General features: G+C 37.3%; 2 protein-coding genes across 2 annotated transcripts; both read right to left on the reverse strand.

The window, feature by feature from the left end:
* Positions 1 to 17,116: 17,116 nt before the first annotated feature.
* LOC143555998 (uncharacterized) lies at positions 17,117 to 17,578 on the reverse strand. Its single transcript, XM_077045441.1, has one exon. It carries the CDS (start codon positions 17,576 to 17,578, stop codon positions 17,117 to 17,119), a length of 462 nt encoding a protein of 153 aa, XP_076901556.1.
* A 27,955-nt stretch (positions 17,579 to 45,533) lies between these two features.
* On the reverse strand, positions 45,534 to 46,750 carry LOC143553280 (LOB domain-containing protein 12-like). Its single transcript, XM_077043306.1, has 2 exons — positions 46,450 to 46,750; positions 45,534 to 45,896 (listed from the first exon to the last, which is right to left on the reverse strand). Exons 1-2 carry the CDS (start codon positions 46,606 to 46,608, stop codon positions 45,534 to 45,536), a joined length of 522 nt encoding a protein of 173 aa, XP_076899421.1. The 5' UTR covers positions 46,609 to 46,750.
* Between the last annotated feature and the right edge of the window lie 18,859 nt (positions 46,751 to 65,609).

The raw sequence follows: 65,609 nt of genomic DNA on the forward strand, positions 1-65,609 counted from the left end.
CCTTTTCTTTGCCTTTTTAAGCCACGCTATGATTTCGTTTAAAATTAACGGTCCATCCAAAATACTTCTCTTTGCCAAAAAAAGCCGTTTGCTCCACCGACACCAATTTACCAATCACATTCCTTAACCGACACATAAGCACTTTCGAAATAATTTTATTTATACACCAAATTAAGCTAATTGGTCGGAAGTCACCTAAACTTGATGGATCTTTAACTTTCGGTATTAAAGCAATAAAAGAAGCTAGCACCCCAAAACTAAATTGCCTGCCTGAAGAGGTAGGTCCAGCAGAGCCCAGTTGGACCCGCAAGACTCACCTCAAAGAGGGACGTCTGCGCAGTTGAACCCGCAAGACTAACCTTCAACAGGGACGTCTGCGCAAAGGCTAAACTCGTAAGACTCACCTTGAAGAGACGTCTGCGCAGAAACCAACTGGATCCGCAGGACCCACCATGCTCAGAGACGTGACATCCTTACGCGCAGTACGCAAGCTGTTCCCGCAGGAAAAGCCTCCCAATGGTCGACGTACTCCGCCTGTTCCCGCAGCAACGGATACTAGCCATCAGGGAAGGCTACCCGCGCAGCAAGGCTACACGCACAAGGCACTTAACTCTTAAATAATTCAGTAGTCACCTGAAGAAGGAGTGAGCAAGCCGGGAACACTCCCGCACAAATGAGCCAGTCCGTACGATACTGGAGGATCTTTTGTACTGTACCTGACGAGGTATGGATAAAAGATCTGACCAAAGATACGACAGCTCACTGACAACAGTATGATGAGCAACACGCTCTTGTACTGTATCACTATCAGCCGCTGCCTACTCACCAACCTGTCGGAGGACGTGCGTAGCCTGCAGTTGGTGGAACAGAAATAGTACACAGCCGGCCTGGTCACTATCAGCCGCTGCCTACCCACCAACCACCAGCATGGCACGTGCGTAGCCCACAGTTGGCAGAACAGGAATACTATTCAGCCGGCTGTACTTTCTTGGAAACCTACATTCGGCTATAAATACCCCAACACCTTGGAACGGTATTATCATCTCATCTCATACCATCATATCTGCTCTAGTCATTTCTCTTAATATACACTTATATTCAAGAGCAATCTAGTCTGATTCTCACGCCGGAGGGTGGTCACAAGGAGGTACCCCCCCTTCTCAGTGACGAGCTCACGGTCTGTTTTGCAGGTCATCAGAAGAACAACCATCTTTGCCGGAACCAATCCTCGTGGGAAACATCTATTCAACCCCCAGATTATCCGTAATCTGCCCGGGGTCAATTAGTGTTTCTTCATTGGCGCCATCCGTGGGAAAAAGCTAGAACTAATTTATTCAGTTTTTTCAAACTTCTGGAAAGATGGTTAAGGTTACTCCGTTGCCAAAGCCAGCGAGTGACCAAGAAACCCCGGTAACCACAACCCCAGCTACTGGGGGGAACACCGGCGAATACACACATTTTACGAACACTACCCCGGTTACCCGAGCCGGGGCAAGTTCAGTAAATTTTACGAACACTACCCCGGTTACCCGAGCCGGGGCAAGTGCGGTAAATTTTACGAACACTACCCCGGTTACCTGAGCCGGGGCAAGTGCAGTAAACAATCCTCCCCTGGGATTCATTGATACCCAGGTGGAAAGACAACAGACGAGCCCCCCCCGCCAAACACTTGAACAAGTTAAAGCGTGGGCGGAAAAACGTCAAAGGGAATTCCAAGCTGAGTTGGATGAACGCTTGCGTTCACTCCAACAGGCTGACGAATTCGGAAGCACTCAACAGCTCAACATGAGCAATGAGTGCGAGTACTTGGACGATGATTCGGAGGAATCCGACACCGACGCAAACCCTCGCCATAGGGCGAAAGGGAAGCGTAAGGAAACGGACTTCCAACCGAGAAGGAATTTTGGAGAAACCTTCAAACCAAAAAACGCGGGTGGAAACCCACGTGACTTCTCTAAAACCTTCAGGCCAACCGCTGCAAATGCGGGAACCTCCAAGTTTGCAAGGGACATTGCGGAAGCAATCGCCCCAAGAAGTGCCAAACAGATGTCAAACATCGGCACCTATGATGGTATATCTGACCCAAACGATCATTTGAACAGATTCATAGCGGGGGCAACCGTCAGCAACTGGACGGAACCCACGTGGTGTTATATGTTCCAGATGACGCTGGTTGGAGCAGCCAGAGCGTGGTTCGACCATCTACCGGTCCACCACATCTACGATTGGGCAGACTTTCTAGAAGTTTAGCCAACACTTTAGCCAACAAAGAAAGTATACCGAAGAGCAATGGACAATCCTCAATTGCATTCGAGAGGAAGATGAATCTTTGCTAGACTTCTTCACTCGCTTCAACTCAAAGAAGCTAAGTCTGGGTAATATTAGCGAAGATCTTGTTCGCGCTGCTTTCATCCAGGGCACAAAAGACCCAGAGCTCATCCGCACCTTAACGGGTAAAGATGGCATGCCATCCACATGGAATGCCATCATGACAGCAGCTAAACGCTTCGCGGAAACGGAAAAGCAACTGGGTAGAGATCTTCCCCAAAGCACAAACCTCTACACCCAGAAAACAAGAGAAAACAATGTCCTTACCGCCCGACTAAACAAAAAGAGGAAGCTAGGCATTTGGCAGTCAAGGGTAAACTTTGACACCTCATCCAGCTCGCACCCTCGGTTAGGCGGAAAGGATAACATGCCGTCGTCAAACCGGAACTCCAGATGGACGCCACTCACCAAAAGCGTCACCGAGATATTCGACACCGAGAGACTCCCATGGCCAAAGGCTCCAATAATCCGAGAGCGTCACAACGCTGATCAGAGCAAATTCTGTGACTTCCATATGACAAGAGGCCACAACACCGAGGAATGCGTAGACTTGAAGGACATCGTCGAAGCATTTGTCAGAGATGGGACCCTCACGCACCTCGTGGCGTAATGAACGCTGAGCAGGCTAATACGTGTAGAACCCCAGTTGGGGAAAACACGAATAAAACTGCAGCTTCAATGTCGGAGACTACATACTGCGTAAACAACGAGATTCCGAACCAAGTGCATATCGGCTCGAAAGGCTCGATGACACTCCCAAGAACATGGAAGGGAGCTCAATTACACAGTCTGCATGTAGATCAATTCCAAACTTGTAAAAGAAAAGGCCCAGAGCCACTTCTAATAGAAATGATTCTCCTTATCACATTGACGCTGATGGTCTTACATTTATACTTAATGAACTTTCCACACTGATATGCCGGTCTTCACCGCATACATAAGTGGGAAAACAAGTCGTTGCATGTGGAAGGCGGCAAAACCCGCATAAACACAAAACGACAAATTTTTAAAGAAAATATAAGGAAAGCCTTCACGCAGGTCAGTCATAGGTAAAGTTTGATCATCCTACTAAATGAAAGTGCCGGTCCTAACCGCACAAATCATGATAGAGGACACCGAACTTACCTATTGACAATCGCGCGTCGAACGGTTAATTTATTCAAAACACTGATGCCGGTTTTCACCGCATAAATAAGTGTGAAGAAATCGTTGCGTGTGGAAGGCGGCAAAACCCGCATAAACACAAAAAACGGCAAACCTTCACGCAGGTCAGTCATAGGTGAAGTTCGGTCATCCCACTAAATGAAAGTGCCGGGCCTAACCGCACAAATCATGATAGAGGAAACTTAACTTTAACCTATTGACAACCGCGCGTCGAACGGTTAACTTATTCAGAACACTTAGAAAATATCTTCAAGTAAAAAATGAGGAAAACCTCCACGCAGGTCAGATATAGGTAAAGTTTAGCCATCCTACTAAGTGCAAGTGACGGTCTTACCCGCACAATCACGAATGAGGAAGCAAAACTTTAACCTATTATCTGCCACGTTGATGGGTTAACTTATTTAAAGTACTTAAGAAATTGCTAAGTTAAACTAAAGTATGCACAAGCGAATCATATATTGTTTATGCGGCAAAACAAGTGCCAAATTAAACTATAATATGCATGAGCAAGTCGTATAACGTTTATAAAACAAGAGTGACGGTCCTACCCGCACAAAGGATTTACATTCCATAAAAATTGAAGTATTACAAAAATGGCCGGGTATCTACCCGCCTACAAGAGTGTAAATCTATACAAAAACATAAACCTATCCTAACAGTGGAAAGGAATCTAAAGGTTCAAGCTTCAGGACCACTTCCTCCAAACCCACTTGTACCCGCACTTGGCTGTGGCGGTTCAAGGAAGGTCTTGAGAATGGTTAACCCATCATCAGCAGCAGCAACTTCGTTCACCTTCTCCACCACTGGATGCGGGAAGGCAGCATACTGGTTCACTGCTTGGTCATAAGCAGCTTCAGAATCCACATCATATAAAGGGAAGTTGGAAGGCGGGATGCCCTTCTCAACGAACCCTAGACCAAGCAGGAAGCCAGCTTTTTCCCCATCCTCATGAGAAGCGTTGAGGGCTGCGCTCATGGCATCGTCATATGATGTGTCCGTGAAGACCCGATGCACAACCTACAAGAAAAAATACAAGTATCAAAACATTTTCTTAGTACAAAGAAAAACGTAAAGACGTTATGAAGCTAAGCTTACCTGCGACAACGCTTCTCGTAGAAGCCGGTAACCAGAGCCTCTTGGAGGGCAGCTTGAGCTTGGTTACGGGCGCGTTCAGCTTCACTTTTGTTAAGGTTGGCAAGCAACACTTCTTTAGCCGCAGCCTCTTCGACGCCCTTTAGCTTACGCTCAGTATGGTCAAGCACGCCCCTCTGGTCCAAGATCTCTTGGAGCTTCTTGGCGTCTTCCATGGCCAAGGCATCATGAGCCTGTTGGAGCCTCTCTAATTTGGCTTTAAGCTCCTCATTCTCGGTGCGTAGAGGCTCAGCAACAGCTTCAGCCCTGGTGGCCCTCTCAGTTGCGTTCCGAGCGGTTTCCTTAGCTAACCGAAGCTGTTCGTTAACAGCTTGGGCAGCCTTGGAACGGGCCTCGAGACGGGCCTGAACTTCAACCTCAAGGGCCTTGAAGGCCTTCTCCTTTTCTGCAGCAACGGCGGCAAGCTTCGCATTCTCCTCCCGGATCGCTTGCGCCTGAGCCACTTCAAGGCTACGCGCCGTCTTTAACTTGTCGTTTTCACGACAAAGTAGCTCGACGCGCGGCTGCATCCGGGCGAGGAGGATTCGGAGCTCGTTGGACAGCCTACCTTCCTGGTAGCTGGCCATGGCCTCCCCCAGCGCACCGCTTGGGGCGGCGTGACGCGCCCATTCGACGCACTCTCCTCAGCAGTCCGGAGGGTCGTTCCCCGGCGGATCTTCCACCGAGGAGCGTACACCTCGTTGGAATCACGAACTGCAATAAAACAAAAAACAGTTAAGAGAGAGAAATGATGAAAGGGATATAGGCCAAAATAACCCTACGCACCTGTAGGGTCGACAACAGGCCGATAGCCACCAAACCCATCACCTGAACCTAAGGGATATCCATCCAAAAGGTCAAGGAGACGGGAAGGAGGCAAGGATTGGCTAGACGCCCCAACCCCAAACGTACCTGAAGGACTGGCCGTAGTCGCAGGCGCCGGAGGAGGCATGGTGGAGGCTGCCGCGGTGGAAACCAACGGAGGTGAACTCACCGGAGGTGAACTCACAACCGTGGCCGCGGCTGCGGAAGAACCCGCAAGAGAAATCACCGCCGGCTCAGTGATGGATTCTGTGAAAATGGCACTGACGGCCGGCGGGGATAATGTTACAGCTGGAACAGTTGGCTCAACGGGATGAGCAACTGAACCAGTACTGCAAGCAGGCGTAGCCGCCTGGGTCATCGCCTCGGGTAGGTTGACCAAACCTACCTTCATGGGTCCAGAGCTGCTCCCTCCCGCTCCACTCTGGAATGCCGTAGCATCCACGCCTGCACGAAGACAAGATATATTAGTATAATGGCGGAAAGATATGAAGTTAAAAGTAAAGGAAGTTTGTACTTACGAGTCCTCTTGAGCTTGAAGGTACGAACAGGCGGGGACGAACCCGATGGAACCGGCCTCTTTACGCCGGTCACCGTCGCTGTACTGGTCTGCCCAGAGGTGACAACCGTCTCAACCTCCGGAGCAATGGTCTCATCACCACCAGGGTTCCCCGCCACCTCTTCACTCTCGGTCTCCGACTCAGACCGGTTCACCTGGTCGGCGGTGGAGGCTACCTTCGCCTTGCCCTTCCCGCCGGCAGCCTTCTTCTTCCTCGCCAAGAAAGGACCATCTGCGGATTCCTCATCAGAAGATGAAAAAATTAGAGGAATTCCGCAGAGGTTTGAGCATTGAGAGGGCGAGGGTCAAAAAGTTCTTTACCTGGCCACCTGGCGCTCAGGATCTCGTGGCCTGGCGGGTAGACCTCCACGAACCGATCCGCCGTTTGCTCAAGGATGGGCAACTCATTCTCATCTAGAGCACGAGTACCCATCCGAGCGGGACCATCACTCTCCCGCGGCTGCAGGAGAGACTGCAAGTCGTTTCCCTCTGTAAACAAAAAGAAAAAACAGTTAGAACAAAAATCCTAAATTAACGGATAATATGAAGCATACCGTAAGGGACAGAGTTCAAACCGTATTCAAGGACGATGGGAATCTGTGACGCCTCCTTCCACACCCGGCTCATCCCGAGCATCACCATCCCGGACTCCGCAAAGCGGTAAACCGGAGACTGGATCCGGGAAACCTTGGAGAACCATTCCGCCTCTTGGTAGTTGGAGGCGTGAAGGTTCGGGAGAGCTCTCCCGTTCTTGAACGTCATCGCTATGGGGACGACGCGAGCGGAGATATAGAAGAACTCCCGCTTCCAAGATCGAAGACTGCGCTCGGTAGCGCAGATCTTCAAACCCTTGATACGATTGACCAAGGTATACCACCCCTGGATGCACCTCCAAGAATAGAAGGTCATCAGGCGGTCAACATGGGCCTCCACACCCAGAATGAGACACACCCACTCGAAATGGCGGATCTTGGCGATCGCCATTGGGTGTACCTCAGTCAGATGCACACCGTGTCTCTCCAGAACACGGTATACAAACTTCGTCAATGGGAACCTGAGATTCCCATAGACGAAGAATGCAGCGTACACCCCTATCTTGCCCTTGGGGGCATCGTACACCGTCTGATGAGGTGCAGGAAACTCAGGCTCGAAAGGCTCGAGCATGAACTTCCTGACGACGTACTGATAGAGGTCGGCCGGAAGAGCACACTGGCACTCGCCAGCAGTACTCTTGTCATCCTTGTCCGACGTGGACGACGGATTCTCGGCGTACAAGTCAGACTCCTCGACGATAGCTTCTGGATCATGAGTAGACGACATGTATTGGAGGTAAAGAACGATTTCAGTAGAATGCTCGACAGAAAGAGTATTCGCCGGAAATAGCTTAGAAGGAGAAGAGAGAAGTGAAAGTATGGATTACCAAGGACCCTCTCCCCCCTTATATACTCATCGCAATGAATGCGATGAATTTAATGCGGAGGAGAGAGAAAAGAGCTGGTGCAATGAAACTATGACACGTGGAAAAAGCAAGCTGGCAACAGCTGTTGACGGGACGCGCGCCGTAAAATCTACACCCACGCGCCCAAAAAATTGCGCCCACGCGCCTGAAAAAGCGTCTGGAATGACCATGTACTATCACGTCGACATAACTTCCTGCACGTCCTGAAACTGTCAGAAGAAACCGTCGGACGACGTTTCAACAGTTTGGACTATTCTTATCCTTTCACCAACTCTTCGAATTTCAAAAAGATTCAAAAAGATTCAAAAGTAAGCAGGACTATACCCCTTACCTTGGCAACCAAGTAACTATAAGACAGGTACGAGTACAGTGTCAAGGCAAAACCCTTCACATACTTAGCACCCGCAGGGAATTGAAGCCAGGAATACCTTGGAAGTAAAGTAACTATAAGACGAGTGCGGGTACAGTGTCAAGGCGAAACCCTTCACATACCTAGCACTCCGCAGGGAATTGAAACCAAGAAGGATCTTCTGGGCCATGCTTGCGGAAACGGGAATAACATCCCCGCATAGCGGGAACGTCGAGAACTAGATTGTTTGAAGCTCCAAGATGGAATTGGTTGTTTTAACATAATTGATCACTATGTTCAAAACTACCAAAACCTCATGGAGAATCTACACAATTGGAACTCAACGCTCCTGACTTGCGAGGAGGTTAAACACCTACCCGCATCATACCCAAAGATCAAGCAGAAAAGTCAGGAATTTCTGCGTGACATTCGGACTTCCGCGGGAAGAATCCCCATTGAAAACCTTAAAACTAAAACCTTTTTCAAAACCCTTTGCTTAAGTCCAAAAGTTCACCTCACTTATTAACAATTCATGAGAAGAACATTGGACTGGGGGGACTTGAAGAGGTAGGTCCCAGCAGAGCCCAGTTGGACCCGCAAGACTCACCTCAAAGAGGGACGTCTGCGCAGTTGAACCCGCAAGACTAACCTTCAACAGGGACGTCTGCGCAAAAGCTAAACTCGTAAGACTCACCTTGAAGAGACGTCTGCGCAGAAACCAACTGGATCCGCAGGACCCACCATGCTCAGAGACGTGACGTCCTTACGCGCAGTACGCAAGCTGTTCCCGCATGAAAAGCCTCCCAATGGTCGACGTACTCCGCCTGTTCCCGCAGCAACGGATACTAGCCATCAGGGAAGGCTACCCGCGCAGCAAGGCTACACGCACAAGGCACTTAACTCTTAAATAATTCAGTAGTCACCTGAAGAAGGAGTGAGCAAGCCGAGAACACTCCCGCACAAAGCCGGGAACACTCCCGCACAAATGAGCCAGTCCGTACGATACTGGAGGAACTTTTGTACTGTACCTGACGAGGTATGGATAAAAGATCTGACCAAAGATACGACAGCTCACTGACAACAGTATGACGAGCAGCACGCTCTTGTACTGTATCACTATCAGCCGCTGCCTACTCACCAACCCGTCGGAGGACGTGCGTAGCCTGCAGTTGGTGGAACAGAAATAGTACACAGCCGGCCTGGTCACTATCAGCCGCTGCCTACCCACCAACCACCAGCATGGCACGTGCGTAGCCCACAGTTGGCAGAACAGGAATACTATTCAGCCGGCTGTACCTTCTTGGAAACCTACATTCGGCTATAAATACCCCAACACCTTGGAACGGTATTATCATCTCATCTCATACCATAATATCTGCTCTAGTCATTTCTCTTAATATACACTTATATTCAAGAGCAATCTAGTCTGATTCTCACGCCGGAGGGTGGTCACAAGGAGGTACCCCCCCTTCTCAGTGACGAGCTCACGGTCTGTTTTGCAGGTCATCAGAAGAACAACCATCTTTGCCGGAACCAACCCTCGTGGGAAACATCTATTCAACCCCCAGATTATCCGTAATCTGCCCGGGGTCAATTAGTGTTTCTTCACTGCCCGACCAGAATTCTTAAAAAATTTTCACGAAATCTGCTTGAAAGCACATTTAACATCGTTTGATAAACTTAAAATTAAACCCATCGGGACCTGGAGAGCGATCGCCAACGCAATCCCAAACCGCGTTTTTTATTTCTAACAAAGTGAATGGAGCTATTAAACCGGATGCCTCCTCGACATTCAACGACATCATTTCATGGCCCACAAAACTCGGTCTAATAGCAACTGGCTCCGTAAACCGATCAACAAAGTAACTGAAAACTTCCCCTTTCATTACCGCCGGGTTCGAGTTCCAAGTACCTTGAATATTTAAACCGTGCATTCTGTTAGATGCTAGATTAGCATTCAAAATACTATGAAAAAATTTCGAATTATCATCCCCTCCATTGCCCATCTCACCCTAGACTTCTGTCGAACGTCTTTCTGTTTCACATAATCGGCCTCCTTTATAGATATCAGGCAGTCTGACCTTTCCTCCATTTCATGCGGTAGTAGCGGTCGCTGTTCAGCAATGATTTCCAATTCAATCACCTTCCTTTTGTTGTTATCATACTCCCTGTTCAACTCCTTTTTTTTAGCTCCAACCATTTTTTTATTCTTTTCTTTAACCAACGCAACTTAGTAGCAAGAGCCAAGTTAGCCGGGCCATTAAACTGAAATCTCCCAGATTGATCCTCCACAAATTCAATAAACCCGACATTTCCAACCAAGTATTAAAAAATCGGAAGGGAATATGCCCAAAATTTGTTGGGATCATACTAAGAAAGAGTGGCTTGTGATCCGAGCAACCTTTCACCAAAACGCATAGAGAGGCAAGAGGCCATGTACTCATAAACTCCTTACATACCAAGAACCTATCAATTTTACTGAACTAATCAGCCCGGTCCGACACGTAAGTAAAATTACCACCCCCCATTTGATATTCACACAACTACGCCTCCGATATAAATGCATTAAACGCTTCTGCACTTGAGGCCACAAATTCCGAGTTTAACCTTTCGGAGGCATCCCGCGTCACTAAAGTCCCCGGTAAGCACACACATACCTAAAACCGACCTTTTTTTTTTGTAATAAATCCCTCCATAAAATCTTTCTTTCACCCGGGTCGTTCGGAGCATATACATTAAAAATATTTAAACTTACACCCGTAGCCTTGATAATCCCAGATACCACCAAAAATCTTCTATGTTTAAAGACACCAATCTTGTAAAAAAAGGTCGGGTCCCAAACACATAGTAACCCTCCAGATCTGCCCACAGACTCAACAAACTCAACATCAAAAATTGTCCTGCCCCATGCCTGACTTACCCGGAATAAAGAGGATGCACCCAGTTTTGTAGCTTGAATCGCAACGAAGTGCGCCCCATGACACGTCTTCAAGCCTCGAATCCACTCCGTTTTCTTGGACTCGTTTAACCCCCTGGTGTTTATGGACATAATATTCATTGGCAACCATTATGTCCACCATCCTCCAAGATTACCTCTCGCACCAATTCGGAATATTGTCCTAATTCTATGCCAACTAAATTGCCCACTTGAATAGTTTTCCTTGTCTCTGTCTCAACCTCTTCTACCACATGCACATTAATCTCACCATCACCATCATTCAAGACACCAACGACCTCCATCGGAACCCCACCTACCTCGGAAAGTTGAAGGTTTTGTTCTTCAACAAATAAACCCCCAATATTTGATGAAGTTACAGGCTCAACACGATTGTCTGTCTCTGTTATCTCAGGAAAGAGGCAAACCGCAGACGGGCTCACCTTTTCAAAATCAGAACCCAGGTCCATCGTAGGGCTTGTGGACCCTGGAGTTCTAATTCTCCTGGGCCTTTTCCTAGAAAGAGTTACCTTGTTCAGGCCTAAAGATACTGGCCCACTCATTTCATTATCCCCCTGATTAATTTGAAATCTAATGGGAGTAAGGGGTCCACCAAAATCAATTTCTAGCTGAGACTCCATGCATGTTTCAATTCCATTCCCATGCAATAGCTCTTCTCGAGAAAATATTGCAGCAGTCACTTCCTCTGTCTCGAAGTCGTTCCCAGCCTTCTTGAGCGCCGGATTATTTGATCGTACACCTTCTCCGGTAGCCGTAAAATTCGGGTCTATCTCCATCTGATTTACACACGGGCCATCATTCCGGTTTTCCGGGCACTTCACAACTTTGTCTTCATCGACCCGAAATTCGCCATCTTCTAAATCATCGCCGTGTGTGGCATCATTAACCTCCTCCTCCTCCTCCATCCTTAATGGATGAATTACCCCTTCGATCACCGGTAGCCAAGGATTAATATCTTCAGTAACCGAAACCCGATGGGCCTTCTCTTTCCATACCACTCGAACGACCTCTTCTATACGGGAGCCAACTTTAGTTACCACATAAACCACTCCTTCTAAGTTGTCCAGCTTTTCCCATGAGAAATCAGATCGCCACACCACTCTCCCAAACTCCCCACAAATCTTGTCATAAAGCGAGTTGAAACGTAAAACCCGTCATACGTAAACAAGCAATACGACCACAAGGAATGTCCTCCCCGTTCCATTCTACCATAATTCCTTCTTCTCCAAAAATTCCTTCACATTACCCTTTTCTTCAAACACCAAAAGGAACGAAAGACCACCCACATATGCTAACGTTGTCCTCGGAAAACCCACATCTTCAAGCTTCGTTCTTAGTTTGACAACCGTCTTCATACATAATGCCACCCCCAACACGACCCTACCAATCCATTTCAGTGGAGAGTGATGGCCTACTTCCGTCACATTAACAACTTTTTGTGCTTTGTGTTTATCACTATTATTTGCCATAGCTGCCTCCTTATACGATTTACCAGCTACAAACGAAGAACTCTTAGCCGGCACCTGCTGAGTCCTCTGGTTCATCATGCCATTCGCATCTCTTTTAGATATTTTCACAGGCGCACCCTCTTCCCCACTTATTCCCTCCATTTGCTTATGATTCTTTTTAAATCGGGCCACCGTTACCCCGATTATTCAGCTCTTTCACCAACTCTGACACTACCGCCACCCCTTTGAATCTGATAAAGCCGAAAAGGTTTCCAAGGAGATCTCTCTTTTTTGTTACATAAGCATCTGACATTGCTCCGAAGCCTTTAAATTCGGTCCATAGATTGTTTACTGTTACCCCTTCCGGTAGATTAGTGACAAAGAATGATGTTTCACTCTTAGACGCCTCCTCCGTGCCTCCATTCTTCTTCTGCCGTGCCTCCATGTCTAGGCTCGTTTCACGTTCCCTTTTACTTTATCGTCCTTACTTCTTCAATGGTCAATACCTCCCACTTGGATTTTAACTCTAGTGATATATAATTATATATGTTAGTTTTTAATAAATTTTCAAAAGGTTATATTCTAAAAGGTTCCAACAAAGTCAATGGGAATAGTACGTAATTGGCAGCACATCTCATTTTCATGTATCATATATGTATGGTAGACATGCCTGACAATGACATCTAACCACACACATACGAAAAAGCAGCGTTGCTCAAAAAAGGATTATATGTGTACCGATCAAGATCGATTTTAACCCTAAAAAGGATTAAATACGAATCTACCAATCAAGATTATGTTTAACCCGTTTCAAGCTGGCTCAGGGCTGGCCTTAAGGGGGTTGGGTGGTAGACCCCTGTCGACTTGACACATCACTAGGCTCGGTTATTTTATTTTAAATATATGTATTTTCATGAAAAATGATATATATATTTAATGGTTGTACTCAATTATATAACAAATAGCTTGGTCTAGTGGTATGACTCACAACTAAAAGGTTGTGGTATCTAGTCTTATTTAAGACATGTTTAAGCATACTTTTATCATTAATGCATCAACCATCGTCATCATTCAATGCATTGGCAACGCCTTGATGGACTAACAACGCTCTCATCTTCAATCAACATAGACGTACCGAAGTCATTCTTCCCGTCAACCTTGCTGATGTTGAACGTCGCACTAATCACCATTCTTGTTTCTTCAATCAAATTGTGATAACTTCTTCCGAGATCGGGTCAACAATGGCTCTGATATCAGTTATTAATGAATTCCTATAATTAAAAATAAACGAATGAAAGAAACCATGATAAAAAGAAATCAAATAAATTATTGTCAACTAGCTAAATATTTAAACGAAATACAATCGAGAAAGAAAGGAAACTACGAAGGAATTGAACTAATCGATCTAACTCACACGAATTGGTTCTATCCCCAGGTTAGAAGCCCTATTTTAGTTCAATGACTATTAACAAACTGAGTTTCAAGAATGACACAATCAGTCCCCTCATGTTTCACAAACGCCCCTTGAAGTTATAAACTGTTACGAAACAACTTTACATAACTTGTCATTAGTTAGTTAACCAGTAAGCATGGCATAACTTTAACAAACAATCAATTGAGTCGATCAGTTGACCACTATTGACTTTAACTGAGTTGACTTATGTTGACTATTTCGATATCTAATCTTAAATATCCTGAGTCTTAAAAGAAGAAGAAATAAGTTTAAAAAAAAGGAGAAACCCCCATTAAAGAAAGTTATATAACCGACCATCGTTTAACTTTATATGAATAATTCCATGTGATTCTATGTAATTCCAAAGCAAGCAAATGTATGTACCAAACTAATTTATTGGGATGATTCCATTTCAAATCTCATAACAAACAAAGAGACCCTTAGAATTTTTGTGAATTCAATAAACATCGTCGTCGTCGTCGTCGTCGTCATCATCGTACTCAGTATATCCCACCAACAGCAAAGCTTTGGTAGGGTCTGAGAAGGGTAAGATGTAGACAACCTTACCTCTACCCCATGGGGATAGAGAGGCTGCTTCCGGTGAGACCCTCGGTTCGATAGTAGTTTTGCATCAAGCCTTGGACATAAGGCACATAGCACTCAATCATCGGGACACCGGCTGATTGATGCATGTGCCCTTGTCTTTCGGCTATCAACGCCACCACATGATGCATGATTAACCTTCCGCCACTTTTAACGTTATTTTCACGAGATTAGTAAAATAACGTCAAAATTAGTGCAATTTTACTGTTGCCCACCGAGAGTTCACACATATATACATTATATGCGTGCACCGCAAGCAGGGCGTAGTGAACTCAATAAACAAAAGTAGTAAATACATATGCACGCATATATCTACGAGAAGTATTGAAAGTATTTTGAATCATTTATTCATTTATCACACTAGTAGTGATTAATATTGAGACGGTCACAATATGCTAACTAGCTGGGACATTAAACATGGTTAATTAGTGGAGGCAATGACAAGTTCGTAGTTAATAAGCTCTATTTTTATTTCTGAAAGGCCAATTATATTTAAAAAAAAAGGTGGGACAACTAGCAAGAAGCCCGAAACATACGAACTCCCTAAAGAGAGAAAATTACGGAATTAAATTTGCACATTTTTTGTCGATCAAGGCTCGTTCTCTTACTCCAATGTTTCACCCATATGAAGGATGTCGTTTTGATGTCGTTTACCACTTTAGAATTTTGAAAAGGCATATTATTAAAAATGAAGTCATTTCGAGATTTCAAAATCATCCAACAAGTGATCACGGATATAGACTGGACCGCAAGGCATTCCTCCTTATTTTTCCCAATTTTAACCGGATAGTCTAGAATCTCTTCCACCGTATAAAGTCGGTTGGTTCAGCTTGATAATTTGACTCATTGGTGTATAATTGTCCGCGCCCACTTCAGGCACCACAATTTACCAAAGGTAATCATTTTTTTATAAATCTAGCTACACCATTTTTTAACATCTAAATATTTACACCCTGATAACTTTTATATATGTAATTGTTTTCTAATAAATTTTAAATCAAGTACTTTATTACCTTGAATTTGATTAAAGAATTGTTAAATTTTAAAAGTAGTTTTTCTTTTCTGAATGTCGTTGTTGTACCGTCTTTCATCCTCCAATTGTATACACATAGTGTAATTATATACATACTAGTTTGATCCTCTCGAGTTACGGGAGTTTATTTAAAGTTTTGTTTTTAATCGTTTTGCTATTTTATGATTATTTTATTTTTTAACGTAGTTTTGTTTTAATTTAATACATATATATTAGTTTGTTATTATATTTTTTAACGTTTGGGTTTTATTAGTTGAGTGTTTAGGTTTTTTTAGATTTTTAACGAACAAACATAAACAAACACGGGCATGTTGATTTTTTTAAATGTACAAACATGAACACAAATATTTGTCTAATGAAAAAAGAGGCGTTGATTTAGTTGACGATGGTGGGTAGTATTGGAAGTTAACCGACGATGGAGATGATAGACCAGCAACGAAGAACATGTAAAGCAAAAAAATTAAATTAGGATTTGATAATAAAAGTGTTTATCAATAAATGAGATCTTATAACCCATTTGAGGGCTATTAGAGTTTGGTAAAACACATAACCCGTGAAAATTATTCTTTGATAATTAAGGGGCTATTTCACAAATAAATGAGATGTTATAACCCGTTTAAGGGTTATCCGGGTTTGGTGAGACCCATGACCCGTGAAAATTATTGTTTGTTTATGAAATAGTTTTACAATAAACTGAGATGTTATAACCCATTTAAAGACTATCCGGGCTTGGTAAGACTCGGGTTAAATGCATGAGAAACCTCTATTTATAAATCAAGCAATCTGGTGGCTATAGAGAATGTGGGGAACAACCTAAGAGCGACACCTAGGATTTTATGGTAGGCAATTATATAGATAGTTAGATAATATGTAATTATATGCATCTGATGTATACTTATAACTTCTAATTATACGGGAGCATATACCACTTATCTGAAATACACAAGCCACATCCAGATGGCTTCCTATGCACGGAAATTCCGTAATTAGTTACTAAAGATTTGCGATTGGAAGGGTTAAAGACGAAACAACCACCTTTGTTGGCTTTTTGTATAGCTCTATCGTTCGAATAATTTTATATGTATTGAGACCCCCTCGATACAATCCCGAATAAAGGGGAATTGGGGAGCGGGAAAACGAAGAGAACAAGTAGTGGGGGTTGATTTAGTGGAGGAGTTATTTTGGTAACTGTTTAATTAGTATTATTATTAATAGTAGGTTTTCATTTCTTGTTCAGTTCGTTGTTTTTATTATCAGAATTAGGGTTCCAATCCTTGTAATTGGAGATCAAGCATATCTCGAATGTGATTATTTATGTTAGTTCCAGTAATTTAAAGTTTCAGTTTTTGTCACCCCCCCCCTTTTCCGAAATAAGGTCCAAGCTTCACTATTGCGTGAACCATTGTGTGCAAGTCTTTTGTGAATGCTTTCAAAAATTATGTTTTTATCAGACTCATTTATCACTTCCGCTTTGATAACTACATCTAACACTTTTAGTATAATCGTCCGTGTGTACACACATAGAGATAAAGAGACACTAAACTGAAAACATCTATGATTAAAAACAAAAATATTTATAAAAATATAGTTACAACTTAGGACATGATATTACATGAACTTGGGCATACATCTTCTATTTTCTCTCTTCTTCATGTGATTTTCTCGGGGGCAATAGAGACATTTACCTCGTTTATGAAAAACTATAAACCCAGGTGCAATTTAAAAAAAATGTCAAATCTATCCACAAGAAAATCAAACCATAGAGAAAAGAAATCATTAAACCCAAAAAAAAAAAGAAAAATAACTTTTCTTTATTCCTCAAAGATGCTCTCAAGATGAGGCTTCCACTCGCCAGCCTGAACAGGCCGGCGAGCTCTTCGGTGCCCTACCTTTTTCTTATCGGGCACCACCACAACATCAGAAGAGTAACGCAAGTTTTCTTTTGGGACCACCGTCTTTACGGTTTTCTTAACCTTTATAATATCTTTTTGTGGTGTGTTTCTTTTCTTTTCCGGCACGGATGATGCCGGAATCAAGAAATAAATGCTGCCTCTTTTAAGTTCGGTGCTGTTTGAGAGGATTAATATTCTCCGGACAACACCTTGAGAGCATGGTTTGCTTAAAACATGATTAGGGTAGTTCTTCAAAACATCACCAGCAGTAACTGAACGTGTGATCTCTTCAACGTAGCCGTTTAAATGCACTATTCTGATCAAATCAAGGGCCCCACAGGGAAGAACACAAGCCAAACAACACCTTAAACTGTTGCCCATGAAGATAAGATTGATCTGATCCTCTTGTTGGATTGGATCTTAAATGTTTTTGGGTTGAATTATTATGTGTTTGTTGCTTGGTTATGGAGAAGGTGATGAAGAAGCTGAATTTATAGAAGGAAGACCGTACAGCTGATCATGGGGTTAGGGGAGTATTATTATATTAATGTTGTGGGAAATGACGAAAATGCCCTTGGTAGTGCATGTTTCTTGGATCTTACATTATTAATCCTTTTGATATATTATTATTTTTAGTCTTTTAAAGTGGATATTTAATTTGTATGATTAGTTGTGATTATGATTGGGTTCAGTTATCTTAAGGCCTTAGATTATACATATTTATGGTAAATTTGGTGACATTTATTAGAAAGACTTCATGTCCCCTTTCCAATACTCAATACACGTGTTGTCAAGTTTTCTCTCTAAATGAACTTGATTATAGTGTTTTTATTATAGAGATGTGTTGAGATATTAGATGGTTTAATTAAGTGATAAAGTCATGTCTTCATCTTTCGGAATTAATCATGTATTTTTAATGCATTTAGTATTTATCTTGTCATATTTTTATACTCCTCTGTATATAGAAATGGATGGTTTCATTATGAATAGTCTAAAAAAGGAACTTAATTCTAATACAATTTATCACTAAAGTTAACGGGTCGGTTTGAAAGAAAGTTAAAGTTGAAGAGGCATTTCGAAAGAGTAATTCAATAGGACTTAATTAATAGTTTGAAATGTTAGAATAATTATTTGTTTAGTTTTTGAATGTTTTGCAAGTTTATCTCGCTTGTTTTGAATGTTTTGGTTACGGGTCATTGTAAGTGTGTCGAGAATTATAATAAACATTAAGAATCGATCTTGGTTGAGATCAAATTTCATATTCGTGTTCTTGGGTATGATTCCGTGTTTTTGTTCATTTCCAACACTAAACAATACAAATGTATAATTAAAATTGCTTCAAATAGAGATCATCCTATTACATCTCAAGCATTATAGACTTTATATTTTGGTTAAATCAAATAGTAAGAGTTACATAAGTTGGAACCCTCAAATAGTTATAACTATTATGGGCCACTACATTACATCATTTAGAATCATTCTCCAACAGTTCATGAATCGGGTGAATTTGCTTAATGGGAGAAACAACTTGGCTACGTCTCATCCTGCATCAACGTTACTATGGACGCCTCTACTACCCATTTAACAATTGGAACTTTACCTACCCACATGTTGAAAATAAAGAGAAAATTCCCAAAATAAACGTTTATGAAAACATGTTTCAGGTTTTAGGTTCCATTTGTAAGAAATTTTCAAAATAGATATTATAATCTAATCGTGACGAGTAGTTTATATAACCAATTAAAACTGGACACATGTCTTTAAACTAACCGTAACGAGCAGATTTACTAACCATTTACTCGTCACGACTAAATAAGTTTTATGCCTCGTAATCAACGCCCACGAGTGGTTCATAAGTTCTTTAGTCGCGAAAAGTAGATTGTAAGGTTAAACTAGTCGCGATGAGTTAACAACTAATAAACTACTCGTGTGGGGGATGTAAACCAGGTAAACTAGTCGTCGCAACTAAATGACTTATAAATTACTCGTGAGCGTTGATTACGAGACATGAAACATATTTAGTTGTGACGAGCAAATGATTAGTGAACCTGCTCGTTATGGTTAGCTTAAGGGCACGTGGAAAGTTTTAACTGGTTCTACAAACTACTTGTGTGTAATCATAAACTACTCGTCACGACTAGTTTATAATACCTATTTTGCAAAATTTCTTGTAAATGACACATAAAACCTGGAAAACGTTTCCATAAACGCTTATTTTAAGAATTTTCCCGAAAATAAATCAAAGAAAACTATTTTCACAAGTGTCAGAATGAAGTGACAGCACAAAATTCCATTCAAGTTGTTTAAACAAGAAAATATGTATGTTAGCATTTATTACGATTCATTACGATTCTTCAAAGAAATTTAATTCAACAAGAGAATCAGGCATTGATGAGACACTAGTTATTCTGATTTTTCTAGGACGAACTCCAAGTTACAATGTATTTGCATAATGTTGAAAGTGCATAAAAGTTGCTTACAATTACTCAACTTTGACCCATTGCAAGTGTACGAGGAGCACTTTTGATTTTAGGAATGGCAAAAAGTTAATTTCAGTTCGAGGGGATAGACATCTTCAATACTCTACATACATACACTCTAAAGTCTAAACACTCCATTTTTCGTAGGCTAACTTCTCAATTCTATCATTAGGCCATATTCCTAATCCTTCTTTAATTAACATACCTTCCTTTATGGTTATTTCACATTCTATGTCATATAATGTTGATACTTCATCCATGCTTCCTTGTAGATCCTCACCCCATTCCAACTACATCCTGAATTCTCTTCCTTCTACTTTACCTCGCCCTTCTCATGTTCTCATTGTGACACTTGTCTAGTCGTATGTTCTTCATGCCTTTTCTTCTTTTACTACTGAACTTATTACTAGTTTCTTTTAGGATTATAATTGGCAAGTATGGCTGGACACTATGTGCATTAAAGTTGTTGCTTTGCATTCTAGCCGAATTTAGGTATTAGTTCCATTTTTTGCTCGTACCATCATTGTTTGCGTAAGTATATATACAAGATTAAGATACAATACTCTAATGGATATGTAAGGGGATATAAAGGCTGGAGTTGCCAAACGCTTGCATTAGACAATGGGCGCTAATTATACTCCTTGCAACTATCAGGTTGGTTTTATTAGTAGCCATTTCTCTTTACGTTTCAAGCTACATGTCGCTTTTGTCCTTAGCGTGCAAAGGAATATTAGACTAGTTATATAATTATTAAACTATCGGGTATGTAAGTGTAATGCTATTGTCTAATAGAGAGACTCTATTATTAAAATTCCTTGGTTTATCTTCATCAATAGAACAAACCAACAAATTATACGATGTCATAGGGTGTCACATTATGTTAAGTCTATTGTCTAATATTGTATTTTATTTTTTGTAAAAGAGAAATAAAACATTAGAACTTGTAATGCCTAACTTTGGGCCATGAACATGCTCATTTTATATTTCACATGGTCACACAGGGGACATATTAATCATTTCTTAATTAAGTTTTACGATATTAATTAATCTATACATATAAAACAAAGTGTTAGATTAAAGCCAAAGGAACTCTTTCAAATTAATTCAACTCTTCACGATTGATCAAACATGCATGTGCCCATTGTTTTTGGATATAGGGACCAAGACAACCGGTGAAACTGTATGTAATTTGTCTTCATACATAATAAAAGCGTAGATTATTATTATTATTATTATTATTATTATTATTATCTATTCTAATAAAAGACTACGTATTTTTGCCACTCGTCATCCTTATAGTCATCCTCATATTTTTTTCACTTATTTCAATATATAGTCCTTATCTTTTAAGCCATGTCAATATATAAATTCAAGTTTGTTTTTATTATATATAAATCCTAATCAACTTATTCATTAACATTAATGGTGAAATAAGGAAATATTAAAATTGACGTTACAAGTTTGTTAGAATATAATTTTAAAGTCACAGGTAATTGCAAATTAAAGCAAATAAATGTTTATTATTGTCGAATAATTTGGATTTGTATGGTAAACTACAAATTGTTTTTTAAACTGGAATTCGAGCAACAGTGCATAATTTTTTATATAAGATTGGTTTCAAATTTGGATTTAAAATCTTCTCATATGCATTTAAACTCGAGAAAATGTGTATTTTCTTAATTTTCTCCAAATGTTTTGTATAAATATTGCAAACATAGAGAATACCTATATATATTTTGGTGTTTAGCATCAAATTATTGAAGTTGAATTATATATTTATAATCTATAAGCATACCGATTTACTATATGAAGTATATGTCATTTATTTATATGATTTTTTTTTTGTGTAGTATAAAGAGTTTTAGCAGTAAAAAATCAATATTTAATTTTCAATATTTTCTATATAATTCAGACCAAAATGCTTCAGAACATATATTTTCATATTAATTTACAAAAAAATAGTTAATCTGGTTAAAAGTCATTTACCATGCCTCCAACAAATCCGAAATCTTTGCTTTTTTTTTCTATAAGTTTTTTAAATATATATATATATATATATATATATATATATATATATATCGATTAATTAAATATTCCAACAACTCTCATAATATTAACAAATAACAGAGGATTAGTATTTAAAATTTAAATATTCCTTATCAAATACTTTCATCTCTCATAAATAAGAATCACTACCTTCACTTTATGCAACTTTAAATCTTCTATTATTCTACTAACTAAGAATAATCACTTTTATTCGAACATGACTTTAAGGTTAGTATGTCTTTGTCATTTTTCATTAATATGAAATGAAAAAAAACATTTTATTATATTTTAATTTCCGGTTTTATATGTTGCTTGATTATACAATTGTTAATTGTAAAATAAAAAATCAAGTAAATATTTGTCATACACAGAATATTAATGACACCAAATTTATTCTGATAAATCAATTTCAAATTCTAAAAATTATAAGGATGACTATATCATCAAAGTTCAGGTAATCTGGTTTTTAGATAATCATGTTTTGGGATAAACATGAGCACGTGATCTCAAATGACATTATATATATTAATTGATTAACAAGCATGATATTTTATATGTAAGAATATTTTTTTTTGTTAGTTTCATGGATATATTATCATTTATCGAGGGTTGGTATGTACTTGAAGAATCTTATTTATCACACGGAAAATTATACGTGGCTATATCAAGAGTTATAAACATATATGTTACCTTATCAAGAGTTATAAGCAGACATGGATTATAGATTTGATTTGTGATAAACAATGTATACCAACTAATAAAATCACAAATGTACGTACAATGACTGTTTTATTTATTTGTAACATATTTGTGTAATCTTAGTTTTATAATTTCTGTAACTTTAATGTAAATTGTAATGTATATAATATATAATCATTTTATTAAGTATATTTCACTTATTGATTAAAGTACAAAATTTTCATCAATTACCCGTATAATACACAGGCCTCAAACTAGTTATTATTATATATGCGTGTGTACTGTGTAGGTGTGGTTTAATGCATAAAAGGGAATTAACGTACAAAAAATACTGACCCACCAGAATGTATCATGTGGGCGAGGTATGTGAGCGGTGCGCCCGCAATTAATATGCACAAATGTAAATAATTAAGCAATATATATTTATAATTATGCAACTTATATAAATAAATGTGTAATTTATATGATAATTACGCAAGGTGTAAATTTATTTACACATGGTATACGCACGGCACACCAACTTTTAAAAAAAAAGTCAATATCTTTTTAGAAAAGATATAGTAAAACTTTACTCAAGTTAAAAAGAATAAAATGTTTGATTTTATGGTGTTTTTTAAATAATGTTGTATAAAAAAGTTATTAGCGTTTAAAAATGTTAGTGACACGACGTCCATTATCTTATCCATTGATTTCTTGATTTTAGGGTCCAAACTCGCTGTTACGCTTTTTAGGTTAACGCCTTTTGTATTTAAACATTTCTTGTATACATCGATGCTAGTGAACCATGTTTTGTTAAATGTATGGACAACTTAATGCAAGAGAGAAGAATTCAAATAGCATTCTTATAAACTATTTAATGTCGAGTTGTTCGAATGATTTTAAACTAAGATCTTTATTTTTTAAACACTAATACACAATTGTACAATGGTGGACTCTGTTCCAAGTGGGAAGTGTAAGCTTACAACTTTGTTGTAAATAGATGAAAAAGTCCAAATGATGTTATATTTTGATTTTGTACATTTTTAGTTAACATTTTATCTAATTATGTTTTGTTTTTATCATGTATTTGAAATAGAGCTCTTCAAAACATGTTTATCGACTCGTGTTTAGACTTTTGGTCTTTAGTAGTGTGTCAAAAATGATTAAAGAAAATACAAAATCAAGGTGCGAACGATGAAACTTGAATTTTAACGAACTGTAATCCAAAATCCAAACCGTCACAAGAGGAAAAAAATAAAAAACGGAATAAAGTTGAACCAAATGGTTCTTCTTTATCAAAATACCAAACTTTTTAAGTTGATTTATATTTTAGACAAAAAGTCAACCCAACTAATCCTACTGTCTTATGTTTAAAGGTTTGTACCCTCAAGTATAATAAAAGGGATAAAAGGTGACTATGTGTGAATATAAAATTAAAATTCCCAATAACAAAATAGTTGTACGAATGAATCATCAACCATGCGAAATTTGCATCCCTTAGGTCGTCGGGAATAAATTCCACGTCATTATTTCACCTAATTAAATGCGCATGTAACTATTCTTATTCCTTACCTTTTTTATTTGACTTGGTCATCAACTCTATTATTAGTTGGATTCTAGGTTGTTACATATATGGATCGAGTTTGTGGGTCGGTAAGTTAAACCTGATACGAATTTGAACATAAAATGGCCCGAAAATCATGTTGTCTGTGACAGAGCTTAACTCATGACATGGGGGGGCGAAAGTCATTGAACGGTATATATAAAATTTTGGAGTTCACAGGGTACAAATTAACACTTCTAAGCTGTAAATCGGATGGGTGGGGTTGGTGGGTGTTTGGGGGGGGGGGGGGGCTCGAAAAGCTTCGCTCTTGCAGCCATAACCCGATCATAACATAAGTTTTCATAGTCTGATATAAACATGACCATTTAATCTAAATGTTTTAGTTTATTTCTTTTTTTTTTCATATTAATTTGGTAAGGATACAAATTTAATAATATATATATATATATATTAATCAAAAAGACCAAATAATATGTTTAACTTAATCATATACAAGAAAACATCTATGATTAGTAGTTAATTATGTCTTAATAAGATTAACAGGGATTAAAGATTCTTTGCACCTGGGTTTTAATCATTTTATTATGGTTATGAAGAAGCTTCATTGAACATAGATTTTCCATCCACCGACCACAGTAAAATATAAAGCCATGTCTATTGTGTTTAATTTAATTTATAATTATTTCAGTTGTTGGAGACATGTATCTATCTCATAAGACAAGTTCTCGTCTCTTATTAGTGCTGCTATGGTATACAAATTATAAAACTTGAGAATATGCACATATTGATGCTGGTTAAAATAACAAATTTAATAGGATGTGTAATTATTCGTGTTAAAGACATCAATTTTTAACTTAGTACACATTTAAACCATGAAAATCAAACATGACTTATTTATCTAAACGGGTTAGCCGAGTTGGAAGGGCAAAACGGCTTTAGGGTTATAAATTTGGTCATAATTAAGACGTAAAGAGTTTACACAGATCGTAAACAGGCTGGCTGAGTGTAAACGGGCTAGGAGCTGTAAAAGCAACGTTATATGTTACATATTTTAATTTTGAACAGGCTGAGGATTCGACCCTTTCAGTTTTACTTGATTATTGAATGTGTTAGACATGACAATATACAATGATTTGTTGTATTAAAAAGTAACATTTTTAATGGCATTAATCATGTGTTATAATCATCACTCATAGCCAGTGGCGGATCCAGGAATTTTTTTTAGGTGGTTCCCTCTTAATTTATAAGGTGGTTCCTACGCGTCTTCTATATATCCGTACACTATTATTTCGAAACTCGGGTGGTTCCGGGGAACCACCCGTTTGTATGCTGGATCCGCCAATGCTCATAGCTCCCTAAGAACCACATCACCACCTCCTTTATCATTCAACTTCACAACCACCGCTTACCCTATGTTATATTAATCACTCATTGATCATTCACTCTTTTTTGTTATTTTTGTAATATAGTTAAATGCTATTAATTTTTAAACTTTTAACTAAATAAAAATACCATATATAAGATTAATCAAAACTTTTCATTGTTGGAACGCTTTCGTGTCTTGGTTCAACGCGGCAAATAAAATGCGGAGTATGACCTTGGGATTGAAAAAAAAACTATTTGGGCTATTTGGATTCATTTATATGAAAATCATAGATAGTTGTGTGTATATAGTTAAAAGGATAAACTCAAATATTGTGATTATTTTGTGTTATTTCTATAGAGTTTAAAAAAATAATTATTTTTAAGTTATTGTCCACGTCCAACGATAAAACACTAAAAGCATTGAAATTGAGTGGGACGAACGGGATGGTGATTGGTGACCACAGATCTCACCAAAATTTGCGAGATGAGGGTGGCGGCGCGCAATATTCTTCGCTCTCACGCATACCTCAAACCGAGCATCCTTTTCTCGTATTATCCAACGTGGCCTTAGTTTGAAATATAATCACCCCAATAATTAACCTATTCACAATCATAAGTTATTTACAAGTTGTTACATACTTACGTTGAATTTGTTGAATGAATGTCACACTTGTTATCAAAATATAATTTTTTATTTTCTATATTATTAAAAAAAGAAAGATTATCAATTTTTCAAACTGATTAATAAATAGTTAGTTGATTAGAAATAATCAATGTAGAGGGTGAAATATATATTTAAATTCCCCTTATCATATAGTCTATTAACATCTAACTTTGTCTTCACCCTCATTATTCCCGGAAACCTGTTTCTGTCGAAAACAGTGTTTCCAACACATTTTCAACATACAAGAATTGAAGCAGTTTTATATCAGTGTTGCAATGTATAATTTGATATTTTAATGTATTTTCTCTATATAATATTAATTATCTTCTAGGTTGTATTCCTTTTTCTTATGTTCTATTATTGTATTTTGATCAATCAATAATTCGTATGGGGTAACCGTACATTATCTTCTGGTACTTGACTACGGTCTTGCACATATATAGATGGTGAAATACTTCAGTTTTAAAATTTTATTTTTTAAAAACCAGATACTTTTAAAAAAATATATATTATTGATCAAATTAATACTTCTCATTATATAGAAACAAAGATATTACATCAACATAGCAGGTAAGGGGGCAACAAGCTGCGCCGTCACCCCTTTCTAAATTGCAAACCCTAACCTGCTAAAGACATACTCTTGCCCCTTTGGAGTCGACACATTATTACGCACAACCCGTTGGACCCTGGTTAGGAAACGGATAGCTTCCGGTGCCAATGACCCAAAGGTATCAAAAGCCAGAGGGACAAAAACATGTTGGTTCTCTTCGCAGACTTTAGCATGTTTCTCCACCTTCTTCGTTCCAGCCCATTTCATTGCTTGCCCAGCTACAAAACCATTATCCCTCAAACCAGCTAAAGGAGATACCCCTGTGAGGTCAACACAAGCGTGTTTTCCCCCGGCCCAACCAAAGACGAGCAAATCTGCCGGTCGTAAAGTGGATCTCCCTTCCATGAGGACTGTAAGAAAGTTTACGGGGGCTTCCTTTTTAGCTGATATTTTGATCAAATATCAAAATATCAAATATATCCTTTATGGTATTGTTATTATTTGGGAGAACTTTAGATGTGATTGGCTTTTTCACTGTAGCAATTCTTTGTCAAACAGTAACATTCATGGAAAAGATAAAACCTTTAAACACTTGGATAGCTAGATTTATGAGGGGACATATTGGGTTTAAGCACTACGTGAATATTGACATTCGGTCACACAAAAAAAGTGTGGCCGTAGGCCTTTAGCAACACACATTTGGTTCAGGTCATATGTGGCCAAAGGTCGCGACAACGTGGGTATGATATGGCCACACACAGTTTTTAGTGGCCTTATGTGGTAATAAGTGTGGCTAAAGGGTACATGCATTAGTTGCTGGCCATCAAGAAGCCTCTCCAACAAGTGTGGCTAAACGGTAGAAAATGGCCACATAACAATTTACTATGAGTGACCATTGCACGTATATAGCCACATGAATTTTATATTAATGTGGCCAATAGGGTTGTGTTAAGCTTGCATTGTGACCTATACCGTGTGGATATAGCAAAGAAATGGCCACTTAAATTTAATAATAGAGTGGCTAATTATATGATATAGACATTGGATATTACATTAAAATTGGCTAAATATGTTTATTTTCCACTCAAGCACTCCTTTGTAGATTATAGTGTGGCTATTGTCTTACCGTTTAATGCTTTTCGTAATTTAAAGTGTGGCTATTGTCAAACTTTTCGTCACACATAGTGAGGTATTGTGTGGCTAATCATATCATATAGACACTGGAGATTATTGTCAATGTGGCTAAAAATGTGAACTTGCTAGTCAAAAACTCTTTTGTAGTTTGTGGAGTGGCCATTGTCTTACCGTTTGTCACACATAATGCTACTCGTAATTTAAAATGTGGCTATTGTCAAACTTTTCGTCACACATAGTGAGGTACTGTGTGGCTAATCATATCTTATAGACACTGGAGGTTATTGTCAATGTGGCTAAAAATGTGAACTTTCCAGTCAAACACTCTTTTGTAGATTGTGGTGTGGCCATTGTCTTACCGTTTGTCACACATAATGTTTTTCCTAATTTAAAGTGTGGCTAATGTCAAACTTTTCGTCACGCATAGTGTGTGACCAATCATATCATACAGACACCGGAGGTTATTGTCAATGTGGCTAAAAATGTAACTAAACACATTAACATAAATTCAAAACATGTTTTTTCATAAGTTTAACAAACCCAACAACATAAATTCAAAACGGGTTTACATTACCAAACCTTCACTAATAAGTTATAAATTCAAAATATTTGAAACTACTACTAATTACTACCGACCTCAAACTTTCTCATAAGCTCATCAGATTGTTTTTGCCTCCTTTCTTCATTTTCCTTACGTTCTTTTTCCATTTGTTCCATTCGTTGCTCGTTCTTCCAACTCGTTTCTTGACTTCCTTTCATTTTCTAGTTCTTTTTCCATTTCGGCTCTAACTTTTTATACCTAAATTGTTAAAAATATTAGCATCATAACTAATAAAGGGTTAATGTAAGGCGAAACCTCAAAGCCAAGTAGGGATGTTCACGGTCCAGTTTTCACGGTTTTTCGTCAGACTATAAACCAAACCGTTGGTAATGGTTTTTAATTTATGTAAACCAAAACTAAACCGTATAACTTTTAACCGTACTAAACCAAACCGTTACTAACGGTTTGGTTCCGGTTTGGTTTCATGGACCTGAACCCGAACCAACCAGTTTATATATTACACCCACAAAATCAGTATGTAATTTTCATTTAAATTTTTGGTTATAAACCGAACCAACCCGTTTATGAGTATACCACATGTATATTAAATTATAGTGTTAGCAGTTTTTATGTTACCACATGTATATGAAATATGAAACGGTATATTTCATTTTCTTGCCCATGGTTGATATGTTATACCTAATTATATAACAAAACGAAAAATGATAAAGATAACTTACAAATGCGTGTTCTGACTTTTCCGTACAAAAATCAAATCCAACAAGGCTATTAATGTTGAGCTCGCCCACCCAATACTTTTTCTTGCTTTCTTTTCTGAGTGGGTATCTAAGAATACTTCAATCCACTTAACTTTTCGACCATGTTCTTTTTCCAAATAAGAAGTAATGTAATAAACGTTAAAGCACAAACAATTATAATTTTTGACCTAATTTTTTAAGATTGAATTTACAATAAAACTAGATTACCAAGCGGATACGATGCTCATCAAACCCTATTGAACCGCCCGTATGCTGAGATATACTGCCATCATTACCCTCTTTCGTGCGGTTGTCTCTCCCGCTCGCGGACTTCTTTAGCCATTTTTCTATGTTCCAATCCTATAAAGAGAGAAAAATATATGATACATATATAGAGTAAACAATATAAAAATAAAAACTTGAATCGACGCATAGCACAACGACCTTCACGCACAATCACATTAGACAATTGTACTAAAAAGTCCTAACATGTATTCACACATCGTATCATGGCAAATCAACCAAACATTCATCATGCAACTTAACTTATGATCACTTAGTTCACGAGACATATTATAACATGTACAAACTGATTTTATTCACTATGAAAAGATGAAGTATAAATTCTAAAAAATTTACCACAGTAGAATATTTGAATTAGGTTTCTCAAACAATTTTTATTATATTTTTCTCGTGCATACAAAACTCACAATAATTCAGCATTAAAGATATGTACCAACAATTCAGTAGATTGCACAACAAACACTTGTTTAATAGTTCTATCAACTCATTAATCCAAATTGTGCAAGACCAATTGGGTTGTCTTCAAAGCTCATAATACTAATTTTCAAAACTGGAACCAACCCGTTTGTTTTTGTCATTAGGGAGTTATGATGTTGGAAAGACAGACCAGAATATAACTCCCCAAATCAGCTTTGACCAGTGTTTTTGTAAAATTATAGAAACTATTCAAAACTCGTCCAAAAATTACAAACTTTACCTTTCTGGAAACTAGACTCATATTACTATATCCTAGAATCAACAATCGTTCAATAATCATCGCTTAACATCAAGTTACATACCAATAAATAAACACAAACGAATCTGTCAACAATGAAAGAAAATGTACAAGCTTCAATTACAAGTGAAATACATACCTTTTTAGCGATGAAAGAAGATGTACTAAGCTTTAATTACAAGAAATAACACTTAAAATTGAAAATCCCCAAACTTGGTTCTTAGGGTTCTTCACACTCAACACGAATCCGGAAAAAATCGAGATAGAATTAATGGAAACCGACACCATAGATGAATTCCTCTCGCAAAAATAATAAGATTAGAGCCCGGAATCAAAAGATTTGGTTAAAAATTGAGTGAGTTAGAGAATTAAAGATGAAAGATGGTGGGTGTAGAGAGATGAAGAAGAAGAAGAATAAGAAGTAATGAAGAGAAAGAAAAAAAGGTAGGTTAATTTGAAATTAGATTTAAGAAATAAGAGGGTAATTCAAAATTTTTTGAAGAAACGAGGGGGTGAATTTAATTTGAAATTTTGAGGGAAGTAAAAATCAATAGGAAATAAATAGAATTAAATATTTTTCTTTTTAATTAAATAAAGAGTTGTTAGTGTGTGTGTGTGTGTATAACAACTAATTAAACATTAAATAATATAACAAATTGTATTTTAAATATAAAAATATATAAAATAAATACAAGTGATATTTATAGTTGATCTAAAAGAGTTGTATAAGAGTGCAGTAATCAGTGTTAACGCCCAATAATAACCATACACTTATTAGTGGGTCATACTAGTTCTTGATCGGTGTTAGTGTATCATTATAGCATCTATCATGTCACAGTTGCTCTAAAAGAGTTGTATATGAGTTTCATTAGTCATGGTTAGGTGTTAACGCTCGAAAAACACCATACTTTCGTCAATAGGCCTTATTTGGCTATCATTAGTCATAGACTCATAGTTAGATGTTAGTGTCCCTTGGTTACGTCATAGTTGCTTTAAGAAGTTTGTATATGACTATCATAAGTTATACTTAGATGTTAACGCTCAAAACATGTCATACATTCATCAATGGGCCTTGAATGGTACTATTGGCCATTATAGCATCTATCATGTCCTCGTTACTACAAGAGGGTTGTATATGAGTGTAGTGAGCCATAGGCGTAGTTGGTCGTCATACTTTGCATTAATGGGCCGTCTTGGGCCTTGATTGTTGTTAGTGACCCATTGTAGTCTCTATCATATCATAGTTGCTCTAAAAGGATTGAATATGAGTTTAGTGAGTCATAGTTTGGTTAACGCCCAACAAAATGTCTTACTTTCATCAATGGGCCTTATTAGACCTTAACTGGTGTTTGTGGCCCATTATAGCCTTTATCACATCATAGTTGCTCTAAGAAGGTTGTATAGGAATGTCATTAGTCATAGTTAGATGTTAATGGACGATAACATGTGATACTTTCATCATAGGTCTTATTAGGCCTTGTTGGTGTTAGTGGCCCATTATAGCCTTTTTCATGTCATAGTCGCTATAATGGGTCATATTAGGGCTTGAAATCTCTTAGTGGTCTATTATGGAATGTGATATGTAACATTAGATATTTAAGGTTATATCGTGTTATAGGGAGTCATATTAGACCATAATAGACAAAAACAACTCATACATGTCCTAATGGATCATATTGGGCCTTGAAATCTCAAATGACCCATTATGCATATAATTTTAAATTGTTTCTTAAGAGGTACAACTCGCATAACCCGTCAATATACATTAAACATAGGGGTGGCAAATGGGTTGGGTTGGGTCGAAACAGGTTATGGGTCGGAACGGGTTATGGGTCGAAACTGATCAGGTCCAAACCAAAAGTCCTAACATATATACACACATCACGTATAATATCCGTAGGAACTTGTCTTTTAATCAAAGATAGCACATATTTGAAAACTTATTCATAATTCATTATCAATATTAGAAACTTGCACTTTGATGTGTACTGTTGTCCAAATTCGAGCACTTGATTTTCGGCTTTTCGCTTCCATTTGTGGGTTTCGCCTAAAGCAATCCAATACCAAATATTAGTTATTGCCAATATTTAAATATTATATATAAATAAGATATTAAACCCGGAGTAACATTAGTCAAAATATTAAGCCAAACCAGATCCAACGTAGTCTATGCCGGCTACGGTTATGCAACTCCAGAGATTCAATTTATTATGTATATTAACTCGCCCAATTGATCATAAGCTTTGCGTACCTGTTTCTAATCAGCATGATTATAACCCATCAACATAATTACAACCCATTTAAATTAATCTTAATGCTATTTCACGTCTCAACTAAAATTCAACTTTAGAAACGGTTACAACTTTTCAACATATTATTTACAACCCGTCTAAACAACTTAACGAATCATTTCTCTAATTAAATCATGCCACTAATTTAATATTCACCAACGAGTCAAATCTTCATCTAGTTACTATATTATTATTATAATCGACAAGCTGGTCCGAAACCCAAATCAAACCGTACTACACAATGCTAGTACTATTTATATTCTAGACATGAGTAATTCCCACTTAGACATTTGGTAGGGTAAACTTCAAACTGTAACGAGTTAAAACAACCACTACGCACTAAGTATAGTCAAAAGAATCAACTTTCAATTAATGGGTCAAGGCGGCCCGTATCCATTTGATATTCATAATAAATCAAAACATACTACTAAGACTTGTAACTTCTTAAAATAGATGTAAGATAAACTTACCTTTGTTCGTAGGAGCTTGATTACAATTCGTCCATTTGACTCGTTGGCTTCCCAGCTTCAACATACCTAGCTTGTTAAAGTCAACTTTCAACAAGTTAGAATATATAATGTGGACACTCGGCATTAGTATTCTTTATATTTTCATACCACTCTCATTCATACCGAATAATTAACAAGCCAAAAATCATCAATGTGTTCATCAAGTTGTCAGTTAAACATTTTCAAGTCATTTATCCACTTCCCCCGTTTTAACGGTTAACTCAGTACATATACGACTAGGCTCTACTTAGCAACTTCATACATTATGGCATTAATTTACATTAAAGCAGTTATGTCATAATCTCTTCTAAACAAGTGCGCACACCATTTATTATTATGAAAAAAACTATTTTCAGTACTGCACATTTTGTGCAGCACCTATTCACCTGTAACATCCTAAAATTTTAATGATGAATAAAGGAAGTTATGTTTAGTGATTTCGCGTAATTAATTAATATCGGGTAAGGAGCGGGTCTTGGACTTGGATTAATTGAGAGGGGTTAAATGAGAATGGGATTTCAGGGATATAAATACCCCCAAAATCCCAAAATATCTTCATTTTTCACCAAACTCCCTAACACTCCAAAAACACACACATACCACACTAACTTCGCCGCCGGACCGAAGGCAGATCCGGGCAGATCCGGCAGACCCGAGTGAGAGAGAGAACGATTAGTGGTGATAAGCAAGTAAACGAGATCCAAACAAGCCCAAAAAGGTATGATTCTTGATCTTTGAAGTTTAAAGATCCAAGCTTTTTAGTGTATAAACGACCAAAAATGGTCGGGTAGCGTAGTGGGTGATATTGAACCATAGCAAGGGTGTTAAAATCGCTCGAAATGCCGATCAGAAACTAAAACAGCGGCTGTCTGGGCAACTTCGCCTTCATCTGGGCAACTTCGCCTTCAAAGCGACGAACTTCGCCTGCAAGCTAAGTTCGCCTGATGAACTTTGCCTGCAAGCTAAGTTCGCCTGATGGCAACTTCGCTGTAAAGTTAAGTTCGCCTAACTGGTAACTTCGCCTGAGGCCAAGTTCGCCTGATGACAACTTCGCCTGAAGCCAAGTTCGCCTGATGGCAACTTCGCTGTAAAGCTAAGTTTGCCTAGCTGGTAACTTCGCCTAAAGCTAAGTTCGCCTAAGGTTAACTTCGCCTAAAGTCAAGTTCGATTAGAAAATAAATTAAAAATCTAATGAAAAATGTGTTAAGACAGTTAATGGAAATAAAATGCCAGGGGCTCTGCCCCTTGGACCCTGCTAGGGGCTGCCGCCCCTAGACCCCACTGCCAGGGGCGCTGCCCCCGGACCCCCGTTCGTTGTGGGTAGTAATTAAGACTAGAAAGATGTTATAAGTAGTGATAGTTAAATTGATATGTATACTTGTTATACAGTCAGCCGTGCACAACTGAAGAAAGGGATTACGATCAACGGAGAACGTAACCGTGTTCAGGTGAGTTTCTAGCCCCATTTATGTGTTACGTTTTCGGGGCTGTGTGCATACTCAATATGTTTGTTAATACACTTATCCTAAGAGATAAGTGTATGCCTTATGTGGATAATGTGAAATGTATGAATGATTGCTTGATAGTACGTGAACGATCTTCGGATATTGCACGTACTGTCAGGTTGTAACGCTATGTATAAGGTAAGTATGTTATGTATGTTTATGTGTATGAACATGATAGAGATAATAGAAGAAAGAAATGATAATGTATGGTTACGAAAAGGGTACCGAGCCCTAATAATACTCGAGGTATGATGTATGGTTGTATGGTTACGAAAAGGGTACCGAGCCCTAATAATACTCGAGGTATGATGTATGGTTGTATGGTTACGAAAAGGGTACCGAGCCCTACTAATACTCGAGGTATGATGTATGGTTGTATGGTAACGAAGAGGGAATCGAACCCTTCTAAAATATTCGAAAACTAGGGACCAGACCCTTATAATATCTGTGATGATAGGGACCAGACCCTTATAATATATGTGATGTTAGGGAATCGAACCCTGCTAATATTCGAAAACTAGGGACCAGACCCTTATAATATCTGTGATGATAGGGACCAGACCCTTATAATATCTGTGATGTTAGGGAATCGAACCCTTCTAATATTCGAAAACTAGGGACCAGACCCTTATAATATCTGTGAGGTTATAGGGCGAAAGGCTCTTTAAAAAGTATGATTATGTATGTAAGGAAAGCATGAAGGTAAAAATGAACGTATGATTATGAATGTAAAGAAAGTATGAAAGTAAAAATGAAAGTAAAAGCACTTAGGTGTATATGAAAGAAAGTTTAGAGATTAAGTATGAAGCGTAAGAATGTATTGTATGATTATGTGATTAACTAGAACTCACTCAGCGTAGCTGACTTTTAGTATGCACGCAGGTGAGTAGGATGAGGCAGCTCGCTTGAGGAGACACATGGCACTGAACAAGAAATCGGCATCTGAAGACTTATGATGTTTTAATTTTAATGCTTTAATGTTGAAAGACAAAGGATGTTTTGAGACAAGTTATGAATTATGTAAAGTTTTATGAAAGTTTTATATTCCGCGTAAATGTTTTAATTAACTCTGATATTTAGAACTGTGTTTATGAGTAAATCCAACACGAAAGTAGGGCTACCGGTAATGGGGCCTTACATCACCTCAACTTTTGACCAGTTAAAAGTCAGAACTAACTTAATATGCTCAAAAGTAAAATGTAGTAAACTCACAGATGTTTCCAAGCATATAAAGTTCACCTTTATCGGAGCTACGGTTTATTATATGTGATTATTAGCAAAACAGGTCAACAACCTATTTTCTGTCAAAGCAGTATGCTGAATCTATTGTATTGCTCTAGAAACTAACTGTTTTGAATAATATTTCATCCGAAACAGCTTTTCATGTTCACATATAAAACGTAGTAGACTCAAGGAGCTTTTCAAGAATATAAAATACATCTTTCTCGGATTTTTGTACTATTTTATATGATTATTCAAAGAACATGACATCAACATAATTTAACTTCAAACAGCATGTTGTCATCATTTTAATCTACTGTTTTGATCCGTTTTAAGTTTGAATTAGCTTATCATGTTCAAATATGAAACCTAGTACATTAAAAGAGTTTTCAAGCATGTATAATACACATTCACCCGATTTTTCTATGATTTTATACGAACTTTATTGACAGCGGTAATATGAATTTCACATCTTAACAACTCTTTTAATTCTTTTTTGGTTGTGACATTTTCACAAACACCTTGTATACATTCATTTGAAAATCATTACTTTAAAATCTCTACGCACGATCTGAAATGCCTATTTGCTCACACATTTTAACAATGACCTCTTATGTTTGATGCATTACAACAATCAACTTATGTGTACAGATTATAATCATATAACCACATCCATAAAAGATCTCTAATTTATCAACTGTGTTCATCAAATATGATATACTCTTGAACACAGTTTGACACTACTATGATAGAATCAACAATTATAACTAGTAATAGATCACATAATCAATATTATCACTATCAGTTCATCAATAATCACATAAAACACGTACTAGATCATTATGCGTGAAGTGTAGATAACAAAGCCCCAATGATCGATCTACTAGACGATGATTATGTATTTTCTAATGCTCGATTTGATAATCGATTTGAGAAGTGAAATCATCTGTTCTCCTTCTTGCTCGTTTTCTTCTTCTGTCCACACACACATCCAGAACATCCAAAAATATACATCACCCACCCTTTTGTTTTATTTCCTCTTTGACTCCTCTTTGGTTTAAAATCCATATTTATAAAAATCTTGAAATTTGGGATGTTACATAATCGTTGTTTAACATCGAGTTACAGACCAATCAATAAACGAGAACGAATCTGTCAACCAACTGATCTCAACAAAACTCAAACCCTAACATTTTTTGACATCTCTAGGGTTCTAATTAATCATGTTGAAAACCCCTGTTAGATTTGATCGCAAGATGTTTGATGAAGTTAGGAGCAAGAATCAAAGTGATGAAGAAGAGTAATGAGCTTCAATCGATGTTTATGGATTAGGTTTGTAATTGGGAGGAGGTGAAGGTGATAGTACTTAGGAAAAATAAAGCGTTTTAGCCATATAAAACTAAACTACTCTTTGGTTACACAACCTCGTATAAGTGGCCATATATTTTAAGCGTTTTAGCCACATTACTAATAAATACAATGGTTGTTCGTCATATTTCGCCACATTATTAAAAATGTGGCTAACAAATGTGACATTAGGCCACACAACGTAATATAAGTGGATATATCTTTTACCTTTTAGACACATCTCTTATCAATACAGTAGCCGTTCGTCACATTTGCCACACTATTAAAACATGTGGCTAGTTAAATGTCACAATTTGTGGCTAATGCATGTGTTTTTGGTCACATGTATCAAAGATCAAACAAACTATGACTGTAGGTCACATTTCGCCACACGTTTTTATAATGTGGCTAGCTTTTGTCACAGTTTTTTTCAAAGTGTGACGAAAAGTAGCTGAGTAAATATAGAATGGTCACATGAAGAATAACATGTGTGGCCAAAACATTCTGGAAGGTTTTCAAACATGGTAAAAGACCTTTTAGCCACACATTTAAGCCGAAGTGTGGCAAATCGCCCAGACCACATGTGTGGCTAAAAGTCGATAACGTAGTGAAGTGCAACATGCGACGATACTTAAAAAAAATTTGTCGTTAAAAAAAATAACATTCATTGACTCAAAATTCTTTGCTTAAACTACATTAGCATTATAAAAAGTAAATGTCATATATAGGTTTTATGTAAAGGTTCTGATCATTAATGGTGTGCTTTGAACCATGTTAAATTAATAGGTGAAACTGTTAGTGATTCAGATTATACTTATTTTAAACCGGGCCCAAAACAATCAATCTCCATATTAAACCCAACATAAAATAAGGTTTATATATTATTTTAAAATGAATCGGTATATATGAAATTATTAAAGTTTTTATAAGGGAAATTTACAAATTGTGTTACATAAATATCTATAGCCGAAATATACATGGGTCTAATGTTAGAAAGTTGTCCAAAGTCTACTTTTAAGATGTACAACCTTCTAAACCGTTTTTATTAGAACATTTATATTATTGTTATAAACACTTTGTTTATGTAATCATAGTTAACACAATAGTTATTTAAAGAGTTAATTGCAATTTGCACCCCTGTGGTCAACACCAAATTGCAGGATTGGAACGTCGCAACGCCATCTCCATTTTTTGGCAACCCGCACCTTGACGTCTGCAAGGTGCGACATTTTGAGTCCTGCTGTCAAGTCAACCGTTTGTTGACTGTTAAACAAGATCTTAAAGCATTTTCATTACTTGAATATATTGTAAATCCTTGTTGTATACACGGTTATTGAATTAAGTTAAAAGACCATCTATTGCTTATAATTGCGTGCAATGATCTATGAGTATAAGGATCTTCAAAGTCGTTTTCTACCACCACTGTCATCCCGCATCAAAGAAGGTTACCGTGAATATTTCCTTTTTGTCTTCTATGACCACATTAACATAGTACTTGTTTTGGGAAAATTACGAAACAGGCTATTTGACCAGCCAAGTTTACAAAAATGACCATTGACCCATTGCAATTACATATCTCTTTAGCCAATACGCATAAGATAAGCAACAAAATCTCCCTGATGTAGCGAGAAAAGCATGATACATTCTCGCTTGCTTAAAAAAACTATATTTTAATACATTCTTGCTAACGTGACGAGGATGCGTGGGAATTTCTCTCCAACAAGTCATTTCTCGCCATTAAAAAAATCAATTATCGTCGTCCCTCAAAAAAATGAAAATTAAATTATTTTCTGAAAACGAAGAGATAAAACATGGAAGTAAAAAGTGTTAAATTTTTATAAAGGTATAAAAAATGTAAATAATGTGAATTTTGTTTTGAAAAATTTGCAAAATTATTTAGTTAAAGTAGTACAATTTTTGTTAAAAAAAATTGTAAAAACCAAATAATAAATTTTGAAAAAAATTATAAAAATGTGAAAAACCAATAAATAAATTGGTCATTAAAGTAAATAGAACTAAAAGCTCGAATAAAGTTAATTCGTTCTAGCTCGCTCAACAAAAGCTCTAATAAAGCCAACTAAAAACACTCCACTTGTTTCAGATGGTTGTTTATGAACGTTAATTAAAAGTATTTATATTAAACAAATACATTATAGTAGTGTTTTGTTGTTGGTTGTCTTACAAGATTTTCCGTATGATATAAAAATTTTCGTATTAAAGTATCTAGGGGTTATTAACAAAGACCTAAGTTTAATCCCACGTACAACATTTTGGAGGATATTAGTGGCTCAATGAAAGAATACTGAGATCTTTATGATTTTCACTTTGATCCTGAGAACGTTTGGGTTTACCTCCACTGGGTCTTCGAACGGGTGAATTTTCCCCAGAATTGAAGATAACTTGGAGGTGCTTAAGGGTTTCGTACGATTATATTGGGCTAACTGGCGGTGACCTTTTATCATGTATATAGGGATTTGTATGAGAGTGAAGAAAAAACTTAAGATAGGATCACAACTTAAAACTCTAGCTTTCCTTAATAATAAACCCCGAACACCCTTATACAAATAAACGGTGGTTTGGTTGCAGAGTTCCGTTTTGAACTCCGTTAACATCTTCCTCCAAAACCCTAACTAACATCAATGGCGTCCAAATTCGGTATGGCCGGCGGCATACCGGAGCGGCGTGTTCGTCCGGTGTGGGACGCTATCGACTCTTCGCAGTTGAAAAATGCACTCAAGCTCTCCACGGCCTTGCTCTCCAAATATCCTAATTCATCATACGCTCTCGTAAGTCCATTTCTGTTATTATCATCCGAGAACTCCTTATGGGTTGGGATCATATGTTTATTAAACATTTAAACTGCAGCTTGCTCACATGGTTCGTTTTCACTACGGGATTAGACAAATTTTACTCCCAAAGCAATGCAGGGAACAAACTCTTGCTTGCGATGGTGATCATGGCATTTTGGCGAGCTTCTTGTTCATAATCGCCTTATTTTCAAAAAGAGAAGATATGCAATAAAAGTATCTTGGATTTCAACATTCAATTTGAAATGTAGTTTCATGGTGGTTCCTGCCTTGGTGATTTTATATGATTTTTTTTTTTTATCGAGTATTTAACGTTGGGCATGAGGTTTGAAGATGTGGAATCAATTAGGTTTTATTTGCTTCATAATTCTCATTGTATGCAAATAGGTTACAGATGATAAGTTTTAAATCACAATTACACAAATTCAAGATCTGTTTTTATCAAGTTTTATGTGAAAAAGAAGTGATTGATGCTAGAGAAATCGAGAAAGTAGCTATTTAAATGTTTTTGTTCCTAAAATGATCTTGTTTTCTTGGATTTCGATCACTTTCTTTCTGCTTTAATGTAATGCAGGCACTTAAGGCTCTGATTTTGGAGAGAATGGGTAAAATAGAGGAATCATTATCTGTCTGCATCAATGCTAGAGATCTATTGTATAAGAACGACTTGTTCTTGATTGATGACCTCACATTAAGTACATTGCAGACCGTTTTTCAAAGGCTAGATCATCGTTAGTATTTCTAGAACATTCTTCATATTTGCATTTTCTCATTATCTTTTCAGAGTTACTTATTTTATTTACATTATCAGTTGACATGGCTACCAGTTATGAGTATGCATGTGGAAAGTTTCCAAACAGTTTAGAACTGATGGCGGGACTCTTTAATTGTTATGTTCGTGAATATTCTTTTGTGAAGCAGCAACAGGTTGATCATATTTAAAAATAATTTCATATTATAATATCTTTCAACATCTATGTAGTTGTGAATGTTAGGTTTTTGTTGATGTAGACAGCCATCAAAATGTATAAAGTTGCTGGTGAAGAAAGGTTCTTGCTATGGGCTGTTTGTTGCATTCAGTTACAGGTTCGTATTATAAAATTTTAAGATGGGCTTGTAACTGAACGGAGCGAACACGAACGGGGCATGATGTTCATGTTCGTTAACTTTAACTGAACAAATGATCGAACACAAACAGTTAAATGAACAGCGCTTTTTTTTGTTTGTGTTAGTTTGTTAAAAAAATGAATGTGTTCATGTAAACGGACAGCTCACGAATGTAAATGAACATGACTGAGCAAAAACCAATTAAAAGTAAACATAAACATCAATTTGTTAGGCCTAAAAGGTAAATAAAACTAGACTAAATTGTAATGAACCTAAAAAATCTAAAATAGATATATAAACAAACTTAAAAACTTGTAAACTAACAATCATAAATGAACGTAGCCAGGCAAACATAAACGAAGGAACAAATATAATATAAACGAAAGAACATAAACGAATTCAAATGAACAAACGCAAATGAACGTTTAAGAACATAAATGAACAAACGAGACATGTGTTCATGTTCGTTTTGTTAACTAAATGAGCAAACATTGGCTTATGTTCGTTCATTTACCAAATAAGCATACATAAATGAACTTCTTGTCAAACGGTTCACAAACAGTTTGCTGAACGTTCAGTGTATTTACAGTCCTAATTAAAGATAATATAGTTATATACCCTATTACCCTTTTTAATAGACTTTTGATAGTTATTTTGTGGAAGTGGAGGGGATAAACTTTTGCAATTAGCTGAAGGATTACTTAAAAAACACATTGCTTCACATAGCTTGCATGAGCCTGAAGGTGCAGTTTGATTTCTTTCTTTCTTGTTATTAATAACTTGTATAAAAAGGTGACACAATTTATTAATATTATAACATAGATGGTATTTGTTGCAGCTGTTAGTGTATATATTTCTCTATTGGAACAACAAGGCAAATATAGAGATGCTTTAGAAGTTCTTTCTGGGATCTTAGTATCACTTATAATGATTGAAGTTGATAAACTAAGAATACAGGTACTATCTGCTTTATTAATTATTAGTACTATTGTTATGATATTATTTTTGCAATAATATTTTTGTTGGGTACCTCATATACTTGTGCTTTTTAACTTACAAGTTGACAGGGGAGACTTCTTGCTCGGGCAGGTGATTATGATGGAGCTGTAGATATATTTCAGAAAGTTTTAAAATTGTGGTACCAAACGACTATAAATGTATGCGCTGTAAAAGGTATACCAATGTTAAACGTGTAAACATGAACCGCTGCAAAGATGATTATGCATATAGTTGAGCATAGGATATATGACAATGTTTAGACAAACTTTTTGAACTTAGCTCATACTCGAGTGTTTCATTTATAATGTTGTTGGATTACAAATATTATGGTTATTGTTGCAACTAGCAAGAAGTGAAACCAAACTTGTGATTTAGTTTTTGATGGCTTGTATATTCTCAATATGTGCTTTAAAGACTTTCTCTAAAAACTAATAATATTGATGTTGTCGAACAAGATAGTGATCGTCTGATGTAGAGAAAAATCCTTGACAAACAGAGACGATGAAGACGTGTGCACTTTTAACTCCGTTATTTTCCAACTTACTTGAATACTTGATCAGAAAATCAGACTATAATATAGACTTCTCAAATCATGGCCCTAAGCCCAGCTAGTTCCTAGGCCCAACAAATGATCAATCTGATCAATTCTTTAGCCTACAATCATAACACATCTTGGCCCATATCCAATCCTCAATATAACACGAAAAAGAAGAGAAACAAAAACCCATTACCAACAATTCATCAAAAATTAGGAAATGTGATAATTTTTCCTTTTTTGAATAACAATATACAATACAATCTATTGTTACACCACGGGTTTTGTTGAGAGGTTCGACATTTGTGTAAACACTTGATTCCACTTTGTACAATACTTTCGCTAGCAAAATAATCAACAAAGTAGGTAAGACTGCTTCAATGTATGCAATTCAACAAGAAATTCACGTATTTAAATTGGAATTACTGTAAGTTTTATTTACTAACAAGGGGTTTAGATTATATACAAATGACTTTTATCGTGAAAACTGTACAAATAACTAGAGTATTTATTATTACTATAAAACTTTTTAACTATAGTAATTATTATTATAATATATTACTCACTCCGTCCCATCTTAAGTGTCATAATTTGAATTTTCAAATCTTTCTTGTTTAACTTTGACCGACAATATATTTGTTTGTGTTATATAATACTTGATGAAAATTATATCAATGTAAAATAAATTTAAAACCCAATTCATTCATATGTTTTACATCAGGTATTATATAACACAAACAAAAATATTGTCGGTCAAAGTTAAACAAGAAAGACTTGAAAAATCAAATTAGGACACTTAAAATGGGACGGAGGGAGTATTATAATATATTATTTTTTACAAAATAATTACTCTAGTTCAAAAATGTAATTACTCTAGTTATTTGTATGTTTAGTATCTTAATTTTATTTGTACCGGATCCTACCACATTGCTATTCGTATAAGTACCATAACTTTTTTGTAAAGTTAAAACTTATTATATATATTAGATAAATAGCAAATGGCGGTGCCACAAAACTTTTTATTATTTATTTATGTTACCTTTAAATATAGCAATTTTACAATAAATTAACAAAAGTCAATCTATCATAGTTGCTGGCTCTTACATTATGCTTTTATTCTTTCACATGTTGCATGGGTTCGAATCCCTACTGCTTCAATTTTTTATTTTTTTCATCTGTTGCTTAAAGTTTTTTTTTTTTTTTAGTTTTCCATTTTTGCAAATACAAATTTTGTAATTACTCTACATGTACTTTATTTACCTTTTATAACTTTTGCAATATAATGTTTCAAATTTCAAAGTTATCATTACGACAAGCTTATATTTCAGGTACTATAAGCTATACGAGTGTACTTATCGATACCATGACGAACCAAACTGATTTCGACCTTTTAACATCGATTCGACACCGGTTTATCGAAACTGATAACTATATTTGTTTTTATGGTTTTTTATCGATGTAAAATACATGTCAATATCCTTTTGGACGTATCACAAATTTAGTTATGGGTTCTCTGGTATAATGAGTACGATAACTGAATTACAGTTGTTGCTCCGCGCAACGCGCGGGTTTCGTCAGCTAGTTATAATTTAAACTACATTGCTATATATCTAAATCATATCTTAATCAGGACCGGTCCTGGAAAGCGGTGGGGAGGTTGACAGTCTCATGCCCGAAATTTTTTTAAAATAAATTATATATTATGAACATATTTTTTTTAAATGGAAAACTACACATTGACAACTAATAAAATTACTAACCATCAAATTAAATAGTTTAAATAATTATAATATAAGCTGACATATTATCATAGCAAACTATATTCATTTGTTTCGTCGTCTTCATTATCTTGACTCGGCCCACGTCTTTTTTAGCTTTTAGTTTATTGATTTCCACGCGCATGCAACTATCTCATTTGTTTTTGCATTACGTCCCACTATATATGAGTGTTATGGTTGGTTTGACACACAATACATCAGTGTTGCGTTTTTCACTTTTCGCCCAGTATGGTTGCTCCAGTCAATAAAAACTCTAATATTATATACGTGAGAAAATTATTGTCACAAGTATAAAGTCAATAAAAAATCTAGATTTTTTGTTTATGAATCTGTCCAACGTAGACTTTCATATAGTTAAATTAATAAACACAATAATCAAAATGTGTTTTAAGTCAATTAAATCTCATATTACAAGATAACTCAACACGTCTCATTTTGAAATGACATTGACAATTCCCAGCTCTTACGAGCTCAAAAGTCGGTGAATTATATATTTATGTACTAAATTCGTTATCAAACCCACTCCTAACAGAGATGCCATTTTAACCAATTGATGTATTTATAATTTTATATATATGCATTTGATTTTTCAAATATATAATTATAACTTCTGAATAAACACTAATTATAACTTATGACTTTTTTTATTTCTAATATTCAAACTTCCCAATAAAAATATGGCATATAAATTTAGTAAAAGCCCTCTCTCATAGTTTTAAATATTGCTACGAGAAGTGAAAACAATTACATATATAATTTGCTTACATTTACATTTAAATTAAATGCATTGTTTTCAAAAGGTTTCTACATGCGTAAAAGTTTACAAAATCATGTATTACTTGCATGTTTACACAATGGCGTAGTCAGAAATTTTTTCCTTAGATTTAGGTTTTCTACGGGTTCGATGTCAAAATACACTAATATATAAAACTAAAACAAAATTTTGTACGGGTTCGGCCGAACCCGTTCCCCTAAAGTGGCCTACGCCCCAGTGTTTACATGTGAATCGATCATATGCTAAACTGATTTTACCGGAAAACTCACAAACTATTCACTACTACCACTCTTAAATCTACATCTTTTGTCAAGCCGTTGGACTTAAATCTCACGTTCATGCGAATGAATTTTAATCAAACTTCGCTACCACTAGATTACAAGCCTTTTGTGAATGACATTTTCTTTTAATGTGTCACCTCCATAAAGGTTAGTGAATGAATAACTCTTGATGATTGAGTATCATGATATAAAAATAAAACACACCGCATTAAAAAGAAAAAGATTATGAAGAAGAAACAAAACACCAAAAGCAATATATTAATAAAAAAGTGCAGTTGGTGTAACCTCATAAAACAAAATACATAAAAACTAGCTAAAATAGAGATCTAACACCACAACACATAAAGGGGAGGGGGGGGGGGGTCTCATAGGAGATTCTTCATTTATGTCCAGGGAGACTCTCTTTTTAGAGGATCCTGGATTATATTATTACTAGAAGAAGTGTAGCTCAGGAACTGTGGCATCTGGTCACCGAAATCGCTGGTATTGTTGCCTGATAACAGCAACGATTTCACATCGCAATCCACCATTGATGGATGAGTTGCTGGCAGCTGATCAGGCCCTTGCTGCATCTGAATGCATAAGATCTCAGCTTGTGCCACAGCAATCTGCATTTGTAACTGAGACACTTGGTTTTGTAAGTAGGATATCGCACCAACACATCCGTAAACAGGATCTCTCATTCTCGCGTTTGCTTCATACACCAGACTGCTAACTGCATCCGCTCGTTGGTGAACCGGGAGCTCCTATATTATATGTTACAAACTGTTGGCGTTATATATCTGAGATAATATATTCACTAGGATTTATTGTACAATATATAAGAATATATGATTTGATTGTATTTTCCTTATAAAGCCAATCTAACTATTAGATCATATAGAACGTACTATATATTTTTCACTTGGGCCTTTTTTCATAAACTCCGGATTAGTAAACACACACCCTTTTTTACTGCAAACTGCAGTTTACACAAAAGTAAATGACAGTTTATCATGTTAGGTATTTTTGTCTAACATGGTAAACTGTCATTTACTTTTATGTAAACTGCATTTTTCTTCCTAGGGTGTAATAAAACCAGAACCCATTTATTCATGTTAGTTTTAGTTGAACAAAAAATTTCTTGAAAACCCCAATATTAATTTGTTCGGTAAATTGCTTAGACGAGAAAATGAACCTGATCGAATTCAAAATATTTCAGTTATTGTCATGACACAAGAATCCCGAATTCAGGACATATATAGATGCGTACATATATATATATATATACACAGGGAGAGAGAGAGAGATTTAAAAAACCTGCAACATCTTGCCAACGTTGCTAGCACCAAAGACCTTATGAACAATGGCAAACTTATGAGGATCATCGGGAGGGAAATAAGGGGCGAAAATGCAGTCTTTGGCGCACCGACGCCTCAACAACTTGCAGGAGGCACATGGTGAGCTTCCTGATCCCATTTGTTAATTATTGGGAAAATAAGTTAACCTCTGGCAAGTTAAAGAAGTTAAAGTTTGAAACTGATGTGATGAAGAAGAAGAAAACCAAAAGTAGACTGAAGTATGAAAGGTGTAGGTTGGAATAAAATGGCATGGCAACTACCCTATTTATAATGCCAATTTAGAATGAACTAAAACATTTATTAATTATTTGTAATACTCGATCTATTTCTCCTTAAACAAGCTAAGAATTTATGTATGCGCTTAGTGATAAATAATCATATTTAAATATTATATATTTTCAAAACACCTCATAGATATATAATAATATATACATGTATACACGCATGTATGTATGCATGTGTTAATGGTCAACTTGTAAACTATATGGACGACTATATATTTTTCAACTTGTAAACTATATGGACGACCACGTACAATATATTGCATGTATGCAAGGAATTTTTGTTACTTTGTTTTAAATTTGTGTGATCGATCTAAAACTTGTTGATAGTTATTGATGTTACACTGGGTATACCCGCATGAATTTCATAAATAAAATAAATAAAAGTGAATGTATTTGTTGTTAATTTGTTACTTTTTTTGAACGGCCATTTATTTATTTATTTTTATCGTTTATATGACTTGAACCTAAAATCTTTCAGACATTCCCAACTCACAAGATATTTAAAGGGTTTTTTTTTTTGTAAATAGACTACCAACCCACTGACGGGGACGTTTTACACACTCTATAGCTTTTCATTGCATGTGGTCTTAGTATCTAGATATGATGCGTTTTATTATACAACTTATATGTAGAACACGGTTTTGCAAAATATTTAGATCTAATACATATTTTAGTTTTCAACATCTAAACTTTTAAATTACAATATAATAATAGTGTGGGGCTGTACGTACGTCAGGAAATGGGGGATTTGCTTTGGTTCGAAAAGGTTAGATTGTCGCTTTTATGCCCTAAATTTAAAATAATGCCCTTTTAAATTTGAGAAATATATTCTCATGTGATTTAACATCGACTTGTCTATATTATCTATATTACATTATAATAAATATCGGCAACCTTTCACATCCCCATGTTCTCTCTGAGAGACGCCGTTGAATTAATTGTCCTACACCGACCGACGCCTATCTCAGGCGACATTAAATTGAGTCTCCGGCAACATTAAATAGCAATTAAGACGTCCTTCCAATTCGTCCTTAAGCTTCAATTGCAATGAACTTGCATAAAGAGAATTGAAACCTAATTAAAGATGGGCATTTGCTCAATGGATTTTCTTTCATCTTCTTCTACACTCTAGGGCTGGAGACGATGATGATGGAGGTAAAACCCTGATAGAAGCCGATTCGAGATGGCTAATCTCCCAAGATAGTGACCATTTGAGCGGGTTAGACTCCAAAGAACATAGACGAGAGAGAACACGACATTGCTGCCAATTTTCTATATTTTCATTCATAACAAAACATTAAACAAGCTTGACTACTTATAGGCTAGAAACAAATAACTTAACCAACCAACTACTCTAATAATTAGGAACTCTAATATAATTGAAAGGAAATTATAAAAAGCATTAAGAAAACATCCAGAGGAGCAAGCCCACGTTTTTCTATCATGGATATGTATATGGTTGGATTGCATGGGAACGTGGGTACGTATCAAACCCTCACACGCCCTTCGATTGAATGCCCACCCTTGTTGCTTCACCGGCGTCGACTAAACAATTGATGTTTCTGGAAACGTTTAAGGTATCCTCAGCGACCTTAACCTTCAAAATCTATAATGAAACTATTTGTAATCTACATCTATGCCCATATGCTCAACAGGGACACGAGATTTGAGTCCATACAAGGGGAAGCTCGGGGTATGTGATTCAATCCTTTTATGCATTTGGCCTATGGTTTAGTCAGTTTGCTTTTTGTTAAATCATATGAATATTATGTGTGTTATATTTACTTTTCTGTACTTAGTTAATGTTATAAAATGTTTAATCATATTTTCATCTTCTTTTTATAGGATTTGTGTATATTTCAATAATGCTCTGTTATTTTGGTTTGACTCGGTACGGGTTCGGTAAACGAGCTCTGTTACGTATAGGATTTTTAATTAGGTTTCAATTATCTTTATGCAAGTTCATTGCAATTGAAGCTTAAGGACGAATTGGAAGGTCGTCTTAATTGCTATTTAACGTTGCCGGAGACTCAATTTAATGTCGCCTGAGATAGGCGTCGGTCGGTGTAGGACAATTAATTCATGGTTTAACTTTTTATGGTTTTGTTACAACAAGATTATTTTCGTTGCGGTTTTTTTGGTTTCGCGTTTTTTAGTTTTGTTTCAGTTTGGCTTTTATTTGGTTCGGTTTTCATTTTGTAGTCTAATTTCCGTTCGTTTCACTTTATTTGGTTGTTCAAATTCGGTTTTTGGTTTCATTTAGGTTTGGTTAGACAAAAGATCGTGTTAAAACCATGGTCGGGTTCGGGTCACTAAACATTTTTGTCATAACCGGTCGACTCAAAAAACTGTTATTTTGGTTTGAATCGGTACGGTTCGGGTAAACGAGCTCTGTTATTCTACCCCAAACAAACGTGTACTGATTTTTGTGGGCCCGCATCAACGCCTGCATTATGTTAGCGGGTGAGCAACTTCAATTTTAGGCGTGTAAACGAACTAAAGAACATGAACGGGGCATGTTTGAGTTCGTTCGTTTAACTTTAAACGAACAAACAATTTAAATCGAACACTTAAACGGCCGATTTTCTTGTTTGTGGCCATTCATTAAGAAAATGAACATAGATAAATGAATATAACTGAGCGAAAAACAATTATAGGTAAATATGTACAACAATGTGTAGAGCCTAAAAAGTTATTAAATCTAGGCTAAATGCTAATGGGCGTAATCATTTTAATGAATATATAACGAACATGAACAAACGAACCTAAACGAATTTAAATGGATGAGCATTCACGAACATATATGAATGAATGAACGAGACATGTATTCATGTCTGTTCATATCTTTAAACGAAATCTGCTTTAACTTGCTACCTATTGTTACAGTCTAACAATCGATATGTCGTAAAACAATTGATATGCAAGTATTAGAAACTTATGGTTTCTATTTTTTACAGATACAAAGGTTTCCATGAATAAGCTAAATCGAGGGGGTTGGATATTAGCTCATGAGTTTGGCTTGATGTTATGATTGATGGAGCAGTTCTTATAGGTAAGGATTCTGTTGAATGTTCAAATCTTGTGAAATCTTGTAGTCAATATTGTTTAATTTAATAAAGTTATCTAACTTTAGTTCAAATAGTATAAATTAAATCCCCTTATGCTTTAAATTTATCTCTTTCTTGCCCATACAGGCTGTAGCCTTTCAATCTCTACAGCTTGTGTGCTCTACAATTGCCATAATGGCTGCCAACAAACTCAATCGTCTCAAGGTATTATTATCATATCTTGAATTTTGTAGATATTATTTCTTTGGATCTACAAATTTGTGTTTATTTGATATTTCTAAGTTCCTGCAACATGTTATGTTTAATTTTTGTAATTTTCTTTTCTTCATTTTACAAAGAAGTTGCTCAACTTACATGTAAGTGTGAAAGGCACATGGGGACACAATTCAGTGGAATGGACCTGGTATATTATATTTTTATTTCTATTAATTACATTTTCTTTTTATTAATTAGTTTTTTATATAGCCATTATCCATTATGGCCAAGACTGGCAGTTCTTTTGCGATAGCAAAAAGCGGTTACTGACTTACTGCAGCAACTAACTATAAAAACCTGGTCGTTGAATGCCACTCAGCTTATGTAAGTCCAAAATACTCGCTGTATATTCAGTTTTTGTTAGCCACCTTCTTTGTATAACTGTTGCAGTTTTTAAACGTTTCAGATTGTACTTGGTATAAAACTTGGAATAGGACGAACCTTTAGAGGCGATATCAAAAGTGAAAACGCTATCAGATGTAGAAGGTTTATGCCTATCAAAAGTGAAAACTCACGGGTCTTCTGATCTGACCCTTACTTTTAAGGTATTGGACTAAACAAGAAATTGTTCAAGTGGGTCAAACGGTTCAAACTTTACCCAAATTTTGTTTCTGGTCGACCAGACACGACCCTTTTCTACATGTCCATTTTTTCCACATCTATGGTTATGATTCTACTTATTTAAAAATACGTGGTGTCAAATTACTTTAGTGCCGGGATTTTTATTTTTATATCTTTTTCCTTTATTTTTTGAAATTATTTTTAATTTTACTATTAAAGGAATATCTAAAAGAAGAATCATATGCAACTGAAGAAATCAAGAAATTCACTCTTTGAAAGCTTGGTTTTAATATATGCTGACTCTAATTCTTTACAAGTTGATCCAGGTATTTCTTTATCTAACTTTAACCCATTTTTATCCGTTTCAGGCGTGGCATGTTTGACCCGTTTTGTAAAAATTCATAACTCGGTTCAACATTTTTGTTACTATTATCTTATTTACCAATGCCGACCATGTTTAGTGACATATTCATAATTTTACTCCTATTGAGTCGTTCTTTATATGCTTATGTTCATATATATTTTTTTGTCTCGGTTTAGGTCTGTTGCGGCTTGGTGCAGGTCATGTCTGCTTGGTTAGGAAAAATACCCTCTTTATAAAGAAATATATGATGCATAACCTATCTGAGCATACGAGTTCAAGTGTAATCTTGAGATGGGATTAAAGTTATGTAACAAAGTTCAATGGCAATTTTAGTCTAATTTTAGTCATGTTCTGATGTACAATCACATTAGACCATGTGTCTACATATTTATACTCCCTCTAAAGTATAGGTAAGCTTTCAATGCCCAAAATTTGGTATTGAACTACTCTCCTGTTCCCTCTATCTAGACATTCTCTTACTCTCACGACGGAGTTTGTTTACGAGGCCAGGGGCGGACCCACATAGTTCCCATCGGGGTCCCGGGACACCAATGTTTTTTAAAAATTACTTATAGACGATATATTAAATTTTGTAAGGACCCCATAAAAATTAATACTTGGAACCCATAGTATTAAGGCTGAACTAGTCTAATGGAAAGTCTCTTGTTTTTTCTTTGAAAGGTTGCAGGTTCAAGTCTCACCATACCTTAGGGTATTGTGTTTTTTCTTTAGTTTATCCCATATAACCATTATCACTTTAGTTTATCCCATATAACCATTATTACCATGCAACATATATAATGACAACATGAGTTTTACATATACTTAAATTATTTATCTTGTGTATGTATATTATAATTAATCATTTATTTGTGTAAGAGTTAGTTTTTCATGTCTTGGTTATTCATGTAAGACCATATATATATATAGCTTACGCTTATGTTTTTCGGGTATGAATAAAAATGAATTAAAAGTGTATGTTCTATCTAGTTTCTAATCTATACTCTTTCTACTTACTCGTTTCCGATGACACCATATTTTCGTGTTTTATTATGTTCCTCCTCTCGACCCGACCCGAATAACGACCGACCAAAAAATTTTGTAAACCGGAAAAATTGGGACCCCGTTGACAAAAAATCCTGGGTCCGCCACTGGTTCTGAAGTTGTCTATGCGATTTTCAAAAGGGCCTTGCTTTTACCGAATATTTAACTAACCTTTTATGTTTTAACCAACATAGTTTTATATTGAACTAAGCTATTATGTTGGCTATAAGTAGGGGGCGTTTGTTATAATTTTTTGGCTAATGTTATAATTTTTTGTTTATTTTTTTTATCTTACTGTATATGAAATATAAACTTGGTATAGCAAATGATGGTATCATAATAAACCGATACCGACTGAATCCCCATTGCGTTCGCTGCAACGTGCGGGTTCTTCGATATGTTTTATTGGTTTTAGCAACCATGTATATACCAACTTCTATTAAATACTTATTGATCAAAGGATTAGTACTTTTTGGTGCTTATGATTTTTAAGTTACCCGCTATATTGCATAGGCTTTTTTAGTCTTTCAACATTTAAAATTTTTTCACATTAAAATATTTAACACAAACTAATAGATTAATACATATTATAAAAATCAGTTGTCACATGTTTATTTTATCTATGTTCTGATATGAGTTTTCTTCAAAACTAGGTTTACCCGTCGCAAGATGGACTTTATACCAAAACTATTTAGTCATCTAATCTCTTGTCATTTTAAACAAAACTCAGACCGACGTGCTACAAACCAAACTCCTGTTGTGTCCCCGCCGCAACCCGCGGGCACCACCACTAGTTTGAACATATGAGGTTAGCTTCTAATTAAAGACATTATTTTAATTTCATATATTGTAGTAAGATAAATTATTAATTCTTATAATTTATAAATTTGTCATATTTTATATATGAAATTTCGAAGGTATAAAGTTTCTAACTTACCACAATTATATTAGGGAAAATCATTAATCCCGACTACTTTCAAAAATAATTTTACTTAAATAGAAACTTAATTAACTTTTCTAAAAATATAACCACAAATGATTACAAAAACTATAGAGTATTTACCAACGTCCTAGACACTATGTGGGATTATATATGTATACACCGGCAATATTTACATGGTTTTATCCTTAGAATACAAATGTACGTACTTGCGGCCAATTAACCAATCAAGTGATATAACTTATTAGCCCCAAATCGACAATTGGCCAGTTTGGGACTAAAAGGTGAGAATCACAAAACTATAATGAGTAATAAGATTTGGATACTTAAATCCTAATGTCTTTTTTTTTCGTTTTAGACATTACCATTTAATCGATCGTGTTCTTTAAAGTTTAATAAATGTCTATTTATATAATAGTTACTTGGTTAAAATTACCACCTTTTTTTTGTTAATTTAACTATCACACTTTGTCACTTTGATGATATTTCTTATTCTCGTAAGATTTCGTTGAACCTTGTTAAGATGCCGTTCATTTTTATTTTTATTTGGCAAAATATTTCTTTTTTAGAAATTTAAATTTAAGTTCACCTATTTTGTTTACACAAGGGTAGTGTGGTAAATAGAGATTCAAACCGATGGCGTACATTGACCACCGGGCAATTTGCTTTTCTTTCAAAGAATGCTAATGGAAATAAATAAAATATATATTGTTTAAGAAGTTGTTTAATATATTAAAAAAAAGTTAATTGCTAAAGTTAATAAAAATTAACATGTTATTTAAAAATGGGATCACATGGTGACTATACGTTTATACCATTTCTATTGTCAAATGAGCTTAAACTCAATTGTGTCATTGGAGAGTAGGTGAAAAATTTGAGCTTGAGACTCCAAGTTCGAATTCGATTCTAACCAGATTTTATAGCAGTGCATTTTTTTTAATTAAATTATAAATATATTTTATTAATCTCCAGTACTCTCTTAAAAAAGAGTTATCTTCTAATCACCTTGCTATATACACACTTGTAAATGCATATGCATATTAATTATATGCATGCAACTAGGGTTTAACAAAAGCTAAAGTATAACCAGTAGAGTGTTAAGGCTTATGGGTAGAGATGTTCAAAACGGTTTGGGACTAGGAACCGGAACCAGTTCCCAACCGGTTTCTATATTCAAAACCCCATTCTAAACCGGTTCCAGGCTCGAACCGGTTAGGGAACCGAACCGGTTCTCCCACCCTCGGACCCCTAACCTATCTAACCGGTTCTTACCGGTTCCTAACCCGGTTCCTGTACAACCGGTTACAGTGTAAAAAATTTTTTTTTTTTTTCGTTTTTCGTTTGCGATTTGGATTCTAAACTATGATTCGTATTTGTATAACATGAAAAATAAAAAAAAACAATTAACATAAAATTCATTTTATTTACTTTAAGAAGTTCAAAAAAAAACGGTTACATGTTTTAAAATCTTCAAAAACAAACTAACAAAACATTAAACTTATAAATATAAAGTTGTGACATATTATTTCTAGAAAAGCCTTCTTGTTCGTCGTAATTATTGAGCGGCGACTTCTTCCTCGAATTACTTGTAGAAATGTCTTCTTGTTCGTCGTGCACTCGAACATCAAGTGGTGTTTCATCTTCGAGAGTGGTTACGTGTTGAATACGATCGATTGAGTCCAAGTGATCCTTTAAGCAAATGCACATCTCCACCGACTCCGAATTTAGTCTTGTTCTTCTCACTGATATTACCCTGCCACAAAGAGAAAAAGCGGATTTCGAAGCTACCGTAGAAGCTTGGACGGTTAGTAAATCACGGGCCATGGTGGTGGCAAGAATCAGAAACTCGGTTTCCTTTACCTTCCACCAAGCCAAAACATCAAACGTGCCATATTCCTCTTCGGATAAACCGGTAGAGTAATCATTTCCACTATACCTTCCTAGTTCGCTTGAAGGGGTGTTACCCCTTTGTTTTTTAGCCGTTACGTTGCGAACGGTGTTCATAAGGCTAATCATGGGATCTCGTACTCTAGTAGCACTTGAACTTGATGAAGACTCCCCCGGCATAGGCATGTGTATGTTTGACCCATATTTATTTAAATAAAAGTCATACATAAATTTAAAATTCAAGTTAAAATAATTTTTTGCCTCCGTTGAAAAGTTTGGATCAACTTCATGCATATCTAAGGCTGAAAAAATTTCGTCTATCACACATTCAACCCCCGTAACATTTAACATTGGGTTTAAAGCGGCGGCGCAAGTAAAAACCGGTGGCAATTCAAGAAAGTATTTTTTTAATTTAAACTTCATTGGTAATATGATGTTTGAAAACATTGGACTTTTATTTTCAAATTCTTTAAGATTGTTAACGATTAAAAATAACTCCGAAAGAACCAAGGGACTTGTCGGATAATACGTTCCCGATAGTTTCGTAGTTGATGTTTTAAAAACTTCAAGAAAAGTCGATAAGTCATTGATAATTTCCCATTTCTCATTTGAAAAGGGGATTGCCAAATCATTCTCGGCAAGACTAGAATGAAACATTTGTAAAGTTTCTCTTTGTTCCAAAGCACTTTGAAACATTATGCAAGTGGAATTCCATCGATGAGGTACATCCCAATTAGCTCCCAAAGCTTTTCTTCCCGTATCTTTACAAAATTTTCTATATTCCATTTGTCTTTTTTTACTTTTCTTAAAAACTTCATGTATCATTAGTCTAAAATCGTTTATAACCGATGTAACCTCATCCGAAGCAAGTCCGTCTTGCACGATTAAATTAATGATATGTGCAACACACCTTGAGTGAAAAAATACACCATTGCAAATCGGCGTATATTTTAATTTTAATTTATCAACCGCCGATGTATTATTCGACGCGTTATCAAATGCCATTGAAAATATTTTATTTTCTAGTTTATAAGTTTTTATAACATGATCTAAAATTTCAAACAAATTATCTCCCGTATGTGGATACTCAAAGAGTTTGAAAGCAATGGTGCGTTTCATCATTTCCCACGATGACGGTGTGACATCTGCCCTGATCCGACCCGACCCAGGTACCCGTTTCCCTTATCCGATCTCTTTCTTTTATGATTTAATATTTATTTATACTTATATTTTACTTTTAATAATAATATATATTTCCTTCCCGCCTCTTTCTCTCTCTTTCTTTCCGCCGTCCCCTCCCTCTTCCTTCTCTCATTCCGCCTTCTTTTCCCTCTTGTCGCCGTCCCGCCCTTAAGCCTTGTTTCCCTCAACTCTTTGCTTGTCCTTTGGTTCTTCCCGCCTAAGGATGTCTGCAGCTCCACGCGCCAGACTCCTTACATGGAAGCCTGCGTGAAGACATCTTGTTCCTGCGATGCGTGAAGAGGACTCTTCTCGCAGCGCGCTAAGAATGCATGTTCTTCCCGCAATACGCTAAGAATGTATGTTCTTCCCGCGATGCGCTTAGAATTCTAGTTCACGCAGCACGCTAAGGATGTGATTCTTCCCGCAGTGCGCTAAGGATTGTTGTGCCAGCCTTCGCGCTCGCGCACTCAGCCTTCCCGCGCTTAACCCTTGTATCTTCTGTTTAAATCTAGCCGTTTGCTTTTGTGTTGTCTTATCTTTTGAGCCGTTGACCTAACCCATCTAATGTCTGAATAGTTACTTTCGGCGCAGCATGCGCACCAACCCCATTGGTTGACAGATAAAGTGACTGACATAATCTTTTGAGATCTGCTTTTGCCATGCTTGACCAGTACCTTTATCTGATCCGCCCATGCTTTTTACTGTTCCCTGTCAGCTTTATCTTGCCCCCTGCAGCTGCCATATCTTTTGATATCTTTACTTTTCAGAACTTTTTACCGTTGATATCTTTTCTTTTACTTTTTGAGATCTTTTCCCCTTTTTCTAGGGTTTATGTCTCCTAGGGTTTCTCTATAAGTAATAATAATATTTTCCTAACACTTCACACACAAAACACTTAATCTCTCTTATTATCTCTTCCTCCCTTTTTGCTCTCTGCCGTTGTCCTCCTGCCGTCTCCTCTCTTGCCTCCGTCTTCCTCCTTGTTCTTCCCTGCTTTTCCGGTAATATATATATATTATATATAATAATTTACTTATTAATTATGCTAACTTATAATCAAGACTTAAAACAGATCATTAAAACAATAATCTTATTTATAGGTTAACTTGTGCTTGTTTAAAGTTGGTTCTTGCTTTATCTTACACCGCATCGTTTATCAAGTGAGTTATCTCGTATCTAATCCCTTTTTATTTTAAATGCTTTGGGATGTTCATGTGTTCATACAAAACTTGAGTCTTAAACTGTTTATGAACTTTAGTCGCGCAGTATCCCATGTGTTGAGGACGTAGACTTGGCTGTTTATTTGTATGTGTGGATCATTAACCGTATGGACGGTCTATTCCGCAGTTTTCATGGTACCATTAGATGAACACGGGAGAACATTCGTTTATGATTTTCTCTTTTGTTTACACATGCACAGTTAGTCTTGTTTGTGAGCTCAATTGTGAGCACTGGCAGTCTTGTCTCTTAGAGTTGGTCCCGATCAGATTACACCCTTGTTGAAAACCAGACATACACATGTTGCGCGCAGATTTATTGTTATCTATGTATTGTATTAAACTTGATTCCTCACCAACACGCAAGTGTTTGACGTTTATTTTAACACATGTTCAGGTTTGCAGTAGCTGTTTTGGAGCTTGTGGACACATAGGACGTTTTTACTTTTGGACCTAGATTAAAATGTATCAAGACAAGTTAATGTTGTTTGAATGTTATAATTTAAAATATATTGATTTATGTTTGATTTATGTTCTATATTTTCCCCGCTGCGCGTGCGCGATAAAATGTGTATTAATAAATATTGACACCAATAGTGTCGCGAGTAATGAAGCAATATGTGGCGCCCCGATGTATAATCCGCCTTTGGTCGGGGTGTTACAGATCGGTATCAGAGCTCGTTGACTTTAGGATAGGTGGTTAAACGTAACGGCCTAGAATACCTAAGAGTCCTTTCTCGCGCATGAGAGAAATCTCATGTTTGCGCGCTTATTGTTAATTACTCGTTATTTATGAATATGCTCGCACTTGCGCAGTATATGATTTTATGTTCTATTTCGCGATATTTCGATTTTGGTTGAATTTCGATTTTTATTGATTTTACTTACATATTCGTTTGTGGGATTTGAAAATCCGAAAAGTCATGGTGATACATGAATAGTTGATTTTCAATTTCCATTTACGATTATGTTCTGAGGTTGGAGACTTGAAAAGTCATGGTGATACATGAATTGTCAACCTCCAATACTCATTTTCTTGTATATTTTATATTGAAGATTGGAAAGTCATGGTGATACATGAATCGTCAATCTCCAATACTCGTTTACTCGTATATTTTAAATTGGGAATTCGGAAAGTCATGGTGATGCATGAATTGTCGATTTCTGATTCGAATTTGTTACCTTTATTAAGTCTGCATATTGGGTCATTTATTTTACTTTAACTTTTGATAGCATCTAACTCCGTGAAACCAAGCTTTATAAAGTTATACTTTGCGATAAAACCAAGATATTAACTAAAATTAAAACTTTTATAGAATGCCTCCGCTATCTCGCCGATTTCAGAGAAGAGAAGCCTCGCGCATGCGTAGACAGCAACGTTCCCAGGAAATGGCCGCCGCAATAGCCCAAGCTTTGAGCCAAAACAATACCAACACCTCGAGTTATAACATTAAGACATTTAATGCGGGTAACCCTCCAAAGTTCACAGGTCTCGAAGGAGCCACCGTGATGCTCCAGTGGCTCGAGAAGATAGAAAACACTTTCCTCCATACCCAATGCCCCTCAGACAGACGAACCCTGTATGCTTCCAGTGTCCTGGAATCTAGAGCGCTTACATGGTGGAATGGAGTAGCTCATGCGCGTGGCGCAGAGGCTGCTTCTAGCATGACATGGGAGGAATTCAAGGAAATTCTTACGCGAGAATTCTGCCCTCCCAACGAAGTTAAGCGCCTGGAGGAAGAATTTTGGAACTTGAAGCAGTACAGCGGTGAAGCGCGCGAGTACGCGACGCGCTTCCACGAGCTAAGCTTACTGGTCCCTCACCTTGTTACCCCTTCACGCCGAGCAATCGAGAAATTCCTTGGGGGTCTCCCCATGGAAATTCAAGATTCTGTATGGGCCAGAAACCCAGTTACCCTCTCTGACGCCATCGAGTTGGCCGCTGTGCTTAGCGACAACCATGTCAGAGCAGGAACCCTGTTCCTGCGGGGAACTGAGAAGACCAAAACCACCAAAACTGTCCCTGAACCCGCAGAAACCAAACCAGAACCCTCAAACCGTAACAACCTCAAGCGCAGGCGCAAGGCCTATGCGCTTACCAACCCGCCCATTGTCCAGCAACCCGTTTACCAACCCCCAGTTTACGCGCCTAACCCACTGTCAACCTACCCAGCACCTCCTGCAGTCCATAACTATGCCTTAACCAATCCAGCACTCCCTGCCCCGCCAACTAAGAAACCTTACACAGGAAACCATCCCTTTTGCCCAACCTGTAGATTTCACCACCCAACCCAAACCCCGTGTCGACTTTGTAACCGATGTGGCCGTACTGGTCACACTGCTGAAAACTGTAGAGTCCTTCCCGCAAATCCAATTGCGCCAACACCACCAGTCTACCCGCAGAACCCACAATCAATCTACCAAAACCCACGACCCAGATCGTGCTTTAACTGCGGTGATCCCAGTCATTTCCGGAACGCGTGCCCAAGACTACAAGTTCAGATTACGCAAGCGAATCCGGTGAACCAGATTTCGAACCAAGTGACGCGTGGACGAGCTTTTAACATAACCGCGCACCAAGCGCAAGCGAATAATGACGTAGTTAATGGTACATTTTTGCTTAACGGATTTTATGCTTCTGTACTTTTTGATACTGGCGCCGATCGAAGCTTTATCTCTCGCGCCTTCGAGCAGAAGCTTGCGCGACCGCGCAACGATTTAAAAGAAGATTTTTCAGTTGAATTGGCTAATGGTGAAATTATTTTAATTAACTCAGTGATTAAAGATTGTACGCTTAATCTTAACGAAAACGATTTTCTGATCGACCTCATCCCTATGCCTCTTGGAAGCTTTGATGTTATTATTGGTATGGACTGGCTCTCGCATAATCGCGCCGAAGTTATTTGCGCCAAGAAATTGATTCGCCTACCTCGAGAAAATGGTGATCTTTACATTTACGGCGAAAAACCCTCCAGTGGTCTTAAACTTATGTCTTGCGCCGAAGCCCAAAGACTCATGCGGAAGAAGTGTATTGCATTTCTAGCCCATGTGGTTAAACCTGTTGAAGAGAAGAAGCTTCGCGATATCCCTGTTGTGCGTGATTTCCCTGAAGTTTTTCCTGATGATCTTCCTGGTATCCCTCCCGCTCGTGAAGTCGAGTTCCGTATTGATCTTGTCCCTGGTGCTTCCCCCGTAGCTAAATCTCCTTACCGTCTTGCACCCGCTGAGATGCAAGAATTGGCCAGCCAACTTCAAGAGTTGACTGCTAAAGGATTCATTCGCCCTAGCTCTTCGCCCTGGGGTGCTCCGGTGTTGTTCGTTAAAAAGAAAGATGGATCGTTTCGCATGTGTATTGATTACCGCGAGTTGAACAAACTCACCATTAAAAACCGGTATCCCTTACCGCGTATTGACGACCTCTTTGATCAACTCCAAGGTGCCTCTTGTTTCTCGAAGATTGATCTCCGCTCTGGCTATCACCAGTTGCGCATCCGCGATGAAGATGTTCCGAAAACTGCTTTTCGAACTCGTTATGGCCATTTTGAATTCTTGGTCATGTCCTTCGGTCTAACCAACGCACCCGCCGTTTTCATGGATCTTATGAATCGGGTGTGTAGGCCTTTCTTGGATAAATTCGTGATCGTGTTTATCGATGATGTTCTGGTGTATTCTAAGACCAAGGCCGAGCACGAGCAACATCTTCGGTTAGTGTTGCAGAAGCTTCGAACCGAGCAGCTCTATGCTAAGCTTTCCAAGTGTGAATTCTGGTCTGATGAAGTACAGTTTCTTGGTCATGTTGTAAACAAGATGGGTATTCATGTCGACCCATCCAAGATTGAAGCAATCAAGAACTGGATTACGCCATCCTCTCCTTCTGAGATCCGTTCCTTTCTAGGCTTAGCTGGTTATTACCGGCGCTTTATTTCGAACTTTTCAAAGATCGCTTTGCCTTTAACAGCTCTTACGCACAAAGGTAAACCATATATTTGGGGCTCGAAGCAAGAAGAAGCCTTTCTGACGCTCAAGCGTTTGTTGTGTGAAGCTCCTGTTCTTGCGCTACCTGAGGGTAATGATGATTTTGTCGTGTATTGCGATGCATCCAACCAAGGTCTCGGTTGTGTTCTTATGCAACGAGGCAAGGTTATCGCTTACGCATCAAGGCAACTCAAGGTTCATGAAAATAATTATACAACTCACGACCTCGAGCTTGGTGCAGTTGTTTTTGCCTTGAAGATCTGGAGACACTACCTTTATGGTACTAAGTGTATCCTTTACACTGACCATAAAAGCCTTCAGCATATCTTTGATCAAAAGGAACTTAACATGAGGCAACGCCGATGGAACGAACTCATCAGCGATTACGATTGTGAGATCCGGTATCATCCTGGTAAGGCTAATGTGGTAGCCGATGCGCTCAGCCGAAAACCCTGCCAACTTAACTGTATCTTGCCGCGCACCCAGCTTCACTTCGCGCCGATTCAAAGCAACCTTGAATCGCGTATTCGTGACGCGCAGCGCGCATCCATCAGTAATGGTAACCTTCGCGCCGAGTTAGCGTGTGGCGCGGAAGCACTCTTTGTCCCTAATCTGAGTGGAATTCTCTGCTATCTCAGTCGCATCTGGATCCCTTGTGATGAGAATCTTCGCGCTGATATCCTGAGTGAAGCGCACAAATCTCGGTATTCTATTCATCCTGGCGCTGATAAGATGTACAAGGATTTGCGCATAACTTATTGGTGGCCCGGTATGAAAAAGGATATTGCTGTGTTCGTAGCTAAATGCTTGACTTGTTCTAAAGTGAAAGCTGAACACCAACGCCCATCTGGTTTGCTCGAACAACCAGAAATTCCTACGTGGAAATGGGAATGTGTAGCAATGGACTTTATTACCAAGTTACCTTTGACAGCAAGCAAGCATGATAGCATTTGGGTAATAGTGGATCGATTGACTAAGTCTGCTCACTTCCTGCCCATTCGTGAAAACTACCGTGTTGAGCAACTCGCGCAGCTTTATGTCAAGGAAATTGTCTGCCGCCATGGTACTCCTTTGAGCATCATATCTGATCGCGATGGCCGTTTTATATCCCGCTTTTGGAAATCTCTCCAATCTGCGCTAGGAACTCGCTTGGACATGAGTACGGCATATCATCCTCAGACTGACGGTCAGTCTGAGCGAACTATTCAAACTCTTGAGGATATGCTCCGATCTTGTGTTCTTGATTTTGGAGGTAATTGGGATTCGCACCTGCCTTTGATCGAGTTCTCTTATAATAACAGCTATCATTCCAGTATTGGTATGGCCCCATTTGAAGCACTTTACGGTCGTAAGTGCCGCTCCCCGATTTGTTGGAGCGAAGTGGGTGAAACTCAAATCACAGGACCCGAACTTGTTCAAGAGACAACCGATAAAATCGTCAAGATCCGTGATCATCTGCTGACTGCCAGAAGCCGACAGAAGAGTTACGCAGATCGTAGGCGAAAGCCTCTCGAATTTCAAGTTGGTGATCTTGTTCTCCTCAAAGTGTCGCCCTGGAAAGGTGTTGTCCGCTTTGGGAAGAAGGGTAAGCTTGCTCCTCGTTATGTTGGTCCATTCAAGATTCTCGCGCGTGTGGGAAAAGTTGCCTACAGACTTGACCTGCCGCCCGCGCTCAGTAATGTGCATCCAACGTTCCATGTATCCAATCTCAAGAAGTGTTTAGCTGACGAGAACCTTCACATTTCACTCGATGAAGTTCAAGTTGATGAATCTATGCATTTCGTTGAGAAGCCTGTTGAGATTATGGATCGCGAGGTTAAGCAAACCAAGCGCAGTCGTATCCCTATCGTGAAAGTTCGTTGGGAGTCCAAGCGCGGAGCCGAGTTTACATGGGAAAGGGAAGATCAAATGAAGATCAAGTACCCGCACCTGTTCTCTGCGCAACCTACTTCGAGATAAATTTCGGGACGAAATTTCTTAAAGTAGGGGAGACTGTGACATCTGCCCTGATCCGACCCGACCCAGGTACCCGTTTCCCTTATCCGATCTCTTTCTTTTATGATTTAATATTTATTTATACTTATATTTTACTTTTAATAATAATATATATTTCCTTCCCGCCTCTTTCTCTCTCTTTCTTTCCGCCGTCCCCTCCCTCTTCCTTCTCTCATTCCGCCTTCTTTTCCCTCTTGTCGCCGTCCCGCCCTTAAGCCTTGTTTCCCTCAACTCTTTGCTTGTCCTTTGGTTCTTCCCGCCTAAGGATGTCTGCAGCTCCACGCGCCAGACTCCTTACATGGAAGCCTGCGTGAAGACATCTTGTTCCTGCGATGCGTGAAGAGGACTCTTCTCGCAGCGCGCTAAGAATGCATGTTCTTCCCGCAATACGCTAAGAATGTATGTTCTTCCCGCGATGCGCTTAGAATTCTAGTTCACGCAGCACGCTAAGGATGTGATTCTTCCCGCAGTGCGCTAAGGATTGTTGTGCCAGCCTTCGCGCTCGCGCACTCAGCCTTCCCGCGCTTAACCCTTGTATCTTCTGTTTAAATCTAGCCGTTTGCTTTTGTGTTGTCTTATCTTTTGAGCCGTTGACCTAACCCATCTAATGTCTGAATAGTTACTTTCGGCGCAGCATGCGCACCAACCCCATTGGTTGACAGATAAAGTGACTGACATAATCTTTTGAGATCTGCTTTTGCCATGCTTGACCAGTACCTTTATCTGATCCGCCCATGCTTTTTACTGTTCCCTGTCAGCTTTATCTTGCCCCCTGCAGCTGCCATATCTTTTGATATCTTTACTTTTCAGAACTTTTTACCGTTGATATCTTTTCTTTTACTTTTTGAGATCTTTTCCCCTTTTTCTAGGGTTTATGTCTCCTAGGGTTTCTCTATAAGTAATAATAATATTTTCCTAACACTTCACACACAAAACACTTAATCTCTCTTATTATCTCTTCCTCCCTTTTTGCTCTCTGCCGTTGTCCTCCTGCCGTCTCCTCTCTTGCCTCCGTCTTCCTCCTTGTTCTTCCCTGCTTTTCCGGTAATATATATATATTATATATAATAATTTACTTATTAATTATGCTAACTTATAATCAAGACTTAAAACAGATCATTAAAACAATAATCTTATTTATAGGTTAACTTGTGCTTGTTTAAAGTTGGTTCTTGCTTTATCTTACACCGCATCGTTTATCAAGTGAGTTATCTCGTATCTAATCCCTTTTTATTTTAAATGCTTTGGGATGTTCATGTGTTCATACAAAACTTGAGTCTTAAACTGTTTATGAACTTTAGTCGCGCAGTATCCCATGTGTTGAGGACGTAGACTTGGCTGTTTATTTGTATGTGTGGATCATTAACCGTATGGACGGTCTATTCCGCAGTTTTCATGGTACCATTAGATGAACACGGGAGAACATTCGTTTATGATTTTCTCTTTTGTTTACACATGCACAGTTAGTCTTGTTTGTGAGCTCAATTGTGAGCACTGGCAGTCTTGTCTCTTAGAGTTGGTCCCGATCAGATTACACCCTTGTTGAAAACCAGACATACACATGTTGCGCGCAGATTTATTGTTATCTATGTATTGTATTAAACTTGATTCCTCACCAACACGCAAGTGTTTGACGTTTATTTTAACACATGTTCAGGTTTGCAGTAGCTGTTTTGGAGCTTGTGGACACATAGGACGTTTTTACTTTTGGACCTAGATTAAAATGTATCAAGACAAGTTAATGTTGTTTGAATGTTATAATTTAAAATATATTGATTTATGTTTGATTTATGTTCTATATTTTCCCCGCTGCGCGTGCGCGATAAAATGTGTATTAATAAATATTGACACCAATAGTGTCGCGAGTAATGAAGCAATATGTGGCGCCCCGATGTATAATCCGCCTTTGGTCGGGGTGTTACAGACGGGTCTACCCAATGAGCGGTGACACAAAGATAAGATTCGGGTAGACCATGTGGAGCCGACCAAACATCACTAGTTAAGTTTATTCCCGTATTTATATTTTCAAAATATGCAATTAGTACCTCTTTGGCCTTCTTCCACAATTTTAAACAATAACGTTTAAGAGTATGACGACTTACGTGAGTGTATTGTGGTTGAAGCGTATCTCGAATCATGGAGGTTAAGGGAGGGTTGTCGAAGTGGCTAAACGGCAAAGCTTCTTGAATCACAAACTTCGCCATACGATCTTGAACTCGATCAATTTGATATGTAAATATTCCGCCTTCACTATCCATTTGCGTTTGTTGCGAATCGACGTTCTTTTTCAACGCCTTGCAATACGGTTTTTCGATGTGTTTCTTCAAATTTGAATTCGAAAGTGGGT

Source organism: Bidens hawaiensis, unplaced genomic scaffold, assembly GCF_021521415.1.
Source record: "Bidens hawaiensis isolate Kalapana, Puna unplaced genomic scaffold, B.hawaiensis_p1.1 tig00001032_1, whole genome shotgun sequence".
Taxonomy (NCBI): Eukaryota; Viridiplantae; Streptophyta; class Magnoliopsida; order Asterales; family Asteraceae; genus Bidens; species Bidens hawaiensis.

Excerpts from the sequence above, each read along its gene's own strand:
- LOC143555998 (XM_077045441.1), bottom strand. The coding sequence starts at position 17,578 with ATGGGCAACAGTTTAAGGTGTTGTTTGGCTTGTGTTCTTCCCTGTGGG.
- LOC143553280 (XM_077043306.1), bottom strand. The coding sequence starts at position 46,608 with ATGGGATCAGGAAGCTCACCATGTGCCTCCTGCAAGTTGTTGAGGCGT. Across the intron at positions 45,897-46,449 it reads ACGTTGGCAAGATGTTGCAG|GAGCTCCCGGTTCACCAACG; the intron begins GTTTTTTAAATC and ends CATATAATATAG.